The sequence below is a fragment of the Zea mays genome, chromosome 3, assembly GCF_902167145.1.
Source record: "Zea mays cultivar B73 chromosome 3, Zm-B73-REFERENCE-NAM-5.0, whole genome shotgun sequence".
In the NCBI taxonomy this organism is placed as follows: Eukaryota; Viridiplantae; Streptophyta; class Magnoliopsida; order Poales; family Poaceae; genus Zea; species Zea mays.
In genome coordinates, this window is record NC_050098.1 from 221,794,905 (window position 1) to 221,866,336 (window position 71,432).

A 71,432-nucleotide genomic window follows, 5' to 3' on the forward strand; every position below is an offset into this window, starting at 1 on the left:
TGCATCCTAGTGCAATACATCGGCCGGCCGTCAGCATCACGATTGAGTTCTGTATCCATAATCACCGAGCATAAAAAGAGCACTGACAGAGCATCAAGGAAGGCACGAGTTACCTGTGTGACAAATCCAATAACACTCGAGTTCATTGACTCAACAACCGGTGCCACGTTGAGCCTGTGGTGTTTCGAAAAGAGAAGCATTGCGTGGAACAGCGTGTCATGGGTCCGAACAGGGAAGAATGGCTCCCACAGGAACAACTTCGCTAACCAGGCGATCTGTTTTGTTTCACCAGAGTAACAGCCGCAATGTTAAAAATAGAAGAAAAAATCACCGTTTTTATCCCCACCATTCGTCCTATTTCGCTAAGAGAAAGGTATTCAGAATACATTACATATATGTCCCATCCATTCCAGTGTACAAACATAAGTGAAGGGTGACATTCGATATGTGGAGTACCTTCGTTTCTGCAATCTGATGATGCTGTTTCAGAGTAGAGAGGAAATCAGAAGTACTGTCTGTTGGTTCACTTTCCACTTTGCCAAGTTCCTATGAATGGCCAACGCAACAGATGAATTTGTCAAGATCGGATGGCAACCAAAAGTAATGATCGTTCATTCTTCGCCAAAAAAAAAAAAAAAACAGGCCACATGAACTGTCTATAAGACGAAATTCAGAGCAACGTTTCGATCTCCGCCGGCAAACCGAAAAATTTAGTGACTTGAAAAAACATGTACTCCTAGATCGTCAGGTTACCTCAAGTGCCCACAGGACTAGGCTCGAGAACTCGACGAAGCCAATATCGCGATCGACGTACTTGCCTAGACTGCTGTGCACCACGTCGATGATCACCGCGCCCGCGGCGTTGCTGCTGTACATGGCGTCGAGGGCGCCCAGGACGGAGCCGTGGAGCTTGACCTCCACCGCTGCGTGCGGAACAAACACGAACGCGAGATGGTTAGTGGTCGGGTATATGGAATGGAATGGATCGTCCTCGTCCGACCCAACACCTACCGACACATACAGGAAGCGAGAAGAAGCAACTCTGTGCCTCGTGTCGTGATACCTGGGGAGGCAGTGGGTTGGAGCGCGCCCGGGACGGAGGAGACGGGGATGTGGTCCAGGAACGACTTGAGCGCTTCGCTCCAGCACTCCCCTGCCGCCTCCGCCCCGCTTTCGCGGCTTGCGGTGGCTTCGCTCGCTGCTTCTCTCGCCATCTCCCCAGCGATCTCTGCGCTCCCGGACTCTGGCTGCGGTGCAAGTGTAACGGACAGGTCTCTGAGCTTTTCACCCTGCTCCTTCAGCGACTCAGCGTCCTTCTGCAGTTTCGCGAGAGGTTGCCGGGACACGTCTGCGGGTGCGCCGGGACAGATGGCGCATACAGGATACGTGTTGCGTTTGGATTTGTCCAGTAGTTGTACTACGGTTTCGGTTTTGGCTCCATATATCAAGCAGTAGTTTGAAGGTAACAGTAGAGATGGCCAAACGGGCCGCCCGGTCCAGCCCGGGCCCGGTGAAGCCCGGCCAAAAACTGGGCCGGGCCTGCTGAGCCAGCGGGCTTAATTTTCTGTTTAAGCCCGGCCCGCAGCGGGCTTAAACGGGTCGGGCTGGCCCGTTTAGCACGAAAAAACGGGTCGAAAAGCGGGCTAAACGGGCCGGTAAGCACGTTTTAGTGTAAAAAAACGGGCTTAGAGGTAAACGGGCCGTGCCGGGCTAGCCCGCCGTGCCTAGTTTCCTGTCCAAGCCCGTCCGCTTATTCTACCGTGTCGGGCTCGGACCGGGTCCATAAAGCGGGCTTCGTGCCGGGCTCACGGGCCTCGTGCTTTTTGGCCATCTATAGGTAACGGCGTGTGCCGACGTTCGAATTTTCTCGGGGCTCTACAATTTAGAATTAGATTTAAATAAATAGTTTAAATTTTTAAAGTTTTAGTCTACATATATTTAAATTTTAGATCTTATAAGTAAGTTTAAAGTATTTTTAAAACAATTAGAGCTCTAAATTTTAGATAAGAAATATTCTTTAGATACTATGGGACGAGGGAATTTGGCCGTTGGTTGTACAAGCCGCAACCGCTGCCGCAGTGCAACTATTTACCGCGCGTCGATGTCGGTTGCACTATAACTTGACACGGTGTAAGAAATATTTTTGAGCTGCGCGGGGACAGGCCCCACTCATTTTTTTTGTTTTAGTGCACATTTTATTTTATTTACTGTACTAGGTGGGTGCTCGTGCATTACAACGGAAACATATAATAACATAATAACTTATATACAAAATGTGTCTTATATTGTTATAAAAAAAATGTTTCATAATTCATTTGTAATCCTAGTCATACATAAATTTTGTTATTTTAATTTAGTTGTTTCACTACTACATTGCAACCATCGGTATTATGCAGACTTCGATATATGCCACGATTTACATGGTCTCATCATTGAATAGCACGTGCCACACCTGCCGGTATTAGTTTCCTCGTACATTGTCAGTCATCAGGTACGCACCACCATACACACTTGTTTAAACAAAAAATGCAAGTGTATGTGTTTGCGGAGAGAATTAAAGGCAGGCCAGCATAAAAGCTACCCCGATGATGGCGAGTGGTTATTGCTGTTGGTCCTCCTCTGTGTCACCTCTGGCGCCAAGATGATGTCATAGTCCTTGATATAGTAGTCGTTGGACGCGCACGACATGACGAGTACCGATGACTCTTGGTTGGGCTGCCAAACGAAGTGCACCCCGGACTCATCAGCGAGGTAGTACACCTAGCCATTGCACCACCGGATGTGTTACTCCTTTACATACATCTTGTTCGAGGACACTCACACAACGTCAGCAACGACCGTCGTCCCAGCGCACAAGAATTCATGGCCGATCAGTAGTGACTTACGTGGCAGGTTGAGCTTCAGGTGAATGATGAGCTGGACGTCGTGACAGCGCCGTTGTCGGATGCGGTGCCCAAAACAACCCGAGAGTCGCCAGCGTTGACGATGACCATGAGGTCCCCCTGTTTGAAGATGGACAGCGCGGTGCAGCCGCTCTGGACCGCGTCCAAGCAGCGGCAGCGCCGAAGCTTGCCGAACACAGCGACACATGTGGCCACGTAGTGCTGCTTCGAGAGGTCGAACTGGCAGTCGCCAAGCTTCTTCTCGTCGTCGATGAGCGACGCCAACGCGAGCGCTTCCTGCCAGTGGTGTTTGTTCGGGGTTTACAAGTAAGAAATATGGATTCATCTTTGGGGTTGGTTTATGAAAATGACTCACAATATTGTTATAAGAAAATGTTTCATAATCCATTTGTAATCCTAGCCATACATAAATTTTGTTATTTTAATTTAGCTGTTTCACTACTACATTGCAACCATTGGTATTATGCAGACTTCAATATATGACACGATTTGCATGGTCTCATCATTGAAGAGCACGTGCCACACCTGCCGGTATTAGTTCCCTCGTACATTGTCAGTCATCAGGTATGTACCACCATACACACTTACTTAAACAAAAAAGGCAAGTGTATGTGTTTGCGAAGAGAATTAAAGGTAGGCCGGCATAAAAGCTACACCGATGATGGCGAGTGGTCATTGCTGTCGGTCCTCCTCTGTGTCACCTCTGGCGCCAAGATGACGCCATAGTCCTTGATATAGTAGTCGTCGGACGCGCACGACATGGCGAGTACCGATGACTCTTGGCTGGGCTACCAAACGAAGTGCACCCCGGGCTCATCAGTGAGGTAGTACACCTAGCCATTGCACCACCGGATGTGCTACACCTCTACATACATCTTGTTCGATAACACTTGTCGGGGACCATAATTAGGGGTACCCTCAAGACTCCTAATTCTCAGCTGGTAACCCCCATCAGCATAAAGCTGCAAAGGCCTGATGGGTGCGATTAAGTCAGGGATCAGTCCATTCGAGCGACTCGATCGCGCCTCGCCCGAGCCTAGCCTCGGACAAGGGCAGTCGACCTCGGAGGATTTCCGTCTCGCCCGAGGCCCCCCTCCGACGGCGGACACATCTCCGGCTCGCCCGAGGCCCTACCTTCGCTAAGAAGCAACCCTGACTAAATCGCCGCATCAACCGACCGAATCGCAGGAGCATTTAACGCAAAGGTGGCCTGACACCTTTATCCTGACGCACGCCCCCCCGGCAGAGCCGAAGTGACCGTCGTCACTTCACCGCTCCACTGACCGGCCTGACAGAAGGACAGCGCCGCCTGCGCCACTCCGACTGCAGTGCCATTTGACAGAGTGAGACTGACAGGCAGTCAGGCCCTGCCAAAGGCACCATAGGAAACTCCGCTCCGCCCGACCCAGTGCTCGGACTCGGGCTAAGTCCCGGAAGACGGCGAACTCCGCTCCGCCCGACCCAGGGCTCGGACTCGGGCTCAGCCCCAGAAGACGACGAACTCCGCTCCGCCCGACCCAGGGCTCGGACTCGGGCTAAGTCCCGGAAGACGGCGAACTCCGCTCCGCCCGACCCAGGGCTCGGACTCGGGCTCAGCCCCAGAAGACGATGAACTCCGCTCCGCCCGACCCCAGGGCTCGGACTCGGGCTTAGCCCCAGAAGACGACGAACTCCGCTTCGCCCGACCCCAGGGCTCGGACTCCGCCCTGGCCTCTGCCGAACGACCTCCGCCTCGCCCGACCCAGGGGCTCGGACTCGGCCTCGGCCATGGAAGACAGACTCGACCTCGGCTTCGGAGGAGCCTCCACGTCGCCCAACCTAGGGCGCAGGCCAGCCACGTCAACAGGAAGCGCCATCATCACCCTACCCCGAGCTGACTTGGGCCGCAGAGAACAAGACCGGTGTCCCATCTGGCTAGCTCCGCCAGATAGGCAATGATGGCGCCCCGCATGCTCTGTGATGACGGCGGCTCTCAGCTCTCTTACGGAAGCAGGAGGACGTCAGCAAGGACTCAACCGCTCCGACAGCTGTCCCTCCGCCAGGCTCCGTCGCTCCTCCGACGGCCACGACATCACACCAGCTGGGTGCCAAAATCTCTCCGGCTGCCACATTGGCATGTACTTAGGGCACTAGCTCTCCCCCGCTAGACATGTAGCACTCTGCTACACCCCCATTGTACACCTGGATCCTCTCCTTACGCCTATAAAAGGAAGGACCAGGGCCCTCTTAGAGAGGGTTGGCCGCGCGGGGACGAGGACGGGACAGGCGCTCTCTTGGGGCCGCTCGCTTCCCTCTCCCGCGTGGACGCTTGTAACCCCCTACTGCAAGCGCACCCGACCTGGGCGCGGGACGAACACGAAGGCCGCGGGATTCCCACCTCTCTCACGCCGGTCTCCGGCCGCCTCGCTCCTTCCCCCCTTCGCGCTCGCCCACGCGCTCGACCCATCTGGGCTGGGGCACGCGGCACTCACTCGTCGGCCCGAGGGACCCCCCGGTCTCGAAACGCCGATAGTTGGCGCGCCAGGTAGGGGCCTGCTGCGTGTTGACGAACAGCTTCCCGTCAAGCTCCAGATGGGCAGTCTCCAGCAACCTCTCCGACCCGGGACGGTGCTCCGTTTCGGGAGTCTTGAGTTCATGTCCTTCGACGGCAGCTACGACATGATACTCCTTCCACCGCCGCGCGACAACGACAATGGCGGCCGACAGCCCGCTCGCCGGCGGCGGAATCGACGACGTCTTCCCCGCGTGGTGGAAGAACAACATTCGAGCTCGCCCCGTCCTCTCCCCCGCCAACGGAGGAGGAGGCGGGGCAACCAAGGCCAAGCGGGAGGCCGCGCCTCGTCGGCTGTCGAGCGAGTCGACGTCCCCAGCGCCCCAACGGGGGGCGCGTCGGGCGTCGACCTCGCGTTTGAGACGAAGGCGAGCGCCGTCTCCCCGCGACACGCCAATCCCGAGCAAGCGGACGACGCCAGTGCGCTCGCGGAGAGCTTGCAGGACGTCACCCACGTACCTGAGGCGACGGTGCAGTCAGTCCTCGACGTGACTTCATCGCCGCTCGACGACCAAAAGGTACCGACCGATTCCCATCCTACATCTTTTGGATTCAGCCTCAACCCGCCTAGCGACCTTGCTTTGGCGGGCGCCCTCGTAGAGGCGAGTTCAAACCCTCTGGGGTTTCGCATGCGGTCGCCTTAGGACCGGCTGACGAACGTCTCGACCTACGAGCCCTCTGGGTCCGAGGAAGATGACGACCCCAACATCTGTTGGGATTTCTCTGGACTTGGCAACCCCAGTGCCTTGCGGGACTTCATGACCGCATGTGACTACTGCCTCTCCGACTGTTCCGACGGTAGCCGCGGCCTCGACGACGAGGACTGCGGCCCAAGCCGCGAATGTTTCCACGTCGATCTAGGGGATCCCTCCGAAGGCAATCATCTCGGCATGCCGGAGGACGGTGATCACCCTAGGCCGGTGCCTCGCGCTGACATCCCACGGGAGCTAGCTGTGGTCCCCGTTCCGGCGGGGGGTCATGACCCACAGCTCGAGCAAGCCTGAGGGGCGCAGGCCAGGCTCGACGAGGGAGCAGGAGCGCTTGAGCCGATCCGCCGGAACGTCGGGCGGGCATGGGCGGGCGGACCCCCGGCCAGAGAAATACGTCGCCTGCCCTAGGGTCCCCAGCACCGCGTCGCCGACGACGTCAGGGTCAGGCCGCCGCCCGCATCCAGTGGGGTCGGTCAGAACCTGGCTGCAGCAGCGATGCTTCTCCGCGTGATGCCGGAGCCATCAACCACCGAGGGTCGGCGAATCCAGGGGGAGCTCAAAAATCTCCTGGAAGGCGCTGCGGTCCGACGGGCCGAGAGCTCTGCCTCTCGAAGGCAGGGATACCCCTCGGAACCTCATGCCGCGACTTCCCGATTCATGCGGGAAGCCTCGGTCTACACCGGGCGCACGCGCAACACCGCGCCTGCGGCCCCGGGCCACCTCGGCAACGATCACCATCATCGCGACCGTCGGGCCCACCTCGACGAGAGGGTGCACCGAGGCTATCACCCTAGGCGTGGGGACGCTACGACAGCGGGGAGGATCAGAGTCCCTCGCCCGAACCACCCGGTCCGCAGGCCTTCAGCCGGGCCATCCGACGGGCACCGTTCCCGACCCGGTTCTGACCCCCGACTACTATCACAAAGTACTCGGGGGAAACGAGACCAGAACTGTGGCTCGCGGACTACCGCTTGGCCTGCCAACTGGGTGGAACGGACGACGACAACCTCATAATCCGCAACCTCCCCCTGTTCCTCTCCGACACCGCTCGCGCCTGGTTGGAGCACCTGCCTCCGGGGCAGATCTCCAACTGGGATGACCTGGTCCAAGCCTTCGCCGACAATTTCCAGGGCACGTACGTGCGCCCCGGGAATTCCTGGGACCTCCGAAGCTGCCGGCAGCAGCCGGGAGAGTCTCTCCGGGACTACATCCGGCGATTCTCGAAGCAGCGCACCGAGCTGCCCAACAACACCGACTTGGATGTCATCGGCGCGTTCCTTGCCGGCACCACCTGCCGCGACCTGGTGAGTAAGTTGGGTCGCAAGACCCCCACCAGGGCGAGCGAGCTGATGGACATCGCCACCAAGTTCGCCTCTGGCCAGGAGGCGATCGAGGCTATCTTCCGAAAGGACAAGCAGCCCCAGGGCCGCCCATCGGAAGATGCTCCCGAGGCGTCTACTCCGCGCGGCGCCAAGAAGAAAGGCAAGAAGAAGTCGCAAGCGAAACGCGACGCCGCCGACGCGGACCTTGTCGCCGCCGCCGAGTACAAGAACCCTCGGAAGCCCCCCGAAGGTGCCAACCTCTTCGACAAGATGCTCAAGGAGCCGTGCCCCTATCATCAGGGGCCCGTCAAGCACACCCTTGAGGAGTGCGTCATGCTTCGGCGCCACTTCCACAGGGTCGGGCCACCCGTGGAGGGTGGCAGGGCCCGCGACGACGACAAGGAGGAAGATCGCCAAGCAGGAGAGTTCCCCGAGGTCCGCGACTGCTTCATGATCTACGGTGGGCATGCGGCGAATGCCTCGGCTCGGCATCGCAAGCAAGAGCGCCGGGAGGTCTGCTCGATGAAGGTGGCGGCGCCAGTCTACCTAGACTGGTCCGACAAGCCCATCACCTTCGACCAAGCTGACCACCCCGACCACGTGCCGAGCCCGGGGAAATACCCGCTCGTCGTCGACCCCGTCGTCGGCGACGTCAGGCTCACCAAGGTCCTTATGGACGGGGGCAGCAGCCTCAACATCATCTACGCCGAGACCCTCAGGCTCCTGCGCGTCGATCTGTCCTCCGTCTGAGCAGGCGCTGCGCCCTTCCACGGGATCATTCCCGGGAAACGCGTCCAACCCCTCGGACGACTCGACCTTCCCGTCTGCTTCGGAACGCCCTCCAACTTCCGAAGGGAGACTCTGACGTTCGAGGTGGTCGGGTTCCGAGGAACCTACCACGCGGTACTGGGGAGGCCATGCTACGTGAAGTTTATGGCCGTCCCCAACTACACCTACCTGAAGCTCAAGATGCCGGGCCCCAACGGGGTCATCACCGTCGGCCCCACGTACAAACACGCGTTCGAATGCGACGTGGAGTGCGTGGAGTACGCCGAGGCCCTCGCCGAGTCCGAGGCCCTCATCGCCGACCTGGAAAACCTCTCCAAAGAGGTGCCAGACGTGAAGAGTCATGCCGGCAACTTCGAGCCAGTGGAGACGGTTAAGGCCGTCCCCCTCGACCCCAGTGGTGGCGCCTCCAAGCAGACCCGGATCGGTTCCGGGCTCGACCCCAAATAGGAAGCAGTGCTCGTCGACTTTCTCCGCGCGAACGCCGACGTCTTCGCGTGGAGTCCCTCGGACATGCCCGGCATACTGAGGGATGTCGCCGAGCACTCGCTGGATATTCGGGCCGGAGCCAGACCCGTCAAGCAGCCTCTGCGCCGATTCGACGAGGAGAAGCGCAGAGCAATAGGCGAGGAGATCCACAAGCTAATGGCAGCCGGGTTCATCAAAGAGGTATTCCATCCCGAATGGCTTGCCAACCCTGTGCTTGTGAGAAAGAAAGGGGGGAAATGGCGGATGTGTGTAGACTACACTGGTCTCAACAAAGCATGTCCGAAGGTTCCCTACCCTCTGCCTCGCATCGATCAAATCGTGGATTCCACTGCTGGGTGCGAAACCCTGTCTTTCCTCGACGCCTACTCAGGGTATCACCAAATCAGGATGAAAGAGTCCGACCAGCTCGCGACTTCTTTCATCACGCCCTTCGGCATGTACTGCTATGTCACCATGCCGTTCGGTTTGAGGAATGCGGGCGCGACGTATCAGCGGTGCATGAACCATGTGTTCGGCGAACACATCGGTCGCACGGTCGAGGCCTACGTCGATGACATCGTAGTCAAGACGAGGAAAGCTTCCGACCTCCTCACCGACCTTGAAAAGTGACATTCCGATGTCTCAAAGCGAAAGGCGTCAAGCTCAATCCCGAGAAGTGTGTCTTCGGGGTGCCCCGGGGGATGCTCTTGGGGTTCATCGTCTCCGAGCGGGGCATCGAAGCCAACCCGGAGAAGATCGCAGCCATCACCAGCATGGGGCCCATCAAGGACTTAAAAGGCGTACAGAGGGTCATGGGATGTCTTGCGGCCCTGAGCCGCTTCATCTCACGCCTCGGCGAAAGAGGCCTGCTTCTGTACCGCCTCTTAAGGAAGGCCGAGTGTTTCGCTTGGACCCCTGAGGCCGAGGAAGCTCTCGGGAACCTGAAGGCGCTCCTGACAAAGGCGCCTATCTTGGTGCCTCCAACTGACGGAGAAGCCCTCTTGGTCTATGTCGCCGCGACCACTCAGGTGGTTAGCGCCGCGATTGTGGTTGAGAGGCAAGAAGAGGGGCATGCATTGCCCGTTCAGAGGCCAGTTTACTTCGTCAGCGAGGTACTGTCCGAAACCAAGATCCGCTACCCACAAGTTCAGAAGTTGTTGTATGCGGTGATCCTGACGAGGCAGAAGTTGCGACACTACTTCGAGTCTCATCCGGTAACTGTGGTGTCATCCTTCCCCCTGGGGGAGATCATCCAGTGCCGAGAGGCCTCGGGCAGGATTGCAAAGTGGGCGGTGGAAATCATGGGCGAGACAATCTCGTTCGCCCCTCGGAAGGCCATCAAGTCCCAGGTCTTGGCGGACTTCGTAGCCAAATGGGTCGACACCCAGCTACCGACGGCTCCGATCCAACCGGAGCTCTGGACCATGTTTTTCGACGGGTCGCTGATGAAGACGGGAGCCGGCGCAGGCTTACTCTTCATCTCGCCCCTCGGGAAACACCTATGCTATGTGCTACGCCTCCATTTCCCGGCGTCCAACAATGTGGCTGAGTACGAGGCTCTAGTCAACGGGTTGCGAATCGCCATCGAGCTAGGGGTCAGGCGCATCGACGCCCGCGGTGACTCGCAGCTCGCCATCGACCAAGTCATGAAGAACTCCCACTGCCGCGACCCGAAGATGGAGGCCTACTGCGATGAGGTTCGGCGCCTGGAAGACAAGTTCTACGGGCTCGAACTCAACCACATCGCTCGGCGCTACAACGAGACTGCAGACGAGCTGGCAAAAATTGCCTCAGGGCGAACAACGGTTCCCCCGGACGTCTTCTCCCGAGATCTGCATCAACCCTCCGTCAAGATCGACGACTCGCCCGAGCCTGAGGCACCCTCGGTCCAGCCCGAGGTACCCTCGGTCCAGCCCGAGGTACCCTCGGTCCAGCCCGAGGTACCCTCGGCACAGCCCGAGGCACCCTTAGCTCGGCCCGAGGCGCCCTCGATTCAGCCCGAGGTACCCTCGGCCTCCGAGGGCGAGGCATTGCGCATCGAGGAGGAGCGGAGCGGGGCCACGCCTGATCGAAATTGGCAGACCCCGTACCTGCAATATCTCCGCCAAGGAGAGCTATCCCTCGACCGAGCCGAGGCTCGGCGGGTAGCGCGACGCGCCAAGTCGTTCGTCTTGCTGGGCGATGAGAAGGAGCTCTACCACCGCAGCCCCTCGGGCATCCTCCAGCGATGCATCTCCGTCGCCGAAGGTCAGGAACTCCTGCAAGATATACACTCGGGGGCTTGCGGCCATCACGCAGCGCCTCGAGCCCTTGTCGGGAATGCATTCCGGCAAGGCTTCTACTGGCCAACGGCGGTGGCTGACGCCATTAGAATTGTCCGCACCTGCGAAGGGTGTCAATTCTATGCGAAGCAGACCCACCTGCCCGCTCAGGCTCTGCAGACGATACCCATCACCTGGCCCTCTGCTGTGTGGGGTCTGGACCTCGTCGGCCCCTTGCAGAAGGCGCCCGGGGGCTACACGCACCTGCTGGTCGCCATCGACAAATTCTCCAAGTGGGTCGAGGTCCGACCTCTGAACAGCATCAGGTCCGAGCAGGCGGTGACGTTCTTCACCAACATCATCCATCGCTTCGGGGTCCCGAACTCCATCATCACCGACAACGGTACCCAGTTCACCGGCAGAATATTCTTGGACTTCTGCGAGGATCACCACATCCGGATGGACTGGGCCACCGTGGCTCATCCCATGTCGAATGGGCAAGTAGAGCGTGCCAACGGCATGATTCTATAAGGGCTCAAGCCTCGGATTTACAACGACCTCAACAAGTTCGGCAAGTGATGGATGAAGGAACTCCCCTCGGTGGTCTGGAGCCTGAGGACAACGCCGAGCCGAGCCACGGGTTTCACGCCGTTCTTCCTGGTCTACGGGGCCGAGGCCGTCTTGCCCACTGACCTGGAATACGGCTCCCCGAGGACAAGGGCCTACAGCGATCAAAGCAACCAAGCTAGCCAAGAAGACTCGCTGGACCAGCTGGAAGAGGCTCGGGACAAGGCCTTACTACACTCGGCGCGGTACCAGCAGTCCCTGCGACGCTACCACGCCCGAGGGGTCCGGCCCCGAGACCTCCAGGTGGGCGACCTGGTGCTTCGGCTGCGGCAAGACGCCCGAGGGAGGCACAAGCTCACGCCCCCCTGGGAGGGGCCATTCGTCATCGCCAAAGTTCTGAAGCCCGGAACGTACAAGCTGGCCAACAGTCAAGGCGAGGTCTACGGCAACGCTTGGAACATCCAACAGCTACGTCGCTTCTACCCTTAAGATGTTTTTCAAGTTGTTCATATACCTCGCACCCACGCAAAGTTTAGTCATCAAGGAAGGGTCGGCCTCACCTCGGCAAAGCCCGACCCTCCCTCGGGGGCTAAAAGGGGGGAACCCCCTCTGCGTTTGAAATTTTCCTCGAAAAAAGATCTCTTCTGCCAGAATATCTTTCGTGCTTTCTGACTACTTCGAAAAGTGGATCCTGAAAACGACGGAGTACACGTAAGCAGCCAAGGCTGACCGAGCCGAGGGACTCCTACGCCTCCGGGATACGGATACCTCACTCATCACCTTCTGCGATAAGTAACTCGCGTTCGGATAAAGTGATTCCGCGGACCGAACAAGTCTTCACGTTCGGAAGCTCTTCTGCCGAAGCGATCCTTCGAGCCTTCTCGACTGAGTCGATGACAGGGCCTCATGGACGGGTGAAAGTGCGCGTAAGCGGCAAGGCCGACCGAGCCGAGGGACTCCCACGCCTCCGGGATACGAATACCTCACTCATCACCTTCCGCGAGAAGCAACTCTCGCTCGCACAAACATCCCTGTTACCGACAAAAAAGTCCAGATACTCGAAACAAGAGGAAAGGAGACGCAGCTTTACAACACAGCAAGGGTGTGTATTCTGGCCTCGGCGGCCGCAGAAGGCACACGCTACAAGACACTCTGATCCTGCAGGCTCGGGTCTTGAAGCATCCCGATCCTTTGGGACTCAAATGTGATACAATTACTAGTCCCAGGAGGCTAGTAAACACATTCCTTACTTCAAATAGTACAGAGTTTAGATAAATTTATTACAATACCAGGGTACAAGCTCGAGGGAGCCAAATAGAGAAGCGCAGAAGGAAAAAATACACTAGCCCAAGCCACAGGCAGAACTGGGTGCAGACACAGCCCTCTTAATCAAGCATAGCAGAAAAGAAGTCCTCGGCTGCTGAAAAACATAAATAAATCTGGGTGAATACACTAGGTATTCCGCAAGCCCACCCCGCTCCCGTAGAGAGAAAGAGACCTATGATGTACATGCTCAATTTGGTGGAGTTGTAGTCACTCATCATTTTCTTAGAGAGAGGCAGTTGCTTGAAGGTTTTCCCATGATATTATAAGTAACCAAAAAAACTCAACCACCACTGAGCTTCCCGCTCCAGTGGCTTTGTTTCTTCTTCAAAACCTTTTAAAACACACCTTTTTCCTTGTTAAGAAATTTAGAGAAAAAGTTCTAATTGCCATGCCATACCAGACCCATCCATACCAGTGGACACGGACTATTCGAATAGATTTCAACTCTGCGCAGAGGGGTACACTTTACCCACTAGCCCGGTTTCTGCGATCTCACCGTCGCGAGACCCGAATGCCGGATCTCTTTCCTTACTCGTGCATCCTAACCTTAACGGTTATCCGGAAGGAGTCAGGCCACCACCATGCCCAAACCGGACAAAACTTTCCCCCTCCTTATCCTCCCGGTGCTCCCCAGCCTTCTTAACCCTGGGGTCGGACCACACGAGTTCGGATTGAGTGACTGCCCACACAGTCTCGAGTGGTTGTACGACAAAGGAGTACAGGTAGTGAAAATGACAAACCGATCCTTATATGAGGGGACAATCCTTCTGCTCACGCCTAAACCAGCTGAGCCAACACCTTAGGCCCTCCCCTAAACCAGGGAGTCCCTGATCACCCCACTCTCAAGGTGATGAGGGTGAGTACCCTTCATCGCATAACTTTTCAGAAAGAGGTTTTATTTGAAGAAACACTTTGCCCTACTTCCAGATCCACATTTCGTAATCGGAAATAATATGTTAATGCGGGCCATCTCTTACTCACAATGCAATATTCCCCCATAGTTCCCGGCCTAGGCAGTGGTAGAGAGAATAGGTAATTTATGCATCAAGGGAAGGATGGACTTGCCTTCGTCGAAGCTTTCCTGGCACAGAAGTCCTACTTCCGGAAGCTCGGGCTCTGGTCCCTCTTCCGGGGCTACGGGTTCTGGATCAACGATCCCCGCTTCTTCTAGGAAAACAGGCAATAAAACAATACATCAACAGGGATTTACAAATTATAGTGTGTCATTTTCTAACATCAATGTTGTATGAGATCTTTAGAAATTATTTGGATAATTTTTGGTGCATAAAATATTGAAGAATACTAATTAAATGGAAAAAGGGGTGGAAAAGAAAAGGAGAAGGGATTTCCCCCATATCTGGGCTGGGGGCAAGAATTCTGGCCCACCCCGGGCGCGAGCGCGCGCGCGGAGGCGCTTTCGGCCCAGCGGCGGCCCACGAGCGGGGAAACGGCGCGGCCGTGGGAGGGGGAAACGGCGTTGCGCAGGGCCCGCTTGCCAGCGAGAGGGGGGGGGGAAAGGAACGGCGTTACGGTTGACGGGGGGGGGTGAACCGGCCGTCCGCGGGGAGGACCGGCCGCCGGCGAGCTCGGCGGCGGTTCGCCGCCGGTGGCCCGGTTCTAGGACAATGCGCAGGTGTCCTAGCACGGGGAGGGGATGGCGGACCTAGTGGTGGGCTTAATTTGGCCAGAGGAGGTCGGGAGGGGGCTGCCCGCGGGGAGGTGGCGGAGCTTCGCGGCGGGGTTGCCGCCGGTGAGCTCTGGGCGAGCCGTCGAGGTGGGGGAGGGGTGTATTGTGTTTGCGGCAAGGTGAGGAAGTTGCTAGGCTAACTCAATTGCTTGCTGGGCTAACCGAGAGGGAGAGAGAAGAGGGGAATGGACTCACCGGAGAGGGGGGAGATGGCGGCGCTTCGCGGCTTGGGCTCGGGCGAGGGGAGGAGGGTGGTGGTCGAGGCTGGTGCGAGGAAGAAGGGGCTCGGGGCGAGCTTTTTATAGGCGCGCGGGGCGAGGGGAGCGGTGGAGCTCCCTGACTCCGGCGAGCTTCCCGGTGCCGCCATTAATGGCGCACAGCGCCGCCGAGGGGACGCTACGGCGGGGCAGTACTGGCGAGGACGCTGGTCAAGGGGAGGAGGATGGAGCGGTGCCAAACTTCCCTGTGCGGCGAGGAGACGGCGATGAAGAGACGGCGGCGAAGGACGGCGGTGAAGGGACGGCGGGCGTCGTATGCGGGGAGGATGACGAAGCGGCTGACCGGTGGGACCGGTCTGCCAGTGGGAGCGAGCGCGTAAGAGAGAGCGGCTGGCAGGTGGGGCTGGCTTGTCAGTGAGAGGTCGGCGGAGTGCAGAGCGGGCTGGCGCGCGCGCGCGGAGGCGGGCCGGGAGTGGGCCGAAAGGAGGAGTGCGGGCGCGGAAGGGGGGGAAGGAGGCGCGGGTTTGGGCCGAGAGCCGGCCCAGCCGGGGGAGGAGGAGGCTTTCTCTTTTTCTTTTTACTCTCTAATTCCTATTTCTCTTTTTACATCTTTTTCTTTTGAAAAAAAATTTAATAGATAATCTAGGTGATGAAAAATAAAATCTAAGTGAGGTGCTCATATTCAAACAATGTGTATGCATATGTTGGAAAGAATCTAAGGGAGTTTTGGGATAGATAATAAGAAGGGGGGGTTAGATTAGGGTTTCAAACCTGGGTTAGAAATTGGGATGCTACAAACCTACCCCACTTAAAGGAATCTCGCCCTCGAGATTCAGACGGGGCTTGAGAAAAGGTAAGGGTATTCCTTCCTCAGAGAGTCCTCACTTTCCCAGGTGGCTTCCTCTTCCCCATCTCTGCTCCACTGAACCTTACAGAGCTTCACTTCTGAATTGCGGGTCCTTCTGACTGCTGAGTCGAGAATCTTCACTGGCTTTTCCCGGTACTGGAGATCTTTTTGAATCTGAATTGCTTCTGCCTCGATACGGGTTTCTGGTACTTTTAGACATTTGCGGAGTTGAGACACATGGAACACATTGTGAATATCTGACATGGATTCTGGTAGCTCAAGACGGTATGCCACAGGTCCTATTCGGGAAATGACAGGGTAGGGACCGACGAAACGGGGTGCTAGCTTTCCTTTCATCTGAAACCTTTTGACACCACGCATCGGGGAAACCTTGAGATAAACAAAATCTCCTTCCTCAAATCTGAGCTCCCTTCGCCTATTGTCCGCATAACTCTTCTGTCGACTCTGAGCTTCAAGTAACCTTCTGCGGATCAAAGCGACTTTTTCTTCGGCTTCCTTAACAAAGTCGGGTCCTTCTAGTGTTCTTTCCCCTACATTGGACCACATTAGGGGAGTCTGGCATTTTCTTCCATACAGTGCTTCGAATGGTGACATTTTGATGCTGGCCTGATGGCTATTGTTGTATGAGAATTCGGCGTACGGTAAACTAGACTCCCAATCTCTGTCGAAGGCTAATACGCAGGCTCTGAGTAAATCTTCAAGGACCTTGTTGACTCTTTCTGTTTGACCATCTGACTGGGGGTGATAAGCAGTGCTGAAATCCAGCTTGGTGCCCATTGCTTGCTGAAGGCCCTTCCAAAATTTCGAAGTGAACTGCGTTCCTCTATCTGATACAATCTTCCGTGGAATGCCATGTAGCCTGACTATCTCCTTGAGGTATAATCGGGCGAGGGCTGCTCCTCCAAAGGTGGTCTTTACTGGAATGAAATGGGCCACCTTGGTGAGACGGTCGATGATTACCCATATGGAATCATTTCCTCTTTGTGATCTGGGTAGTCCGGTTACGAAATCCATGCCTATTTCTTCCCACTTCCATTCGGGTATTGGGAGGGGTTGAAGTAGGCCTGCAGGCTTCTGATGTTCGGTCTTTGTTCGCTGGCAGGTGTCACATCGGGCCACATACTGTGCTATCTCCCTTTTCATCCCTTTCCACCAATACCTGGTCTTAAGGTCTAAGTACATCTTGGTGGTCCCTGGGTGGATAGAGTAAGCTGAGTTGTGGGCTTCATCGAGCAGGGTCTCTCGTGTTTCTCCCACTGGCACGCACAGGCGATCCTTGAACCAGAGGGCTCCTTGATTATCTGTCCTGAGGTCCGGGAGTTGCTCCTTTCGTGCTCTTTCCATAAGCTTGGTTGTCTCTGCGTCCAGGCGTTGGGCCTTGCATATGAGGTCTTCTAGATTTGGCTTGACTTCCAGGCTACCGTTGTCTCCCAGACATGCATTTAGCTGAGCTGACTCTTTCTTCCAATCTTCCAAAAAGTTTGCTCCTTTAACCCCGAAGGGTTTTCTGCTGAGGGCATCTGCTACCACGTTGGCCTTTCCGGGGTGGTAGTGGATTTCGAGGTCATAGTCTTTGATCAATTCGAGCCACCTTCTTTGACGGAGGTTGAGGTCCGGCTGCGTGAAGATGTACTTTAGACTCTTGTGATCAGTGAAGATGTGGCATTTGTTCCCAATCAGATAATGCCTCCAAATTTTTAGGGCGTGCACTATGGCTGCCAATTCTAGATCGTGGGTAGGATAGTTCTGCTCGTGCGGCTTGAGCAACCGGGATGCATAAGCAATGACTTTCTCATTTTGCATTAAGACACATCCTAAGCCTTGCTTGGAAGCATCACAAAAGATGACGAAATCCTGGTGTATGTTTGGTAGGGTCAGGACTGGTGCAGTAGTAAGTTTCTCCTTGATGATTTGGAAACTTTCTTCACATTTGGGAGTCCATACAAACTTATTGTCCTTTTTGAGGAGTTCCGTCATGGGCTTTGCTATGCTGGAGAATCCCTTGATGAAGCGGCGATAATACCCTGCCATTCCCAGAAAGCTTCGAACTTCACTGACGTTGGATGGTTGCTTCCAATTTGAAACAGCTTCCACCTTAGATGGGTCCACTTCTATCCCTTCAGCAGTCAAGATGTGCCCTAGGAAGGCTATCTTTTCTAACCAGAACTCACATTTGCTGAGCTTAGCATAAAGTTGATGTGCTTTGAGTCTTCCGAGGACGGTTCGAAGGTGCTGCTCGTGGTCCTTGCGACTCTTGGAATAGATGAGGATGTCGTCGATAAAAACCACGACAAACTTATCCAATTCTTCCATAAATACCTTATTCATGAGGTTCATGAAAAAGGCGGGTGCGTTGGTAAGTCCAAAAGGCATTACTGTGTATTCATATTGCCCGTATCTGGTGACGAATGCAGTTTTCTGAATGTCTGCTTCCTTAATCCTGAGTTGGTGATATCCTGACCTGAGGTCTATCTTGGAGAAGTACTTGGCTCCTTGCAGTTGGTCGAATAGGTCATCGATCCGGGGAAGAGGGTACTTATTCTTGATTGTAACCTCGTTCAAGGACCGATAATCAATACACATCCTCATACTCCCATCCTTTTTGGTAACGAAAAGAACGGGTGCTCCCCAGGGAGACGAACTGGGACGGATGTACCCTTTCTGTTGTAGTTCTGAAATCTGAAGCTTCAATTCTGCCAACTCAGTGGGGGCCATGCGGTATGGTCTCTTTGCGATGGGTGCGGTGCCGGGAATGAGATCTATATAGAACTCTACTTCTCTTTCTGGTGGCATTCTGGGTAACCCTTCTGGGAATACATCTTCAAACTCCTTGATTACAGACATGCTTTCTACTGCCAGATTAAATATCATTGGGTCATTTGCGGGCGGTTGGGCTTGACAGGAAACTGCCTTTCCTTGGTGATCTATGAGAAGAATAGTCTTGCTTGCGCAGCTGATAACACCCTTGTGCCTAGCTAGCCAATCCATTCCTAGAATTACATCAATTCCTTGGGATGGCAAGATGGTTAAGTCTGCCAGGAACACTACCCCACTTAAAAGAATTCTGACTTGGGAACACCTGAGTTTGCACAGGAGGTCTGATCCCGGGGTTCGGGTGACCAAAGGGATAGCTAGAGGTGTAGAGGGTATGCCATGTTTCTCCACAAACTTAGCGGCTATAAATGAGTGGGATGCTCCTGAATCAAAAAGCACAGAAGCGGGAGTAAATTCAACGAGGAACTCACCGAGCACTACTCCCGGGGCTTGCTGGGCTTCCTGCGCGTCGACGTGGTTGACCCGGGCCCTGCCCTGGTACTGAGTCCTGCTCTGCTGGCTGTTGGAGGGGAGCGCCTTGGGGGTGGGTGCTGATGGAACCTTGGGGCCATTCACCGAGTTGGAGTAGGTTGGCCCTGGTGCCTTCAACTGGGGGCAGTTGTTTTTGAAATGACTGGGGTCCCCGCAGTGCCAACAGGCGTTTGCTGGCGGCTGGTTGCTTGCAACGGAAGGTGCCTGATGGGAGCTCTGACTCTGCTGACTGAAGCGTGATGGAGAGGGCCCAGATTGTTTATGAAAGCTTGGACCCCTGGGTGGGAGCCCAAAGGGTCGAGCTCTCTGGTGACGTTCTTGCTGTTGTGCTCGGAGGACCTGGAACTTTCTCTTGATGTGCCCTTTTTCTTCCTCTTTTGCTCTCTCTACTTGAATAGCTTTGTTGGAAAGGTGAGAGAAGCTGTGGAAGTCCTGGCTGGCGAGGATGGTCTTAAGCTCGGGTCTTAACCCTCTCAGAAAACGAGCCATCTTTCTGGCCTCGGTGCTGACATCCTCGGGCGCGTAGCGGGCCAACTCTGTGAACTTGTGCACATATTCACTGACTGTTCTTCCGCCTTGGGTTAGCTCCCGGAACTCATCCTCCTTGAGTTGAACTATCCCCTGGGGTACGTGGTGCTCACGGAAGGCTGCTTCAAATTCTGCCCATGTAGCGTCTCTGATGGCTTCACTGAAAGTATCCCACCATGCTAAAGCCATTCCTGAAAGTTGATGAGCTGCCAGTTGAATACGTTGATTCTCAGGACAAGCGATGGCGTCCAACTTCCTCTTGATTGTGCGAAGCCAGTCATCTGCATCGAGGGGATTGCTGGACCCCGCGAACGTGGGCGGCTTCAGTCTCAGGAATTCTCCCATCCTGTCCTGGGGCCTTCCACCGCCTGGGCGCTGGTTCTCCAGACTTCGAGTGAGGACTTCAATGAGTCTGGTTTGATTGGCCAGAATTTGGGCTAGGTCCAGTGGTAGTTTTGGAGGTGCGGGGAGGTGGGTCTCACCCCCTTCTCCGCCAGCCTCTCCCTCAGCTCCTAGGGGAAGTCTTGCCCCAATCCCGGAGGCGGTAGGCGTGGTTCTATCCGAAGCCATCTGCCATGGGAAGAGAGTCACTATTATGCACATGCCATTTTTTTAACTAGTTATTTTATTCATTACATCAAGCCATTACATTACATAGCATACTACTACCACAAGCTTATTACACACGAGTGCTACCTAGGGTACCCCCGAACTCTTTCTCTAAGGTGTCACCAAATTCCAAGAGAAGGTCATCAAGACTGGCCAGGGACATGTCCTCGGGGTCGGACTGGTTCCTGGGAGGGTTCGCTTCCTGCTGCTCAGTCTGACATCCTTGGCTTTTGGTCTTCTTGCGGGTTTTTCTTGCGGGGGCGAGCTTCTTCAGTACCTTGTCGTAGTCCAATTTGAGGGTGCGGTAAGCTTCACGGGTATTGGCCTCTTCGCCTTCAGCTAGCGAGAGGCTCTCTTGAAGGGACGCTTTTTCTTCTGACAGTTCCCTGACTTTCTGCTCCAGGCTTTCCACCTGGGAGGTTAGGGAGGTGCAGTGGAGGGCGAGGTCATCATATTGGTTATCAAGGGTATGAAGGTATCCTGCCATGTAGACAATGGTGGGATCATTCTCAATAGGATCTCCTCCTGATAGGGCCTGAAGTCTTTTCCTCCAGGTGGGGGTATTCTTGTTGCTGGGTGGAAAGTAGCGAAGGGGGGTTTCAATGATTACTTTGTTGTAGTTCTGACAAAGCTGTCGGAGGGCTTTTCGGGCGACATTTTGGCAAGCATCTAGGAAATGGGCTCCGGTAAAAGTGACTTGGAAGGAACGTTGGTTGGGATAGCTTTGGCTCTCCCCCAGGTAGACTGCCATAGAGCATCTTAACATTCCGCCCTCGAGATGTTCCGTCCAGACGTATTCCGGCTTCTTACGGATTCCCATGCGGAGCGCACAGCTTCGCAAGAGGCGTGGGAACCCTTCTACTTCCGAGCAGTAGGATGACTTAATAGCCAGAGAGGCTTCCATCTGGAATAGGAAAAGAAGGGTCTTGTTAAAATCGGGGAAGAGAAAACTTTTCTTGAGGTAAGAGGTATTTTCTTCTTAGAGTAAGTTTTAGGGTCAGGACTGCGACCTACGGCCAGTCCTATGGGCTCTGATACCACCTGAAGCGTCCCGATCCTTTGGGACTCAAATGTGATACAATTACTAGTCCCAGGAGGCTAGTAAACACATTCCTTACTTCAAATAGTACAGAGTTTAGATAAATTTATTACAATACCAGGGTACAAGCTCGAGGGAGCCAAATAGAGAAGCGCAGAAGGAAAAAATACACTAGCCCAAGCCACAGGCAGAACTGGGTGCAGACACAGCCCTCTTAATCAAGCATAGCAGAAAAGAAGTCCTCGGCTGCTGAAAAACATAAATAAATCTGGGTGAATACACTAGGTATTCCGCAAGCCCACCCCGCTCCCGTAGAGAGAAAGAGACCTATGATGTACATGCTCAATTTGGTGGAGTTGTAGTCACTCATCATTTTCTTAGAGAGAGGCAGTTGCTTGAAGGTTTTCCCATGATATTATAAGTAACCAAAAAAAACTCAACCACCACTGAGCTTCCCGCTCCAGTGGCTTTGTTTCTTCTTCAAAACCTTTTAAAACACACCTTTTTCCTTGTTAAGAAATTTAGAGAAAAAGTTCTAATTGCCATGCCATACCAGACCCATCCATACCAGTGGACACGGACTATTCGAATAGATTTCAACTCTGCGCAGAGGGGTACACTTTACCCACTAGCCCGGTTTCTGCGATCTCACCGTCGCGAGACCCGAATGCCGGATCTCTTTCCTTACTCGTGCATCCTAACCTTAACGGTTATCCGGAAGGATTCAGGCCACCACCATGCCCAAACCGGACAAAACTTTCCCCCTCCTTATCCTCCCGGTGCTCCCCAGCCTTCTTAACCCTGGGGTCGGACCACACGAGTTCGGATTGAGTGACTGCCCACACAGTCTCGAGTGGTTGTACGACAAAGGAGTACAGGTAGTGAAAATGACAAACCGGTCCTTATATGAGGGGACAATCCTTCTGCTCACGCCTAAACCAGCTGAGCCAACACCTTAGGCCCTCCCCTAAACCAGGGAGTCCCTGATCACCCCACTCTCAAGGTGATGAGGGTGAGTACCCTTCATCGCATAACTTTTCAGAAAGAGGTTTTATTTGAAGAAACACTTTGCCCTACTTCCAGATCCACATTTCGTAATCGGAAATAATATGTTAATGCGGGCCATCTCTTACTCACAATGCAATATTCCCCCATAGTTCCCGGCCTAGGCAGTGGTAGAGAGAATAGGTAATTTATGCATCAAGGGAAGGATGGACTTGCCTTCGTCGAAGCTTTCCTGGCACAGAAGTCCTACTTCCGGAAGCTCGGGCTCTGGTCCCTCTTCCGGGGTTACGGGTTCTGGATCAACGATCCCCGCTTCTTCTAGGAAAACAGGCAATAAAACAATACATCAACAGGGATTTACAAATTATAGTGTGTCATTTTCTAACATCAATGTTGTATGAGATCTTTAGAAATTATTTGGATAATTTTTGGTGCATAAAATATTGAAGAATACTAATTAAATGGAAAAAGGGGTGGAAAAGAAAAGGAGAAGGGATTTCCCCCATATCTGGGCTGGGGGCAAGAATTCTGGCCCACCCCGGGCGCGAGCGCGCGCGCGGAGGCGCTTTCGGCCCAGCGGCGGCCCACGAGCGGGGAAACGGCGCGGCCGTGGGAGGGGGAAACGGCGTTGCGCAGGGCCCGCTTGCCAGCGAGAGGGGGGGGGGAAAGGAACGGTGTTACGGTTGACGGGGGGGGGTGAACCGGCCGTCCGCGGGGAGGACCGGCCGCCGGCGAGCTCGGCGGCGGTTCGCCGCCGGTGGCCCGGTTCTAGGACAATGCGCAGGTGTCCTAGCACGGGGAGGGGATGGCGGACCTAGTGGTGGGCTTAATTTGGCCAGAGGAGGTCGGGAGGGGGCTGCCGCGGGGAGGTGGCGGAGCTTCGCGGCGGGGTTGCCGCCGGTGAGCTCTGGGCGAGCCGTCGAGGTGGGGGAGGGGTGTATTGTGTTTGCGGCAAGGTGAGGAAGTTGCTAGGCTAACTCAATTGCTTGCTGGGCTAACCGAGAGGGAGAGAGAAGAGGGGAATGGACTCACCGGAGAGGGGGGAGATGGCGGCGCTTCGCGGCTTGGGCTCGGGCGAGGGGAGGAGGGTGGTGGTCGAGGCTGGTGCGAGGAAGAAGGGGCTCGGGGCGAGCTTTTTATAGGCGCGCGGGGCGAGGGGAGCGGTGGAGCTCCCTGACTCCGGCGAGCTTCCCGGTGCCGCCATTAATGGCGCACAGCGCCGCCGAGGGGACGCTACGGCGGGGCAGTACTGGCGAGGACGCTGGTCAAGGGGAGGAGGACGGAGCGGTGCCAAACTTCCCTGTGCGGCGAGGAGACGGCGATGAAGAGACGGCGGCGAAGGACGGCGGTGAAGGGACGGCGGGCGTCGTATGCGGGGAGGATGACGAAGCGGCTGACCGGTGGGACCGGTCTGCCAGTGGGAGCGAGCGCGTAAGAGAGAGCGGCTGGCAGGTGGGGCTGGCTTGTCAGTGAGAGGTCGGCGGAGTGCAGAGCGGGCTGGCGCGCGCGCGGAGGCGGGCCGGGAGTGGGCCGAAAGGAGGAGTGCGGGCGCGGAAGGGGGGGAAGGAGGCGCGGGTTTGGGCCGAGAGCCGGCCCAGCCGGGGGAGGAGGAGGCTTTTCTCTTTTTCTTTTTACTCTCTAATTCCTATTTCTCTTTTTACATCTTTTTCTTTTGAAAAAAAATTTAATAGATAATCTAGGTGATGAAAAATAAAATCTAAGTGAGGTGCTCATATTCAAACAATGTGTATGCATATGTTGGAAAGAATCTAAGGGAGTTTTGGGATAGATAATAAGAAGGGGGGGTTAGATTAGGGTTTCAAACCTGGGTTAGAAATTGGGATGCTACAGGTCTTGACGCTGGAAGGGGGCAGCAGCGCCCTCGGCATCGACGACACCTTCAGCAAGGTCCGACCTAGCCTCGGATGGCGACACGGTCCAAGGATCCCCACTTTGGAGGACGACATCATCATCACGCCCGGACAATCGCTGTCAGGGACTTCTCCGGGAATTCGGCCCGAGCAGGTGGCTCGACCGGTTACCCATGGGGCCTCGGCCAACCATCTTCCAAGGGCGCCAGCCCGACCCGAGGCCTCGGCTAATCAACTCCGGCGTCGGTCCCGCTAACGGACAACCCGGCTAGGCTCCGGCCAACCAGGTTTCATTTTCGAGCCAACTCCGCCTCTGTTCATGCTGATATCGCTACCCCTGGCCTCGGCTCGTCGAAGAGCGGCCAAGGGGTCCCTTTAACTAAGCTAGAGGGGCCTCAGACAACAAGGCCGACCGAGCCGAGGGACTCCTACGCCTCCAGGATACGGATACCTCACTCGTCACCTTGACACGGGGCGACTCATGCTTGGTGAAGCGGTTCAGATAATCAACAGGCGAGTCTTAGTGCTCGAAAATGAGGAAAAAACACGGCTCCGTGCCAAAATTACATACATGTTCAGGCCCCGAAAGCCATAATGAACAAAACACTGGCATTCAAAGTGCCATTACAAACGGAACTCCAGTTCCGTCCCCGCGGGTGCGAACAACCTCCACACCGGGGAGCCTGCGGAGCGACAAGCTCCGGGCGAATCACCAGCAAACGCGGGTCGCCCCAAAGCGCACCGGCAGGTCCTCGCTGTCGTCCTCACCGCGAATGCGAGGGAGAGGGCGGAATGTTGCATCCTAGCTGGGTAGCAACAGTTCGCCTTCCCCGGCATGGCTGGAGGACGTCTCCGTCGTAGGGCTGGAGGGCGATTGCCACCACCAGAAGCTGGAAGAAGAGGTGGCCCGCTGACCCGCGCAGGAGGTAGAGCCCCGACTCGCCTCGCTCCCCGCCCCAGCGAGGATGACGAACACCCTCGATGCTGAGGGCGGGATCGGGATCACAGCCCGGTTTGCCTCTCCCCATCCAGGAGCTGGAGGTCACCGTCTTGGGTGACCACCAGCGGAGGGGAGCAACCGGGCTGTGTGATGAAAATCCTTGAAGCCGAACGATGGCTGAAAGGTACCAACTCCCACGGAGTTGCGTTCCTCCAACGATGAGGCAAAAAGACGGCGGGTATCCCCCATCCGGGGGCTTGGAAGGTGGAAAGACGCGATGCATAAGGGAGCAAGAAGACATGGTCGCCTTCCAAAAGGGGTCGCCCTCCTTTTAAAGGCCACTCTCCCTACTTGCGCCTCCAACCGTCACGGGCTGAGTCTTCTCCAACACGCTCCAAGGCCCTCCCCTGCGGCGCGGGGGCTGGGTCCTGCATGTCATGCAAACCGGCTCAAAGCAGAAGAAGCCAAACCGCCGCGCGTGGTGCACACGACCGCCCAGCGGTTACAAGTGACCCTCCACTTTTGCCCAGACCAACGGGCGAAAGAGGCGGGCAGCCAAGCAGGCGGCATGCGACCGCGCCAAGTGGATGTGCTTCTTCGACCCCCGACACGCCAGCATGGAGGCCCAGGCCCACGCGTCACGCAACCGGCGCGCCGGATGCTGCATGCAAGCAACTGCACCGCCACTTGCGCCACCACCGCGCCTCCTCGATTGCGGAACCAATACCGCGACTCGAGGCGACCCAGCGCACGACCCAGCAGCGCCAGCCTGACGCGGCGGTCAATGCGGCCAAAAGTGGGCCGGCAGTAATGACGGTGGCAGGCGGGCGGGAGCAGCGGTCACGTCGTCAGCCAAGCTCACGTCCCATCCAGGGGCAGCAAGAGAACCCCCTCTCACAGCGTGAAGACAACGCGCCCGTGATCCGTTCCTTGAACAGCTCGCGCACGCGCAATGGCCGCCCCGCCAACCACTCGCCCCGTCGCATTAACTCCGCGGCGGGACAGGCGGCGCTTCTGGCAGGAAAAGCGGGCGACGCTTCGCCTTCGCCGAAATAACCGCGCCAAAAAAGGTACGCTGCGTCGTTCGATTTCGTATCCTTTTCCTTTTTTCCTCTTTCTCTATCTCTTGCAACAGGGACCGAGAAAGGGGGATACCCCGAAAAGGATCCTTCCCCATGAAGGAACCAGGCTCCGAGCCTCCTTACTGATCAGAGGTTCGAAGGTTGGCCCCCCGAAGGGTTCAACAGCCGCCTCAGATCGCGTGGGCCCTACACCCACTACTGGTCAGAGGTTCGAAGGTTGGCCCCCCGAAGGGTTCCACGGCCACCTCAGGCTACCCGGGCTCCGCGCCCATTACTGATCAGGGGTTCGAAGGCTGGCCCCCGAAGGGTTCACAGCCGCCTCAGACGCCGAGCGAGGGTTGACCAGGGGTACGTTCGATACATAACCAAGGCTCGGGCTGCGCTCCCGACTCCCGAGGTACCCTAGGACATTTCCGAGACCAGCGGGAGCGATCTTGTAACGGAATCCCATCAGAGGGAGGCATCGAGCCCTCGGACCCCGTCGCCAGGGGACCGGGTCCGGCAGATCACCCGTAGGTACTTTTGGGCGTGCCTCTGGGCCCCTAGCCGACCCCTAACGAACGGGGCATGGACGTCCACTCGGATTACCCGCTTGCAGCTCACCGGAGACACCATGTTCGGCGCCCATCGAGGGTAACATGGCGCTTTCCCCCCTCCTTGCGGAAAGGCGACGCAGGGGCGTATGTAAAAAGCCGAGTCTGTCCCTGATCGCCCTCTCGCCCTGTGCGGAGGCTCGGGGGCTGCTCTCGCAAACCCGGCTCCGGCCGAACCGTTGACAGCGTCAACATACCAGCCCGAGAACTTGGGCCCCGACCGTACACCCGGGCTACGACCAGTTCGCATGAGGGAACAACTAGACCAGCCGAAGCATTACGCAAGGCATTAAGACCTCGAAGGAGTGAAACCACTCCTCCGAGGCCTCGGGGGCTACACCCGGCGGGTGCGCTCGCGCGCACCCACTGGAACAAAATGCAACCGAGAAAGGCTGGTCCCCTTGCAAAAAAGTGCGACGAAAGCCTCCAAGCGAGTGCTAACACTCCCTTCGAGGCTCGGGGGCTACTATCGGGGACCATAATTAGGGGTACCCTCAAGACTCCTAATTCTCAGCTAGTAACCCCCATCAGCATAAAGCTGCAAAGGCCTGATGGGTGCGATTAAGTCAGGGATCAGTCCATTCGAGCGACTCAATCACGCCTCACCCGAGCCTAGCCTCGGACGAGGGCAGCCGACCTCAGAGGATTTCCGTCTCGCCCGAGGCCCCCCTCCGACGGCGGACACATCTCCGGCTCGCCCGAGGCCCTACCTTCGCTAAGAAGCAACCCTGACTAAATCGCCGCATCAACCGACCGAATCGCAGGAGCATTTAACGCAAAGGTGGTCTGACACCTTTATCCTGACGCACGCCCCCCCCCCCCCCCCCGGCAGAGCCGAAGTGACCGTCGTCACTTCACCGCTCCACTGACCGGCCTGACAGAAGGACAGCGCCGCCTGCGCCACTCCGACTGCAGTGCCATTTGACAGAGTGAGACTGACAGGCAGTCAGGCCCTGCCAAAGGCACCATAGGAAACTCCGCTCCGCCTGACCCAGGGCTCGGACTCGGGCTAAGTCCCGGAAGACGGCGAACTCCGCTCCGCCCGACCCAGGGCTCGGACTCGGGCTCAGCCCCAGAAGACGACGAACTCCGCTCCGCCCGACCCAGGGCTCGGACTCGGGCTAAGTCCCGGAAGACGGCGAACTCCGCTCCGCCCGACCCAGGGCTCGGACTCGGGCTCAGCCCTAGAAGACGACGAACTCCGCTCCGCCCGACCCCAGGGCTCGGACTCGGGCTCAGCCCCAGAAGACGACGAACTCCGCTTCGCCCGACCCCAGGGCTCGGACTCCGCCCTGGCCTCTGCCGAACGACCTCCGCCTCGCCCGACCCAGGGGCTCGGACTCGGCCTCGGCCATGGAAGACAGACTCGACCTCGGCTTCGGAGGAGCCTCCACGTCGCCCAACCTAGGGCGCAGGCCAACCACGTCAACAGGAAGCGCCATCATCACCCTACCCCGAGCTAACTCGGGCCGTAGAGAACAAGACCGGTGTCCCATCTGGCTAGCTCCGCCAGATAGGCAATGATGGCGCCCCGCATGCTCTGTGACGACGGCGGCTCTCAGCTCTCTTACGGAAGCAGGAGGACGTCAGCAAGGACTCAACCGCTCCGACAGCTGTCCCTCCGCCAGGCTCCGTCGCTCCTCCGACGGCCACGACATCACACCAACTGGGTGCCAAAATCTCTCCGGCTGCCACATTGGCATGTACTTAGGGCACTAGCTCTCCCCCGCTAGACACGTAGCACTCTGCTACACCCCCATTGTACACCTGGATCCTCTCCTTACGCCTATAAAAGGAAGGACCAGGGCCCTCTTAGAGAGGGTTGGCCGCGCGGGGACGAGGACGGGACAGGCGCTCTCTTGGGGCCGCTCGTTTCCCTCTCCCGCGTGGACGCTTGTAACCCCCTACTGCAAGCGCACCCGACCTGGGCGCGGGACGAACACGAAGGCCGCGGGATTCCCACCTCTCTCACGCCGGTCTCCGGCCGCCTCGCTCCTTCCCCCCTTCGCGCTCGCCCACGCGCTCGACCCATCTGGGCTGGGGCACGCGGCACTCACTCGTCGGCCCGAGGGACCCCCCGGTCTCGAAACACCGACAACACTCACACAACGTCAGCAACGGTCGTCGTCCCAGCGCACAAGAATTCATGGCTGATCAGTAGTGACTTACGTGGCAGGTTGAGTTTCAGGTGGATGATGAGCTGGACGTCGTGACGGCGCCGTTGTTGGATGCGGTGCCCAGAACAACCGAGAGTCGCCGGCGTTGGCGACGATCATGAGGTCCCCCTGTTTGAAGATGGACAGCACGGTGCAGCCGCTCTGGACCGCGTCCATGCAGCGGCAGCGCCGGAGCTTGCCTAACACAGCGACGCATGTGGCCACGTAGTACTGCTTCGAGAGGTCGATCTGACAGTCGTCAAGCTTCTTCTCGTCGTTGATGAGCGACGCCAACGCGAGCGCTTCCTGCCAGTGGTGTTTGTTCGGGGTTTCCAAGTAAGAAATATGGATTCATCTTTGGGGTTGGTTTATGAAAATGACTCACAAGTCGGATCCATGGAAAAAAAATATTACGGAGAATAAATGTCACACATATAAAAAATAAATTTAAGTTGAAAACATTATTCAAACAAAATAAATTGCATGCAAGGCTCTTCTTTAAATACTACTCTCTCCATACAAAAATATAATTCAGGAATATCATTGATAATTATCTACTACTACATATTGTGCAAGGGTGGCAGGTGTGATTTGAGAGAGATGTAGTAGATATTTTTACTGTAACAGATATTGACATAAACACACATGTGGTGTAGTGGTAGCTACGAGCACATTTGCTTGAGTGGTCGCAGGTTCGAATCGAATCCCATTGGGGCCACATTTGTGTTTTTTTAATTTAATTTTAGCTAGGCGTGGGATGCACGTGGGAATGAGAATGAGCTTTGCGGGGAGGGGGAATGAGAAATACAGTGCGAGGAATGGCAGAACACGGAATGACAGTCTACCCCTTACCGCCTTAATAAGTAGTAGAGATATACAAAGACCAATTAGTTACTAAATCTTTATTTAGGCCTCCACTCAGATATTAGATCCCCACTCATATTTTAGTCTAGGTCTACCCCTGCTTGCACCAGTCTTTTCTGTCACAACTTGGACCAGTCTTGCAACCGCAGCGGCTTAAATTCAGCGGCGAATCTAGGATTTAAATTTAGTGTGGTCCAATCTTATAAAAGATAACATAAATAAATGTATTTGTATTTTGGATCATACAACATATGAGAATAAAAAACAAATAAATCAAAAACATCTATATACTTTAACAGAATCAAAATCATAAAGTGGACCGGAGTCGACCCTATCCACCCTCTAGCTCCGTCACTGCTTCAATTTACAGCAAATAGACCTTAACCATTAGGACTAGTTTAGAAATCCCATTTTTTTTAAGTGATTTTCGTTTTAAAAATAATAATTCATTTTTTCTTGAGAAAATATGAATTTCTTAAAAAAATGAAGTTTTTAATCTAGTCCTTAAAGTGGATGTTTAACGGCAGCGGCGGGCCTGGAATTTCTCTCTGAGTAAGGCAAAAAAAAACATAAAAAGTTTGTAAACCTTGTCACCCGTCAACGGATAGCAAAGAAAAAAAATCGACTGATACAAGACTGAAACTCCGTAAATCCATGCAGATGATATAAGACATCAAGGACACAACGCAATTTCCTGTGCATCTTTATTTGTAGTCCTCAAGGATCTAACTTTATAGGAGCATTACAAAATGGCATTCATGAATTCAACATGTATATATGACGGAAACAAGCCCTCGCTCTTATTCGTACGCTATCCGTCTCCCCCATGCTTCCCGCATGAACAGGTCAGGACTTCCTCCAGCACGCTGTCACAGACTCTTCGTTTAACTTTAACTACTGCTTTTACAATATTTTATTACTACAGTTTAACTACCGGCGTACCCAGTGCTGTAGGCTTCCCGCACTGTGCGGGATCTGGGGAAGGGTATCTTTAAACGCCAAGCCTTACCCGCATAATATGCAGAGACTGGGGCTCGAACCCGGGACCTTCCGGTTACAGACGGTAGGCTCTACCGCTGCACCAGGCCCGCCCTTCCTACAGTTTAACTATTGCTTTTACAATATTTTATTTCTATAGATTACAGCTGCAGGGTCCAAACAGCTGGCTTTAATCCGAAGCGGTCAGGAGGAGCTGCAGTACCAACCATGAACAAACATTCTCACAACATCATAAAAGTGCAGAGTATCACAAGAGCCCAAGCATGCTTTATTATGAGTCTGCATGTTCCACCACAACTTTGTAGGCACAGCCGTACAGAGCCGGTAGCATGCGGCCAAGGGCCAACTACAACACACGGTTCAAGAACAAGAACGAACTACTTGTTACAAAGGTGGCACAAGGATAACGCCATAATGGCGTTCGAGTCCACTGATGCTGACACTGCAATAGGAGTGCCAGCTTATATCCAACAAGGAACAGATCCACAGGGCTGTATCGCCCTGTTGATTTTATCACGAATTAATACTACTGTTTCCAGGTTACTAGCTCTCGAACTCATGGCTTTCGGATCAGGTGGTGGGGAAAAAAAGCCAAGAGCATTGAGTAGCCGAGAGCTTATCGCTTCCTCCTGTTTGTTCGCCACTGTCTCAGGACAAACTGGACAGCTTCCTTCAGAGTCACCTTCCGGTTTTCTTTGAAGTTCCATAGCTCCCCCACAGGGTAGCTGCCTTTTGATTTGTACTCGTTGGTTTCAAGCAGCGCCTTTGTCACCATTGCATAGATTTCTTCTCCATGTTCTTCTTTGAGTGCTCGAAGCTTTGCATCATCCTCGATTATTGCCTACATCACAGCAGCATGCACCACTTAAAGGTAGTATGACACAATGCATGTTACAAAATGCAAGGTATCTATAAAATTGGATAGATCGATGGTTTAGCATTCACTAGGCCATGTTTGAATGCACTAAAACTAATAGTTAGCCGCTAAAACTAACTAAAGACATCCAAACAGTCTAGCTAATAGTTTAGCTATTATCTACTTTTAGCAAATTAGCTAATAGTTAGCTAGCTAATTCTACTAGCATTTGTTAGCCAACTAACTATTAACTCTAGTGCATTCAAACACCCCCTAAATTAAACAGGAAACGAAGGATACAAAATAGTACTCCCATAATGAGCTTACAGGTCAGCATCCATACCATTGCCTGTACATGACTATAAGAGCATCTCCAAAAGACTAGCTAAATAGCTTGTCAAGCTAAATTTTAGATAATTAATAGCATAATAGCTCTCCAACAGAGTAGCTATTTAAGTTGCTAAGCTATCTCACTCTCTAAATTATCTCCCTCGCTAGCCAAATTTGGCTAGCAACTCTCGTTAGCCAAGCTAAATTACATTTTGGAGAGTCTGTTGGAATAAAATGTTATATATAGAGTTTAATATTTATGAAGAGACAAATAAAGAGTCAAATAAAGAGTAAAAAATAAAGAGTCTCTTGGAGATTCTTGGAGATGCTCTAAGTAGTTACAACTGAAACAGAAGGTATCCCCCCTTCTTTCCTTTTTTTTTTGAGAAAGAGAGGGAGGGAGGGCGAGATAAAGTACAGGATGTAGCACCAAACTATATCCATACAAGATATTAGATATGGGATCTGATGATTCAGGAAGGAACTTAACAGCTTCTACTAGACAGGATAGGATTATTCAGCAACTCAATTATACTCCATCCCACAATACTTATGTCCCTAGAAAAAATATATGGCTGAAATGGCATATATGCCGTGCCCCAATAAAAAGTGTCCCAACATGAAGTGATTGTTCTTTGGAAACGGAGGCAACTGAGCCTTCTAGTGCTTCGCAGGGGCGGACCTACGTTGACATTCATGGGGGCATAGGCTCCCGCTCATTTCTCTACTGTAAGTAGTAGTGTCTAGATTTTCATTATGAGGTTCCCTGCTCAGACTAACTTAGAGACCCCTGCTTTAATATTTTGGCGCTCATCCTTGCAAGTGTGCCCTCAGTCCCATTTTTTTCTGGGTCTGCCCCTGGTGCTTCGTGGCCCACAAGCTAGAAAGACACTTTGTTCAGGCAAATTTTGAAAACTAGAATTGCACTTATTGTGGAATAGAAGGAGAAGGCTATTAAGCTAAGGACATGACATGGAAGTAGTTCAAGTGAAGACTCATACCATCTCCTTTCCATCAATTGTGACGACCCTAAAAGGGTGCCAGTCAGGATTTTTTATTTCAGCCTCCCACTTTGAACAAAGAAAGGCAGCAGTAACTTCTGCATTTTCTGTACGCTCCTTTTGGCATGCCTTTGAAAATGCTTTTAGATCAAGCTCTCCCATTCTCTTGATTCCTATATGTGTCTGCCCACCTGAAAGATCAAGCAGGCCCTGTGGAGCATGCCATAGAACAAAAGATGGATAACAATGAAATCTGATGGACAATATTAGTCACATAGATCTTATTGGTAAAATAGCATACATTTTCTAGCTCTTTGCGAGCTTCTTGCAGTTCAATGTTGCTTTTGCTTTCTTTGATAACCAGAGTTTGGTTAAGTGACTCCATTCCATCCAGTTCATCTATCTTTTCTTGCAATGCCTCACTCAGCTCATTAATTTTATTCTTTGACGCTGAATCTTCATCACCTGGCATATGCTCCATCACTTTTAGTTTGCCCTTCAACTGCTGTATTTCTAATTCAAGCTTTTGTTTTGCATCCAATTGTTGTTCCAACATCAGAATCTTCTTTAACGCAGCATGTTTCTCCCTCTGTAGTTTCCATACAGTAAGACTACCATAGGACACATTGTTTGAAACCTAAAGCATCATATCACAGGAGCCAAGGTACATACTTTTTGTTCTTCCACAAGCTTCAGCACATTCTCATCAGCTTTCTGCTGCTCTAATGTTGCCAATTTAAGATGACTCGATTTGATAGCATTCTGAGTTAAAGCAAAAACGAAGCACATAATTGCATGGATATTTCTAAATGATCCAACTTTATCGAAATTGGAATATGAAGAAGTTACTAATAAAAAATAAATGTCATCTAACATGTCTCAAACTAATATGACACTAAGGAAATCAACTCTTTCCATTCTTTTATAGAGGCAAAGGATGAGATGGATGAAATCACACACCTTTTGCTTCTCCTGCTCAAGGCTCCTTCTGTCATAATCGCTTTTTGCTGCAATCTCATCGAGTTGCTTGGATCTCACATCAAGATCATTCATTTTTGCCTCAAGGTCAGAACGCAACTTTTGATTCTCATCAATGATCTTCTGAGAATGCCTGCGAGCTAGCTGCTGCATCTTGCTAATTTCTGGTAATGGTTATGCTTATTAATTTATCTTTCAAATGAAACTTCACAGCTGCTGATGATAGAAAACTGGAAATATAACTAAACCCATGCGGAAAAAATCAACAAAAAGAATAACATAAACCTTCATTGTATGACTGGAGAAGTTGTTCCCTTTGCCCCATCATCTTCTCAAGTGATGCAGTTGTCTCACTGTATTTGCATTCTAGTTCCTGTAAATACCTATTTTTCACCTCAATTTGGTTAGCTAAATTAGCAACAAGCCTGTCATTTTTACGCGCTCCTTCCTTTGCAAGATCATTGACAGATTTCAAGTCGCCATTTTTTCTCAAGTGGTCCGCTATTATTCCTGGAGAATTGTAATCTTCAGCCCGCGCAAGCCATCCATAGAGCTCGGATCCTTGATTCTTTTTTCCAATCCAGTCCTTCTTACCGAATCCTCCTGCCGCAAAGTGACTTTCAAAGGTACGCGCATTTCTGAAACCATTCCAGTCCTTTCCAAACTCAACAATAGCATTTCCTGTATGACCTCTAAAAGTCCATAACGGGATGACCCTCAGTGGGCAAAAGTGTGATAGTTGCTCCTTCAGACGATTTCCACTTTCTCCAATTTGGCGCCCATCCTTCCATTCAGTAGGCACATTAACTAGGACACCCATCCAGGGCCACACAAACTTCTCGTCTCGGTTCTGAAGAGGTTGTGGCTCCACAGGAGTTGCATGTGACCCTGGTTCAGGTGATTTAGCAAGACCATTCTTCAAATATTTGAAGAGGGCGCGATGGACTGCTTTTTCTTTTGCCTCCCGATTAGGTGCTGCACTGACTCCTGAGGCATGTTGAACCAGGCTACTTTTACTGTAATTCTTCTTCTTGCTGCTACAGAAGGGACAAATGTAATTTTCTCCATTCTTATTTAATTTTAAATCTCCTGACATCAGTCTTGCATAAATTTTTCCTTCATAATCATCAATCTCAGAATCACTGATTTCTGTATCTTCGTCAGAACTATGATCCATTTTCAAGAAGGGGAAGAAAATATAGGCAACCTAGCAAGGCAAAATAAATAACACTGAGAACACAACAATAAAGTTTGTTTTTTGAACTAATTTTTCATTATGAAGTAGGAATGAGCACTTGGGAAAGAGAACAGCAAGCATGGAACACTGAAATACTATCATGCAAGGGGAACAGGTTTGCCCATTCAAAACACATTGCTCCTAGATTGAGCCCACAGTTCGGAGCAGGCTGACCTTAACAGGAAGAGGGTTCAAAGGGTAGGAACCATTTTGACACCCTAGGGCCGCCCCGCTCATGAGTGGTGCCATCCACTCACCTCTGCCTCACTTGTGACCTCTGAGAAGAGATGCAGTACCGATGCCCATGCAGATGCTGGCACTAGTGGTGACCCTAAACACAGGAATCACCACCGAACATGTCCAAAGGGTGCCTATTTCCAGTTTTCCACCCTCTCATACCCTGAGACCCTGAAGATCTAAAACATGCTTCGTTTTGTTTCTAGATGCCAGGTTGATTCCGATTAGAGGATTAGTAGAGATGCTAGGTTTTCATTTCTAGATTTCTTGGTGGATTTTACCAGCTTTCTTTGAAGGGGATCCACCAGCTTCACCATTGTCAGGGAAAAACAAAATTCTCTACAAGTAATATCTTGCTTGGAATCATCTAACAACAATGTGTGTCATGTCTGGTTGGATTATTCTTGATTTCAGTTTTGGTAAGTCATGTTTGTATAAAGGCATGTTAGCAAGCTGCCATGAATTTTTATTTTGGTAACGCTCTCAGCTATTAGCAGACTGTAACTTCTTGGGGGGGGGGGGGGGGGGGACAAAACTTCTAATAGGTTACATTAAGCATATGTAGTGAATATCTGAAGCGCCTGCACCTATGTTGACCTGATACGGATACGCGATACGCCGATACCGCGATACGCCATTTCTCAAAAAATACGGATACGGCGATACGCAATATATATTATAAATAAAATTAAATTCTGAAATGTCTGAAATGGACCACAGCCGATCAGTTCAATTTAAGGACGTTAGAAGTTAATGTTCAACAACTTTGACTAAAGTAAACATCTACTTCCTCTTCCAGAATTTATCTGGACTCAAATCAATGAATCCAGCATGCCAAAAGCCCAAAAACATGTGTAACGATACGCTACACCAGCAGACTCGCAAAATAATCACTAGTTCACCAAATCACCACACAAGTTCTAAGTTTTAATTCGAACAGACCACAGACCACAGACCAGACATGAGACAACAACAGATGGGAGATACACTACACCAGCAGACTCGCAAAATAATCACTAGTTCACCAAATCAGTAGATGCACTCGTTGCCATGGGATATTGGGATCTAACAAGAACAGAGAATGGACAACCGCAGCGTCAGACAGAGCAGATGGGAGATGGCAGCAGAATAGCAGATCACGTACCTCAGTACCTCACGACGGCAGATGGGTTGGCTGACGGCGCGACCACAGAGCTGGCGGCGGTGGACGCGGCCACGGAAGCGCGGCTGTCGGCTGGAGTGGCGGTGCGCAGGGAAGCGCGGCTGCGCGCGTCTCCAAGCGGTGACGGGCTGGCGGCGCGCAGGTGCGGGCTGACGGCTGGCGGCGCGCAGGGAAGCGCGGGGCTGGCGGCGCGCAGGAAGGTGCGCGGGGATGGCGGCGCGCCGTGGGGAGAAGCGGGGCTGGCGTCGCGCAGAGAAGTTGCGCGTGTGCGCCGTGGGGAGAAGCGGTGCGCACGGAAATTAGGGATATAAGGTATCCCACATGTGTTCGAGAGGTGTCCTAGAAGTATCCGTCTTTTTTTATTTATTTAAATTTCCGATACGTCTCGGATACGTATTCAGAAGTATCCGCGAAGTATCCATATCTGATACGGTATCCGACACCGGTACGTGAATTTTGAAAAGTATCCGCGCATCATAGGCCTGCACTTGGTTTCATGAAGGATTTGTAGCATGTATGAATTATTGTTTCTGCTAGTTGGCATGCAAGTCCGTTTCTCCTGAGCATGTGTTTCTGTAGTGTGTACTGCACATCGTCATGCATTATAGCAGGCTATGTTTGAGTAACCTTTGTGTTTACCAATACCGCCTATCTAGCTATTATTAATCATATTCAACCCGACTTCCCTAGGCTGGCTGCCCTTTTCTTAGACTAAATATGCAGGGTGTCAAACAAGTGGCCAAATTGATCAAGTGCATACAATGACACCCATTGTAAGTGTAGATCAGGTCTCATAAACCAGGAACATAGAACTTGTCCACGTTCCTCGTTCCGAGAACGTTCGTTCCGTCCCAGGAACGCGGAAACAATCTCGTCCCTGTAGTGTTAAAATCGTCTTTTAAGTATCATACCATGAACCATGTTCTCGTTCCTCGACCTTATCAATATGAGAACCTGGTTACTGAGGATCAGGTTTCCTTTCTGTTATGAACCTTTGTTCATTTGGGGTGACCATTGCCAGGAGGACAGCCAGGCAAAGTCAGTTTGGTTACTTCCCGTCAATGCTACACTTTCTTGTTCGTTTTTATGCAATTTCTAGATGAACTATCAACTAGGCATCCATTGATGTTAGCACAGTTCAGCTCCTGTAATGTGTATCCATCTATGGATTGTTCAATCATGTGATTAATTAATTGATAAAAGTACGAATAGAAAATACAGTAGTAACATATCCTTGTTCCTCTTGTTGTGGCAACTGGCATCTGTTTGTTGTTAGTTGAGACACCTTTGTCTTGCTCCTAGGTAGTAGTATGATGATACACTATACTTACTTGGCAGGCATAGTGCTGGCATTGTCATAAATTTGGAGACTACTTCACAGTATATGCATATGTGTGTTTTTGCAATTTTGGTGATAGGGTGGATAACTATCCTGGAACCAAATCCTTGCTTAAGGTGTACTTGTCGGTTTCAGCTGATGGTATCCAGGCAACAAAAAGAGTCTGTTATTTCTTGTTTTTTATCGCTATGTAATGTTGTCTTGTATTCAGCCAGTGGCACAAGATGGATAAAAAATGTGTACAAAATCGGAGAAAATTGGAGAAACATCTCACGCCCTTAATGGGGCAGAGGGTGTGACCTTTCATATATAGAACCGAGTAGGCTTAGGTTACAAAAATACGACAAGACCTATTCAAATACAATGGCGCGACTATATGCATTTCTAATAAAATAAGCTTCCAGATACTTGATTAATGCTAATTGTATCAGAATCATGTGAGCTTTCTGATGTTGTCAATGTGAAAACCCTTCAGCTTGGACAGTATCTTCCTTTCCTAACTGATTTTTTAGAGAACAAAATTCTTGGTCCAGCTTTTATTGAAAGCCGATGAAACGGTTCTTTCTTTCCTAACTGATTGATATTGGTAACTTGTTTTCTGAGCTTTAATCCTCGGATATCTCAGGTGCGCTCTTACTAAAGAAGGATGTTGTCAAGTTGGACTCCATTGCTCAGAAAGTCAATACCCATTGTCTAAGCTCAGGTTGTTGGAAAATCATTAGGAATTATTGCATGAAAATACTCTAAGAGCAGACTTCATTAGCCTTCCTGAGGATAGTGGTCACTGACCAAATCTTCCATGTTTATGCAAGGAAACATAACATTTACTGACTATGAGTGTTCAAAATTTGTTCACTTGCTTTTGAAGATAGCTTCTGGTTCCAAGAGACAGGTGTTGTTGTAGGAGATCTGCTAACATTTTGATCAAATCCAGTTGGTGTTATACAGCACTGGCTTACTAACATTCCTATAAAATCCTTGTTGAAGAATCTGTAAGTTGTTAATCTTTGTTGAATACTAACTTCTTTATAATTTTATTTATTCTCTTCTATATTTAGTCACTGAGTGTGCAGTGCGCTTTGCATGCATAGAGAAGTTGAAAGCAACACAATCGAGACTGCAGCAATCTCTATTTGCTAGTTCAGTAGTTCTCGTCTATTCTCTGTTTGCGAACTTCAGCGTGAAGAAAGTCCTTAAAGAAAAGGTGAGGACGGTCAAACCAAGGGGCGGACCCAGTAAAGGGCATGGATATACACCCAATAATTTTTGCAAAGCAAACAAAGTTGGTAGACATGATACATTCATATACACTTGTAATTAGATTCAGGTCCGATCACGAAGGGAAGAAAGGGAAGAAAGGGGAGGGAGCACCTGGTGTCCTGGTGATGCTCGTCGCCTCCCAAGGTGGCGAGGAAGGGGGCGAGCTCGGACGCGGGTAGGAAGAGGAGGCAGCCGCCGCCCTCTACTGATGGGTCGGGGTAGGTAGAGGGGGAAAGAAAATGGAAAAGTTAGACTCTCTTCGTTCTTCAGCCAAACTCTCTATCTCACTCACTCTATGTTACAAACTTCATTCTATAAACAAACAGTACAATTTACTGTACAAAAGAGTATTTTGCACGACCTTTTATATTAAATATAACCTTAGAGCGTTTTCAAAACTATCTTCATTTTTTTCTCTCTATTCGATTCTCTATTTACCTTTCCATAAAAATTACACTCTATATGTAGCATTTCACTCCAACAAATTATTTATCTAGTTTGACTAGTCAGATTGGCTAGCTAAGTTGACTAGTGAGAGCATCTCTAAAAGACTAGCAAATGGTTTATCAAGCCAAATTTCGGCTACTCAACAATAAAATAACTCTCCAACGGACTAGCCATCCAACTCGCCAAGGTATTCGACTCTTTAAATTGGTCTCCTCTCTAGTCAAATTTATAGGTGTACATTCGGGCCGCCCGGCCCGGCCCAAGCCCGAAAAAGCCCGTAATATTTGAATTTCGGGTCGGTCCGACCCGTTTGAATTTCGGGACGTGTCGGGCCGGCCCACGGGCCTAGCCCTCGGCCCACGACCCGGTCCGTAATTGCTTAAACGTGCCTGGCTCATTTCGGGCGGCCCAAAATTATAAAAGCCTGAAATTCACATTAAGGCCAGAAATTCAGTTTTTGGCCCCAAATTCACATCAGGGCCCGAAATTCACATGAGAGCCCGAAATTCAAAACAAATTTAATAAAACAAATAAAAGATAAGACAAATAAATTTGACCAAAAGCAAACTTAATATTTGTATTAAGTTACTAGAGCTATGCAATGACTACCTCGTTTACAAATCATTTTGTTAGAAAGAAAAAGAGTATAATCAGCTCTATATAAAGTTTGTAAGTTCAGTTCATTATCTAATATTCATAACAAAAATAAAATTACATCACATACTCTAATTCAAAGATACAAAAAACATCGAATTAACATTATCTCTAGCTTTGTGTTCTTTATCAAGTACATGAAAGTATGGAATGAAGTGTGATTTTAATAAATATATGGGCCTTTTTCTGCTTCTATATGGGTCATTTCGTGTCTGCCTTAAACGGGTCGTGCTCGTGCCCGCCCATGGGCCGCGACCTCGGCCCGATATATCGGGCCGTGCCGGCCCGACACTAAAATATTTCGTGTCGTGTCGTGCGTGGGCCATGCTTTTTTTCCGTGCTTTAGGCCGGCTCATCAGGCCCGACTCAAATGTACACCTATAGCCAAATTTGACTAGCCACTCTGGCTAGACAAACTAAATAAATAGTCTGTTAGAGTGAGATGCTACATATGGAGTGTAATCTTATGGAGATGTAAATAGAGTGTCAAATAGAGAGTTAAAAATAGAGTCCCCGGAGATGCTCTGAGGAAGCTAATTTAGAGAATCGAATAGCTTGGCGAGTTAGATGGCTAGTCTATTGAAGAGTTTTTTCTGTTGAGTAACTAAAATTTGGCTTGACGAACTCTTTGGCTAGTCTCTTGGAGATACTAGACTCTCTCCCGCTATTCCCCATGGCCCCATATAATCTCTCTATTTATATTTATTAGAGTAAAATATACTGGTGGTCCTTAAACTTATATTGTTGTATTATTCTAGTCACTAAACCCCTAAAGTGCAAATATAAGGTCCTTAAACTTGTGAATTTGTATCGTTCTGGTCCCTAACTCTGAACATGCACATTTCAGTCTTTATACTTGTAGGATTGTGTGTCGTCTGGGCCTCTAAACTTATTTTTGGTGTCATCAAGGGTCTAAACTATTTATACATATAATGACACCAAAAATAAGTTTATGGATCCAAGTGACACAACCATAGAAGTATAGGACCAAAAATATGTATCTTGAGATTTTAGTGACCAAGATGATACAACTTAACAAGTTTAGGGACCTTAGATGTGCACTTTTAGAGTTTAGGGACCAGGATGAAACAACGCTAAAAATATAGGGACCGCTAATGCATTTTACTCTATTTTTATTATATTTTACTATATAAGATACTTCTCTTATATACCATCTCCTCTATACAACTCTTCATATACGCTATAACTCAGTTATTTAATATTTTATCAATTTTAAAAATCTAAAAAATGATATAATATTTTACTATTATAATACACATTATCATTAGATTACATGACTTAAACATGATTAATATCATAAACAAATGATCTAATTAAATTATAGGGGTAGTATATGTCCACCCTATGAGAGGGTTTTATCTCTCCCTCCCATATGAGAGTTAGTTGGAGAAGAATTTCCCTCCAAAACCCCTTATGCTCTGTTTCGATGTCGATATTTAAGAAGATGGAATTGAATTGAGTCGAATACCAAATCAGACATGGTATTGAAATGAGATGTAATTTCAATTCTACTATTTGGATGCCACTGAATTGAGTTTGGAATTGTGCGGTCTAATTCCACGCAACATCAAGGGGTGAGGCTTTGTATTGGGAGAGGGGTTTCTAGTTATAGTCCAATTTCAGGAAATTTAGTCTCTGATTTCAAATCTCAATTCCACGTGCAACCAAACAACAGAATTTAGAAAAGTTTGCTTCATTTTCTAATTATGTGCTCTAATATCTATATCTAAACAGGGGCATTACATATGGTGAGGTGACAGATAGAGGCACTGTCTTATAGTCTGATAGATGAACATATGTGTTATCTCCTTTTTTTAATAGACCAAATAGAAAAGAATAGAAAAAAGTTAAACCTATCCCCCGCTATATCTCATAACCACACATATCTACAATATTTTTTTAAAAATCAAAGACACTAATAGTAGAAGTTACTCTGACAAAGTTTAGTCTGTGTTACATCGAATGTTTGAATGTTGGTTATAATTATATATAGTATAATTATAAAAAATAATCATATAGATGAAGACTATATGATTTAACCCTTGAGAGAGTCTTCCCCGAGCCCGCGGGCTTGTCGTCGGTCACGATCTCCCTCTTGGCGTGATCTCCAGACATCACTTTGAGTTGATTAGACTCTTAATGAAGCACTAACTTTGATACCAATTGAAAGTCGCCTAGAGGGGGGGTGAATAGGAGAAACCTAAAATTTACAAACATAAACACACACTAAGGCCGGGGTTAGCGTTGGAATTAAATTCAAGTCTGAAAGATTGTTTCTTTTGCTAAGAGTTGTTCAAAGGATGCAGATGACGTATGGGAGCAAACTCAAATCAATATTAGCAAGGAAACGTTAGAGAGAGGAAAGAGGGCAAACAAATCAAGCGAGTAGACACAGTGATTTGTTTTATCGAGGTTCGGTTCCAAAGAACCTAATCCTCGTTGAGGAGGCCACAAAGGCCGGGTCTATTTCAACCCTTTCCCTCTCTCTCAAATGGTCACTTAGACCGAGTGAGCCTTCTCCTTAATCAAACGGGTCACTAAGGTGTCTCTTGCAAACTTTACAAACACTTAGAAAAAGAATGAGGAAGGAAGAAAGGTAATCCAAGCGACAAGAGCAACAAAAGAACACAAATGATCCTCTCACAATCCCTTAAGCACTAGCGTTGATTTTGGGAGGTTTTGAGTGGATTGATTGTTTTGATTGTGTCTTGGAGTATTGGACTTTGCTCTTGCAATGAATGAGAAACTCAAAATGCTTGGATGGCTTTGAATGAGGTGGTTGGGGGTATTTATAGCCCCCAACCACTTCCTAGCCGTTGGTAAAGGCTGCTGGCGATGGGCGCACCAGACAGTCACTGTTCATTGTCCGGTGCGCGCCACGTTAGCGCGCCCGTTAGGGTTTGGAGCAGTTGGCCGTTGAAGCCGTTTGTCTTTTTGCTGCACCGGACAGTCCGGTGACTTCTGCACGGCACTGTTTGGCACTGTTCCTCTGCGCAGTCGACTGTTGGCGCGCAGGGAGCCGTTGCTCCGCTGGCTCACCGGATAGTCCGGTGAATTATAGTGGAGCGCGCGCGGCAGAAACCCGAGAGTGACTGGTTTGCTGAGTGCCTGGTCTGGTGGACCGGACACTGTCCGATGCGCCATTTCTTAGCACACTCTAAGTCTTGCTCCAATTTTTGATTGAGTCCCTAACTAAATTTATTTATTAGTTTGTGTTGAACCTTATGCACCTGTGATAAATGATATCTAGACAAACTAGTTAGTCCACATGGTTTGTGTTGGACGTCAACCACCAAAATCTATTATAGGAAATGGTTAAGTTCGTTTCCCTTCCAGGTAGACAACGTGGCTTCGACATAACGAAAAGGAAGTACAACGAAGCACGCTTGAAAGTCGCCTAGAGGGGGGTGAATAGGCAAATCTGAAATTTACAAACTTTAAGCATAATCTACAAGCTGGGGTTAGTGTTAGAAATAAGGTCGAGTCCGAAAGAGAGGGCGAAAACAAATCACAAGCAAATAAGGCAGATGACACGATGATTTGTTTTACCGAGGTTCGGTTCTTAAAAACCTACTCCCCGTTGAGGTGGTCACAAAGACCGAGTCTCTTTCAACCCTTTCCCTCTCTCAAACGGTCACTTAGACCGAGTGAGCTTTTCTCCTCAATCAATTGGGTCACTTAGACCCCACAAGGACCACCACACAATTGGTGTCTCTTGCTTTGATTACAATGGTGTTGAGAACAAGAATGGGGAAGAAGAAAAGCGATCCAAGCGACAAGAACTCAAATGAACACAAATGTCTCTCTCTCACAAGTCACTAAATCTTTGGAATGTGTTTGGGACTTGGAGAGGATTTGATCTTTGCTTTCGTGTCTTGGAGTGAAGTCTAGAGCTCTTGTATTGAATGTGATGGCTGAAAACTTGGATGCCTTGAAGTGTGGTGGTTGGGGGTATTTATAGCCCCAACCACCAAAGTGGCCGTTGGGAGGGGCTGCTATCGATGGGCGCACCGGACTGTCCGGTGCGCCAGACCAGGGCAACCTTCGGGTTTCTTTGCTCCTTTCTTTTTGAACCCTATCTTGGACTTTTTATTGGTTTGCGTTGAACCTTTGGCACCTATAGAACTTATAATCTAGAGCAAACTATTTAGTCCAATTATTTGTGTTGGGCAATTCAACCACCAAAATCATTTAGGAAAATGTTTGACCCTATTTCCCTTTCAATCTCCCCCTTTTTGGTGATTGATGCCAACACAAACCAAAGCAAATATATAAGTGCAGAATTGAACTAGTTTGCATAAGGTAAGTGCAAAGGTTGCTTGGAATTAACCCAATTTATACTTTCATAAGATATGCATGGATTGCTTTCTTCTTATTTAACATTTTGGACCACGCTTGCACCACTTGTTTTGTTTTTGCAAAATCTTTTGGAAATTCTTTTCAAAGTCTTTTTGCAAATAGTCAAAGGTAAATGAATAATATTTCGAGAAGCATTTTCAAGATTTGAAATTTTCTCCACCTGTTTCAAATGTTTTTCCTTTGACTAAACAAAACTTCCCCTCAATGAAATTCTCCTCTTAGTGTTCAAGAGGGTTTTAGACATTAATTTTAAAAGAGGTCATACCAACTTGAAATTATATAAAAAATAAGATACCAATTGAAAAACTTCTTTGATACAAATTGAAAGATTGCATTTAAACACTTTTTGAAATTGGTGGTGGTGCGGTCCTTTTGCTTTGGGCTAATACTTTCTCCCCCTTTGGCATGAATCGCCAAAAACAGATACTTTGTGAGTGAAATATGAGCCCTATGTTTTAAATTCTCTCCCCCTTTGGCAAACAATATATGAGTGAAGGATTATACCAAGGTGGAGAGCGATGCGGAGTGACGGCGAAGGGTAAATAATACGATGGAGTGGAGTGGAAGCCTTGTCTTCGCCGAAGACTCCATTTCCCTTTCAATCTATGACTTAGCATGAGATACACTTGAAAAACACATTAGTCATAGCAAATAAAAGAGATATGATCAAAGGTACATAAATGAACGATGTGTGCAAAGTATCAATCAAAATTCCTAGAATCAAGAATGTTTAGCTCATTCCTAAGTTTGGTAAAGGTTTTCTCATCTAATGGTTTGGTAAAGATATCGGCTAATTGTTCTTTGGTGCTAACATAGGCAATCTCGATATCCCCCCTTTGTTGGTGATCCCTCAAAAAGTGATACCGAATGGCTATGTTCTTAGTGCGGCTATGGTCAACGGGATTATCCGCATTGCACTCTCATTATCACATAGAAGAGGGACTTTGGTTAATTTGTAACCATAATCCCTAAGGGTTTGCCTCATCCAAAGCAATTGTGCGCAATAATGGCCTGCGGCAATGTACTCGGCTTCGGCGGTAGAAAGAGCTACTGAATTTTGTTTCTTTGAAGCCCAAGACACCAGGGATCTTCCCAAGAACTGACAAGTCCCTGATGTGCTATTTCTATCAATTTTACACCCTTCCCAATCAGCATCTGAGTATTCTATTAAATCAAAGGTGGATCCCTTGGGGTACCAAAGACCAAACTTAGGTGTATGAACTAAATATCTCAAGATTCGTTTCATGGCCCTAAGGTGAACTTCCTTAGGATTGGCTTGGAATCTTGCACACATACATACAGAAAGCATAATATCCGGTCGAGAAGCACATAAATAGAGTAAAGATCCTATCATCGACCGGTATACCTTTTGATCTACAGATTTACCTCTCGTGTCGAGGTCGAGATGCCCATTGGTTCCCATGGGTGTCTTGATGGGCTTGGCATCCTTCATTCCAAACTTGGTGAGTATATCTTGAGTATACTTTGTTTGGCTGATGAAGGTGCCCTCTTGGAGTTGCTTGACTTGAAATCCTAAGAAATACTTCAACTCCCCCATCATAGACATCTCGAATTTTTGAATCATGATCCTACTAAACTCTTCACAAGTAGATTTGTTAGTAGACCCAAATATGATATCATCAACATAAATTTGGCATACAAACAAATCATTTGCAATGGTTTTAGTAAAGAGTGTAGGATCAACTTTTCCGACTTTGAAGCCATTAGTGATAAGAAAGTCTCTTAGGCATTCATACCATGCTCTTGGGGCTTGCTTAAGCCCACAAAGCGCCTTTGAGAGTTTATAGACATGATTAGGGTACTCACTATCTTCAAAGCCGGAAGGTTGCTCAATATAGACCTCTTCCTTGATTGGTCCATTGAGGAAGGCACTCTTCACGTCCATTTGATAAAGCTTGAAGCCATGGTAAGTAGCATAGGCAAGTAATATACGAATTGACTCAAGCCTAGCTATTGGTGCATAGGTTTCACCGAAATCCAAACCTTCCACTTGTGAATATCCCTTGGCCACATGTCGGGCTTTGTTCCTTGTCACCACACCATGCTCATCTTGCTTGTTGCGGAAGACCCACTTGGTTTCTACAACATTTTGGTTAGGACGTGGAACAAGATGCCATACCTCATTCCTCGTGAAGTTGTTGAGTTCCTCTTGCATTGCCAACACCCAATCCGAGTCCCTTAATGTGTCTTCCACCCTGTATGGCTCAATAGAAGACACAAAAGAGTAATTGTCGGTACCCTGAACCAGGGGTACCCCCTACTACAGTATAAGGAAGCGGTGCCCGTACGACGTTCCCTAGCCACACGATGAGTAGCACCCGACCCCACCATGTGGGTGGCTCAAGGGGTACCACGTGGCGAGAAAAGATGACACATCCCAGGATATATCAGTTGAACCGGACCACCACGAAGGAGCACCGGACCCCTGTACGCACAACTCGAACCCCCCGATTACGGCTCGAGACTCCCAAGTAAGCATGCCGAGCCCCTTGGATGGGGTCCAGATCCCTTTGAGTAAGGTCTGGATCACAACGAGGTCCCGGGACAGGGGAGACCCTGGCATAAGCAAGGGTCCGGTATTGACACGTGTTAGGGCCTTATCATGTGCGCTTGCGCTCCCTACTCAGGCGGAGACCCGCTGCTGCCACGTGGCTTGTTGCCCGTGACATAAGCCAACGGGCAGAGCCTAATGTAAGGCCTCTAGGCCGTGCGGTCTCTGCATTTATTGCGGAGGAGACGCGTCGCCTGCCCACCTTGCTGACAGGTGATGTGCCCCCTTAGCATTTAATGCGTCCTGTCCACTCCACCGGCAGGCGGCACCAGGGCCATCCTGCAGTCGGCGCACATGTCCAGTCCATTGTCAAATAGTGCACCCGTGATGCAGGGCGCACTGTGCTCATCATCCCTTATACGATAAGCTTCCCATGCACGCCAATGCTACACAGATCTCAGACGTCAGGGCATAAGGAGATTGCCCCAGCAGCAAACATGAGTAGCACCAAATACTACATCTGTTATGTTCCTGGGCCCACATGTCGGGGCTCAGTATCCTTGTGCATGTCCCCCTTGACTATAAAAGGGGAGGCATGCAACGTTACAAGACAGGCTCTCTGAGACCTAAGGCAGACTTCGAACGCTCAAGCTTCCACAGCAATCCAACACATAGTGGATTATGGTATTACGCTCTAACGACCCGAACCACTCTAAACTCTCGCGTGTTCATGTGCTCGGTGATCGCTTAGCTAGACAGGCAAAATGCTTAAGCCCCTTCCTCATCTTAGGATTAAGGGCGGGTGCACTCCGCCACCCGGCCGGAGAATTCCCTCTCCGACATTTGGTGCGCCAGGTAGGGGGCTAGGCATTAGGTTTTTGTTTGTTTCCTCGCTCAGCATGATGGTGCAAATCGTGGAGCACCGCGCTGATACATCAACAAATTTCCTGGTGGAGGAAGAAGTTGTTTCTTCCACGCCACTGGTTCCCAACCGCCCAGTGTCGGGCACTGCTGTTGTGCACGCTGCACGGCAGCATACAGCTGCGCAGACATCTTGGACTCCGTCGAGGGTGGCTCTAGGAGCATTGTCGGCAGCCAGGGAGTTGCTGCGCCACCCTCCAAGCTCCATGGCCTCACCGGGGGCCATGAAGCAGTGGCGGGACGACGTTGACCGGCTGCTCGGCATGGCACATTCTACCTCAACCAGGTCGAGGCCACGGTCATCCCGGCGCCAACATGAGGCGTCGGCATCTGTGCGCTCGCCCTCAGTAAGGGGCGCATAGACCAACGACCTCCGGGCCGAGCTCAACCGCATGCGTACGGGAGAGGACGCCCGGCTCTCTTTAGAGAGGGCGCATGAGCGCCGACAAAACGTTGAGGGTCGCAACCTCGACCAAGACTTTGCTGCGGTAGCACCGCAGGCCTCAATGGGCACCTGGTCTCGAGCGGGTGTCCCCTTGGTCGGCGTGGGCTGCGCCGCTCTCTGCGCAACATCATGGCCATCCAAATTCTGGCCGCACCTGCCAGAAAAATATGACGGTACGTCAAACCCGTCGGAGTTCCTACAGGTGTATGTCACCGCTATCACAGCAGCAGGTGGAAACACCGCTATGATGGCGACATATTTTCATGTCGCCTTGTCTGGGCCTGTGACACCCCAGGTGTCAATTTCACGTTATGTCGGGAGATTTATCCTAATCTTGAATGCTCAGTGAAAATTTCTATGTCTCGATCGCGTCTATCTCTGTTTATCCAGATTTCTCATTCACATTTCACCAAATTCGGAGTTACTCAGTCTCACAGAAGGCCAATTTTGGAGCCTGTTAAAACTTTTAATTCTCGGCGCGAATGCAAACTCGTTAATCAATCTCGATTTATAAATCTCGTCTAAAGCTCATTTAATCAAGCGCTCGACAGTTGCTAGTCGAGCTGTGTCCGAATCCAATTTCTCGATGATTCGATCTATGTCCAAAAATTAATCCGACTCCGTACTCTCAAACAGAATGCTCAATATGTCGTCTCTAATTAATCAAATTTATCCGACTCGGCCAAATATCTCATGTCCGAACCGAATTCAAAACCCCGTATCGACAGCGATTTTAAAATATCACGATTCGCCTTCTCCGACTAAAAATCCAAAGCCGGTCATATCCCGAGACGATTTTATTTTCGAATCACGCGTAGGGAATTATTTTTGAGCGAAATCAAATCAGACTCTTGGTCGAATTAATCGCTCAGTTGTTCGTTCGTCCGAACTCTATTTCACTCTGTTTTTCCGTAGCGACGAATTCCACAGGAGCATTTTTACTCTGGAAATAATTCAGAGCGACACGATTTAGCGTTTTGGGCCAAGTCCATTCCGGCCCATTTGGCCCAATTGAAACCCTAACCCTAGGATTTCTTCTATAAATAGGAGCTCTCTCCCTTGCAAATTGGCAATTTTTCACTCCCACCCCTCCATTTCTTCTCAGCTGCCACCCTCTCCCTTCCTGCCTCTTCTTCTTCACGGCAGCAATAGCCATCAGGTAGTCGTGCTCCTCCCATGGCGCCTCCTCTCCTTCCCTTCCTCGAGCAAGCTCCAGTGAGCGCGCAGTGCAGCAACACCTTCTTCCCCATGGAAGCCGGCGCTCCTTGTCCATGGCGCCACACTCAGCAGCAGCTTCTTCCTCCTTGGCGCTCGTTCCCTGCTGGAGAGCGGTTTGGCTCCTCGTCTCCTCCCATTTTTCAAGCAAGCTTCCCAGTGTTTCCCCTCATCTCCATGGGCATGGGCACCCCTTTTTCCCTTGGCCGAGCTCGACCTGCCAGAACCCGACGCGAGCCCTTCTGCTCCAGCCATGGCGCAGGGCACTTCTCTGGTTCGAGCTCGAGCTGGTGAGCTGCCGTCGCCCATGGCCAACGCCCTACTCAGGTGAGGAATCTCGTGCTCCCTGTGCCACATCTCCAGCCGGCTTTCGTTCCCCCTGCTCTACGGCCAGCAACAAACCTCCATGGACGCCCCCTATTTTTCTTCCTAGCGCAGCTGTTGGGAGCCCCTGCTCAGACAGCAGCCATGGCGCCATGATTCTCTGCGCATCGATGCCGGTCCAAAAACAGCAGCCCCGGATCCCCTCCGCATCGCGTGCTCGCTCGATCTGCGCAGTCTCGACCCGCGTCGTCGCGATGGTGTTTGAGACAGCCCCGTACCATGACGTCGATCTGCGCAGCGCTTGCGAGCCGTCGTAAAAAATCCTTGCTAGATGTTGTCGCGGCGCCTCGCGCAATGCATGATTCGGTGAAGCACCTAAACCATGGACGCATGCGCGACTTGGATCCGGGTTTGACAGGTTGATGGATTTATAATTTACTATTGATGTGATTCGGTTGATGGCATGCATATAGATATGGTGTATATTGGTGTTGAATATGTGTGACTACAATGGTTCATTTACGTGTCGCGAGGGTGGTTCACGGAAGTATTAATTGGTTGTTAAAACACTTCGTCGTAAAGAAGTGTGTTAGATGAGGTAAATTTAATAAAGCGTAAAGCATGCTTGGTGATTTCCGCAGTCGGCTAACGAGTTAGTCTAAGATAATTATATTTTATGTATTCATCGTTGGTGTAGATTAGAGTGGGTTAAAAATATAAATTATGCGACATGTTATTGGTGTTTAAAGACGAAATGTGCAAAGAATCAGTTTGGTGTTTCACCCGTCTAGTACATAAATGTTGTTATAAATAATTGCGCTAAAATCTGGTCATAAGAGTGCAGTGGGCACGTGGTGTGGTTGGATGTGATAAGTAAATTAGAAGTGTGGGTTTGTCTGAGCCTGATGTTGTCAAACGTGTATATCAAAGTGCATTGAAGTGGTAATTGCGTTAAGTTAATCGGAAATGTCTCGAGTGCACGCCGCCCCATGGTTGTATGCGAGACAGGAAAATATAAGGTGTGCTCGATGGGAATGTTCGGTCGTTGTAGGTGGAATTTGTCTTTACTTGATTAGAGAGGTGGTGACATGCCAAAGTAGTCATCGCTTCCTCTATGTTTATAAGTCGAGTCAAAATGCGGGGTACTAGTGGTATGCTAGGCAGGCAGTGTTCCAAATAAATAAATCAGTCGATGTGGTAGTTGTCGTGCATGAATTATTGTTAGTGAGTAGTTGAATTACGAGTTATGCGAGAATCATGTTAGAAACAAGTGTGCGGCGTGTAACTGTGCTCGGGTGGTAAACAATAGGTCAGTAGGTATGGTTGGTGTCATTGGCAAATGGGGATGATTCCTGTTGTGCGATAAAATTTGAAAGGCAAGGAACATGAGTAGTGTGTCGATCAAGTTAACCAATAGGTTCCGTAAAAACGCTTGTGATGCTTTGATGTGCATGATAAGATCAATGCCTTGTCGTCGTAGTCTCATGGAATTTTCTGAAATGTGCTAGTGCTCTACTGATGGGGTTGAATGAACTTGAGATGTATTACAATAGCTGTGTGTCGCGCAGGTTATCCAAAAATGGCGAAAGGTGGTGTATGTTGGTAATTGGGAAATAGTCACGTCATTAGCCAACTCGTGTTAAGCAGGAGTCGATTGCGTTAAGTGATTGTTATATACATGTTGTGTCTCGGATTTCGATAATAATAGACTAGCCGACGTGTGTGATGTATAGCGGCCTATATTGTTGCTCTAGTTAGCCGAATTGTTAGATGACTTGGTTAAGCTCGTAATCACGGTGAATTGCTTGTTGTGGTCTAAATGTGTATGGTTACGGTCGCGGGTAAAAAGTAGTAGTGCTCATGTGATGTCTAATTTAAAACGCAAATTGTTGGGTGATTATCGTGGAGAATACGTTGTTAATTGGTTATAGTAATTTTAGTGCACTAATGATTTGAATCAAATTTGCAAGTCGAATTGTTGGTTCTAATTTGATTGTCTTAACTCAAACAAATAGTAAAGCGTTAGAGTAATTCAAGTCTCTCGAACGCGGCGATTCTTGAATTATATGTGAGCTGAAATTTATTGATTGCTGTTTTGGACTGCACGCATTGTTTTTGTTGTGCTGTTTGTTTGATAAACCAAATCATGTTTTCTGTAGAAAAGTCATATAGAAGAGTTGTAGATAACATGATTATCTTGCTTGTACTAAAATTTGACAGCCAAAAACCTGATCGTTTAGAAGTTATTCTTTTTACAAATTCAGTAACTGAAACTGTCCAAATTCTGTACAGATTTTAGAAACTGCATTGTTTGTTCAATTTAATGTCGCAATCTGTTCATGGTCGTTATAAGAAAGTTGTAGATACTTTTCTGATCTTTCTTGTGTTAAAATTTCATAACCACAGGCCTGATAGTTTAAGAGTTATGAATTTTATAAACTGCTTGTTGTGTTCTGTCCACCGTCAGAATAGATTTCGAAAACTGTAATGTTTGATTTAGTTAAACCTGGAATCACTTCTTTGTGATTACAAAATTTGTGTAGTACTTTTGCTAAGCTTTCCAAAAAGTCTTGGATCACTCTTTTTGGTGGTCTGAAGCTTAAGTTATGAATGTTTCAAATATGAAGACTGAATCTGTCCAGTTCTGGACAGCAAAGTCTTATAGTGATGTTTATCCTTAGATAAATATTGAATCATTTTGAGATGTTTATAAATAATATGTAGACAATTTTATTACCTTTCCAGAAAGTCTAGGATCACCTTGTTTGGATGTCTGAATCTGTAGTTGTGAATTTTTGAAGTTGCAAGTCTGAATCTGTCCAAATCTGGACAGAGCTGCTGTGTTTCCACAATTCAACCTTGCTAAGTGTTGAATCATGTTGTGATGAAAATACCAAAGTTGTAGTTCACTTTTTCAGCTTTCCAGAAAGTCCTAATTTGATATTTTTGGACTAATAATTGAAGAGTTATGATTAAAACAAGTGACTGCTGTATTGCTGTCAAAAAATTCTGCTAGTGCGCTTTTGATTGTTTAGTTCACCCTTCTCGCTAAAAATGTTTGGTTTGCTCTTAAGTAATGTAGACTTGTCATAGTTAGGCTAGAGATGACATGTGTGTCTTGTTTTATTTGTTTCTTTCTCTATTGATTGCGATATAGGAGTTCCATAGATATTGACGCTTATGTCCTCTATTAAATTTGTGTTATCAGTGATGCTTGTGCGCGATCAATAGGAGAACTAATGAAAAGCCGTATCCAAACAAATAAAATGCGCGTACCTGTAATGTCATAGTTGTGTTGCGTAAATAAATAAAATGTTGTGGTCTTTTTAAAGGTGTTAATGTTGGACGTCGATAACGCGTAGATAGCTAATACTAGCATGTGGTTTTTACGGTGTCTTATAATTTAGTGCTTAGCTCGCTACCATATGTCTTTATATATCTTGTGATAACTTTTCATTATATTCATACATATGCATCTTGCATCTCATTTAGGACCGAGAGGTGATGATCGTGCAAGTGATGTGGTGCCAACCACAAGTTGCAGATGGTGGACAACCTAAGGAAGGATGGACATAACCAGTAGATGCTCGCCAAGCGAGTACTCCCCCACCAAACACTACCTAAGTGTTAAATTAAAGGCAAGCCCCGGTTTTATGCATAACCTATTTATTATGTTATTTTACTATACTTAATGATTGTAGGATTGAATGTGCACTTAAGTGTAGGAGTTGTTTGAAACCCTAGTTGCATGATCTCAGGAATCCTTTTTGTGATGGATACTAGTATGCTAGGTCGAGTAGCTGCTTATTAATTAGGGATCTCGGTAGAAGTCGAGTGATTTTTCTAGCACTCGCGCGAGGTCAGGAATTGGTTGTATCCATTTTGATATCATAATGATGGTGGTCTGTGGGCAACGGTCCATGGGGATGCGTTGTCTACGAGACGGAAATTGGAATAAGGATTAAGGTGTGGTACCGTGTGTCAAGCGTTTGAACGTACTAAACACATGCCGAGAAATATGGTAAATCGGTAAGCCTAGTACCTGAGTGAACCTGCCCGCAAACATATCCCCTCACGCGACCTGAGACGTGGTCTCCCATTCCGGTTATGGTGGGTACAAGTGCGGTCACTGCACGACAGCAGTCGGGGTGAGTGAGGCATTGTACGCCAAGGCGGTGAGCCCTGATCTGTTGCCAGGGAATCGATGGGGACGGTTAATGTGTGTGGGAACGGAGCGCCCCTACATATCGTGTGTTTAGGTTTACCTTGCAAGGATAAAAACTCGATTCGAATCGTCTGTTTCTCGCAGCTAATGAGACTGCTTGATCCATGCTGCTACATTGAGTAATAAGTGAAAATGTGGTGACTGGCAAAAGATGTCGGTTGATAAAAATATTTGATACCATGTATGATTAGCTAGGTACACATCTAGTTAAAAAGGATCATACTAAAACTTGAAAAGCTAAAACATGATTTTAGACTCATCTAGTGCTTTTGGCAAACCAAACCCCTCAGCCAAACAGTTGCATGTCTAGAGGTAGAGGAGTAGACTCCTCACACCGGGTAAGTCTAGCTGAGTATTAGTATACTCAGCCTTGCTTGTGGCATAATTTTTGCAGGTACTCCTTAGGATGATTGGTTGCTGGTGTGACTTGGCCTCCATCCCTGCCACCGGGATAGACGGTCGAGTGGGTTACTGCTTCCACAGGAGAGGACCAGGAGGAGTAGCGTGGCCAGGCTTCACCATGTTACTCGGTTTTCTCCGTTAGTTATTTCCGCTGCATTAAAATTTATGGTTATTATTTCTGAAACTCCGATAATGTAATCACTAACGATACTTATTAAATTGTGGTATTATGTTTTATTGTATTTCTCTTTGCCTCACCTTCGTGTGAGCTAGTGGTATTCGATCCTGGTAAGTGGCTTTATCGGACTAGATCCGAGGGACTGACGGGTTATTCCTGTTTAAGTGTGTTGCTGCCCTTAAGGGTGCGACTTGGGCACTTAAGCTGGAATAATTTGGGTGGTTCCGCCATAGGGCCTACCCGGACTTGGCTCATGAACCTCGCCCCAGGGTCAATCAACTCCTGGGAAGAGCTCTGCGCATGGTTCGTTGCGAACTTCGCCAGCGCTTACCAGCAGCACGGTGTGGAGGCCCACCTTCACGCGGTAAGGCACGAGCCCGGGGAGACTCTCCGGACATTCATCTCTCGCTTCACCAAGGTGCGAGGTACTATACCTCGCATTTTTGATGCTTCCATCATCACGGCTTTCCGACAGGGAGTACATGATGAGAAAATGTTGGAGAAGTTGGCCACGCACGATGTGGAGATTGTCCCCACACTCTTCGCTCTGGCCGACAAGTGCGCTAGAGCCGCTGAGGGCCATGCATGGCACTCGGCCCCACAAGCTGGGGCTACCTAGTCAGGTGGCTCAGGTGTCGTCTCCCGGGACGGTAAGAAGAAAAAGAAGAAGGACTGCGACTACCAGAAGTCGTGGTCCACCGCTCTAGTCGTTGCAGCGGTGACCGGGGGCCGGGGCAACCGCAACAAATGCCCACGGCCGCAAAGGGGTAACAGCGACTCATGCCCTGTGCACCCCAACGGTCGCCACAGCTCCACGGAGTGTCGCGAAATCATTGACCTCGTGAAACGCGTCAGCGAGTGGCGTGAGCAGTCTTCCAAGGATGGCTCCCCACCTCGTCGCCGACCCGGCAAAGAAAAGATCGACGACGGCGAGGTGGCCGCGGCTGAACGGGACCTCAGGTATCAGTCACCCGAGGGGGACCTGAAGGATGTCTTTGTCGGAGGCTCCTACTCCGGTGGAGACAATTAGATGGACTCCCGAGGGGACCCCGTGCTCCCCGTTCTACGGGGCCGAAACCTGCCTTCCCCCAGAAACCCCTCTGGACTCCCCACGGGTCCAGACTTCTAACAAATCCATGTAGAAATGGCTACATCACGAGGACGAGGACTCCCTCATCAAACGCAGATGGGAACCCAGGGTCGGGACCTAGCCCTATGGCAAGTACCAAACCAAGAAGGGCTCTGCGACTCTCCCCCAGCTGGGAAGGACCCTTCAAGGTGATGGGAATACGTCGACCCGGGGGTGACTGTCTAGCTATGACTGAAGGAGTACCTTTGGAGCACCTCTGTAAGTTCTATCCATAGGAGCAAGCCTGAGGGGTCGAATTTTTCTCCCTTTTTGTAGCTAGGTAACGCATACGTGTACGCCAACCCGGTGAGGTCCGCCCTCATAAGCCCGGTCTGTTGGTCTGCACCCATACATGACAAGTTATAAAGAACAGAATTACCCCCTCAGATGTGTCTCTATGATAGTTTTATCCTACTACTCCATGGTCTTGCCTTGCAGTTTTTCAGAGATTATTTTATCTAACCCACCCAAACAGTTCCCTTTCCATCAGACATAACGACATTCGAATTGAACAGCCAGGCGTGCAGTTTAGGACCTCTTTATGAAAGCGGGAGGGCCCGACAGCCTGAGGGTGGTTGAAAGGGAAATGTGCCCTTGGGCCATTTCTAAGTATTTTGGTGATTTAGTGTCCAACACAAGTGCCTAAGTGTAAAATGGTGGACAAAGTACAAATCAAGGATAAAGGTATGTTTCTTAGACTTAGTACATTGTTTTATGGACTAATGTATTGTGTCTAAGTGCTGGAAACAGGAAAAATCCAACTGAAAATGCCTTGGCTCGAGCAGCCAAGACTTTGCTCAGTCTGGAGCACCGGACTGTCCGGTGGTGCACCGGACAGTGTCCGGTGCGCCAGGCTGGCTCTAGCGAACAGGCTGCTCTCGGGAATTCACCGGCGACGTACGACTATAATTCACCGGACTGTCCGGTGTGCACCGGACTGTCCGGTGAGCCAACGGTCGGCCGGGCCAACGGTCGGCCGCGCAATCTGTGCGGGACACGTGGCCGAGCCAACGGCTAGAAGAAGGCACCGGACTGTCCGGTGTGCACCGGACATGTCCGGTGCGCCAACGGCTCTCTGGTTGCCAACGGTCGACTGCGCCATTTATGGAAAGAAATCGGGCACCGGACATGTCCAGTGTGCACCGGACTGTCCGGTGCTCCAGTCGACAGAAGGCAAGATCAGCCTTCCAAGATTGCTCTCAACGGCTCCTAGCTGCCTTGGGGCTATAAAAGGGACCCCTAGGCACATGGAGGAGTATACCGAGCATCTCCTAAGCATTCCTAAGCACCAAGACATCGATTCCGCGCCTTTGATTCTTTGCGATAGCAATTAGAGCTCTAGTTGAGTTGTGAACTCATTGAGTTGTGTTGTGAGCTCTCGTTGCGACTTGTGTGCGTGGTGTCGCTGTGATTTCTTGTCTTGAGTGCGTTGCTAATCCCTCCCTTGCTCCGTGTTCTTTGTGAATTTCAAGTGTAAGGGCGAGAGGCTCCAAGTTGTGGAGATTCCTCGCAAACGGGATTGAGAAAAAGCAAGCAAAACACCGTGGTATTCAAGTGGGTCTTTGGACCGCTTGAGAGGGGTTGATTGCAACTCTCGTCCGTTGGGACGCCACAACGTGGAGTAGGCAAGCGTTGGTCTTGGCCGAACCACGGGATAACCACCGTGCCATCTTTGTGATTGATCCTTTGTGGTTATAGTGTTTTGTTGAGGATTTCTCTTTAGCCACTTGGCAATTATTGTGCTAACAATTAACCAAGTTTTGTGGCTTAAGTTTTCAAGTTTCACAGGATCACCTATTCACCCCCCCTCTAGGTGTTCTCAATTGGTATCAGAGCCGTTCTCTTCACAAAGGGACTAACCGCCCGAAGAGATGGATCCTAAGGGGAAGGGTATCGTGATCAACGATAAAGAGAAGGAGTCTTTCGTCAACGAGCCAAAGGATGACAAGCCTACCGACTCGGGCTCGGGTCATAGACGAAAAGATGGGAAGAAGAAGAAGACAAGGCACATTAAGGAGATCGTCTACTACGACGACAGTGATGAGTCCACTTCTTCCCACAAGGACAACGACGACAACGACTACGACAAACGAAAGACGGTTAACTCAAACTTTTCTTTCGATTATTCGCGTATTCCTCAAAGTTCAAATTCTCATTTGCTCTCCATTCCTCTCGGCAAGCCTCCACACTTTGATGGGGAGGACTATGGATTTTGGAGCCACAAAATGCGTAGTCACCTATTCTCTCTCCATCCAAGCATGTGGGAGATTGTTGAGAATGGAATGAAGTTTGATAGCTCGGATAGTCCCATTTTTATTAATGAACAAATTCATAGAAATGCACAAGCTACTACTGTGATGTTAGCCTCCTTGTGCAGGGACGAGTATCACAAAGTGAGCGGCTTGGACAATGCCAAGCAGATCTGGGACACCCTCAAGATTTCTCATGAGGGGAACGACGTCACCTTGCTCACCAAGATGGAGTTGGTGGAGGGCGAGCTTGGACGATTCGCTATGATAAGGGGCGAGGAGCCGACACAAACATACAACCGGCTCAAGACCCTTATCAACAAAATAAGGAGCTATAGAAGCACGCGATGGACAGACCACGACGTCGTCCGATTGATGCTAAGGTCCTTTACCGTTCTTGATCCTCATTTGGTGAATAATATTCGTGAGAATCCCAGGTACACCAAAATGTCGCCCGAAGAAGTTCTTGGAAAATTCGTAAGCGGGCGAATGATGATCAAGGAGGCAAGGTACGTGGACGACGCATTAAATGGTCCAATCAACGAGCCTCAACCCCTTGCTCTCAAGGCAACAAGAAGCAAGGAGGTGCTACCTAGCAAGGTGGCACAAATTGAGGCGACCGGACTTAATGATGAAGAGATGGCCCTCATCATCAAAAGATTCAAGACGGCGCTTAAGGGTCGCAAGGGACAGCCAAGCAAGACCAAAGCCAAGGGGAAGCGCTCATGCTTCAAATGCGGTAAGCTTGGTCATTTTATTGCTAACTGTCCCGACAATGATAGTGATCAGGACCAAGGGAACAAGAGAGAGAAGAAGAAGAATTATAAGAAGCCAAAGGGTGAGGCACATCTTGGCAAGGAGTGGGATTCGGATTGCTCCTCGTCCGACTCCGACAATGAAGGACTCGCCGCCACTGCCTTCAACAAGTCATCCCTCTTCCCCAATGAGCGTCACACATGCCTCATGGCAAGGGAGAAGAAGGTATGTACTCGAGACTCTACTTATGCTTCTTCAAGTGAGGATGAATCTAGTGATGAGGATGAAATATATTATTCATGTCTATTTAAGGGCCTAGATAGAACCAAGGTAGATAAAATTAATGAATTAATTGATGCCTTGAATGATAAGAATAGGCTTCTAGAAAAACAAGAAGATTTATTGTATGAAGAACATGACAAATTTATAGAAGCACAAAAATCTCATGCTTTAGAAGTCAAAAGAAATGAAATGCTTTCATGTGAATTATCTTCGTGCCATGAGACAATTTCTAGCTTAAGAAGCATTAATGATGATTTGAATGCTAAGTTGAAAATAGCTAGTAAATCAACAACTTGTGTAGAAAATGTTGCTATTTGCAATAGATGTAAAGATTTTGATATTGATGCTTGTAGTGAACACATAGCTTCTATTGCAAAGTTAAATGATGAAATGGCTAGTCTTAATGCCCAACTTAAGGCTAGCAAAAGTGATTTCGATAAGCTAAGATTTGCAAGGGATGCCTACACGATTGGTAGACACCCCTCAATTAAGGATGGACTTGGCTTCAAGAGGGAAGCCAAGGACTTAACAAGCCATAAGGATCCCATCTCCGCCAAGGAGAAAGGGAAGGCCCCTATGGCAAGAAGTACTAAAAAGAACCATGCTTTTATGTACAATGATAAAAAACAGTCTCATAGGAGTTGTAATGCTTTTGATTCACATACCTATGATTCCTATGCTATGCATGTTTCCAGTTCTTCCTATATGCATTGTAGAGATATGCCTAGGAAAAATATTCATCATGTACCTAGAAAGAATTTTGTTCATGCTCCCAGGAAAGTTATGAATGGACCCTCTACAATTTATCATGCTTTAAATGCTTCCTTTGCTATTTGTAGAAAGGATAGGAAGATAGTTGCTAGAAAATTAGGGGCAAAATGCAAGGGTGATAAAACTTGCATTTGGGTCCCTAAGGAAATTGTGACTAACCTTGTAGGACCCAACAAGAGTTGGGTACCTAAGACCCAAGCCTAAATTTGCCTTGCAGGTTTATGCATCCGGGGGTTCAAGCTGGATTATCGACAGCGGATGCACAAACCATATGACGGGGGAGAAGAAGATGTTCACCTCCTACGTCAAGAATAAGGATTCCCAAGATTCAATCATATTCGGTGATGGGAACCAAGGCAAGGTGAAAGGTTTAGGCAAGATTGCAATATCAAATGAGCATTCTATCTCTAATGTGTTTTTAGTGGAGAGTCTTGGATATAATTTACTATCTGTTAGTCAATTATGTAATATGGGATATAACTGTTTATTTACAAATGTAGATGTGTCTGTCTTTAGAAGATGTGATGGTTCACTAGCTTTTAAGGGTGTACTAGACGGCAAACTTTACTTAGTTGATTTTGCAAAAGAAGAGGCCGGTCTAGATGCATGCTTAATGGCTAAGACTTGCATGGGCTGGTTGTGGCATCGCCGCTTAGCACATTTGGGGATGAAGAACCTCCACAAGCTTCTAAAGGGAGAACACGTGATAGGTCTAACCAATGTTCATTTCGAAAAAGATAGACCTTGTGCAGCTTGTCAAGCAGGTAAACAAGTGGGAGGAGCACATCACAGCAAGAATGTGATGACCACGTCAAGACCTCTAGAGCTGCTGCATATGGACCTCTTCGGACCCGTCGCTTATCTGAGCATAGGAGGAAGTAAGTATGGTCTAGTTATTGTTGATGACTTTTCCCGCTTCACTTGGGTGTTCTTTTTGCAGGATAAGTCTGAAACCCAAGGGACCCTCAAGCGCTTCCTCAGGAGACCTCAAAATGAGTTTGAGCTCAAGGTGAAGAAGATAAGGAGCGACAACGGGTCCGAATTCAAGAATCTTCAAGTGGAGGAGTTCCTTGAGGAGGAGGGGATCAAGCACGAGTTCTCCGCTCCCTACACACCTCAGCAAAATGGTGTGGTAGAAAGGAAGAACAGGACGCTCATTGATATGGCAAGGACTATGCTTGGAGAGTTCAAGACCCCCGAGTGCTTTTGGTCGGAAGCCGTGAACACGGCTTGCCACGCCATCAACAGGGTCTATCTTCATCGCCTCCTCAAGAAGACCTCATACGAGCTGCTAACTGGTAACAAACCCAATGTATCGTACTTTCGTGTATTTGGGAGTAAATGCTACATTCTAGTGAAGAAGGGTAGGAATTCCAAATTTGCTCCCAAAGCTGTAGAAGGGTTTTTATTAGGTTATGATTCAAATACAAAGGCGTATAGGGTCTTCAACAAATCATCGGGTTTGATTGAAGTCTCTAGCGACGTTGTATTTGATGAGACTAATGGCTCTCCAAGAGAGCAAGTTGTTGATCTTGATGATATAGATGAAGAAGATGTTCCAACGGCCACGATACGCACCATGGCGATTGGAGATGTATGACCTCAGGAACAATTGGAGCAAGATCAACCGTCTTCCTCAACTATGGTGCATCCTCCAACCCAAGATGACGAACAGGTACCTCAAGTGGAGGCGCATGATCAAGGGGGAGCACATGATGTTCAAGTTGAAGAGGAAGAAGCACCTTAGGCACCTCCAACCCAAGTTCGAGCGACGATCCAAAGGGATCATCCCGTCGACCAAATATTGGGTGATATTAGCAAGGGAGTAACTACTCGCTCGAGATTAGTTAATTTTTGTGAGCATTACTCCTTTGTCTCTTCTATTGAGCCTTTCAGGGTAGAAGAGGCCTTGCTAGATCCGGACTGGGTGTTGGCCATGCAGGAGGAACTCAACAATTTCAAGCGCAATGAAGTTTGGACACTGGTGCCTCGCCCCAAGCAAAATGTTGTGGGAACCAAGTGGGTGTTCCGCAACAAACAGGACGAGCACGGGGTGGTGACGAGGAACAAGGCTCGACTTGTGGCAAAAGGTTATGCCCAAGTCACAGGTTTGGACTTTGAGGAGACTTTTGCTCCTGTGGCTAGGCTAGAATCAATTCGTATCTTGCTAGCATATGCCGCTCACCATTCTTTCAGGTTGTACCAAATGGATGTGAAGAGCGCTTTCCTCAATGGGCCGATCAAGGAGGAGGTGTACGTGGAGCAACCCCCTGGCTTCGAGGATGAACGGTACCCCGACCACGTGTGTAAGCTCTCTAAGGCGCTCTATGGACTTAAGCAAGCCCCAAGAGCATGGTATGAATGCCTTAGAGACTTTTTAATTGCTAATGCTTTCAAGGTTGGGAAAGCCGATCCAACTCTTTTCACTAAGACGTGCGATGATGATCTTTTTGTGTGCCAAATTTATGTCGATGACATAATATTTGGTTCTACTAATCAAAAGTCTTGTGAAGAGTTTAGCAGGGTTATGACGCAGAAATTCGAGATGTCGATGATGGGCGAGTTGAACTACTTCCTTGGGTTCCAAGTGAAGCAACTCAAGGATGGCACCTTCATCTCCCAAACAAAGTACACGCAAGATTTGCTCAAGCGGTTTGGGATGAAGGACGCCAGGCCCGCAAAGACGCCGATGGGAACCGACGGACACACCGACCTCAACAAAGGTGGTAAGTCCGTTGATCAAAAAGCATACCGGTCCATGATAGGTTCCTTGCTTTATTTATGTGCTAGTAGACCGGATATTATGCTTAGTGTATGCATGTGTGCTAGATTTCAATCCGATCCTAAGGAGTGTCACTTAGTGGCTGTGAAGCGAATTCTTCGATATTTAGTCGCTACGCCTTGCTTCGGGATCTGGTATCCAAAGGGGTCTAACTTTGACTTGATTGGATATTCAGATTCCGACTATGCTGGATGTAAGGTCGATAGGAAGAGTACATCGGGGACGTGCCAATTCTTAGGAAGGTCCCTGGTGTCATGGAATTCTAAGAAACAAACCTTTGTTGCCCTATCCACCGCTGAGGCCGAGTACGTTGCCGCAGGACAGTGTTGCGCGCAACTACTTTGGATGAGGCAAACCCTCCGGGACTTTGGCTACAATCTGAGCAAAGTCCCACTCCTATGTGACAATGAGAGTGCTATTCGAATAGCGGAAAATCCTGTTGAGCACAGCCGCACAAAGCACATTGACATCCGGCATCACTTTTTGAGAGACCACCAGCAAAAGGGGGATATCGAAGTGTTTCATGTTAGCACCGAGAACCAGCTAGCCGATATCTTTACCAAGCCTCTAGATGAGAAGACCTTTTGCAGGCTACGTAGTGAGCTCAATATCTTAGATTCGCGGAACTTGGATTGAAATGTAGCATACATGTGTTTATGCCTTTGATCATGTTCATTCTGCATGTTGTTGCTTATTGTGGTGCTCAAGTTGTACAAACACTCCCTGGACCTCACAAGTCCTGTTTGCAAGTGATGCACATATTTAGGGGGAGCTGTGCTACAACTTGACCCTTTGAGACTAACCATGTACTTGAGTTTGGTTGTTTTAGTCTCCAAGGAGGATTGAAAGGGAAAAGGTAGACTTGGACCATGCAAGACTTCCACTGCACTCCGATGAAAAGAGTAACTTTTCCAAGTTCATCTTTATACTCTTATTGCCTTTGTGTTCTCATTTGAAGATTTTGGTGAGGCAATGGGGTTTAAGGGCCAAGATTGATCCCGTTTTGGTGCTTGATGCCAAAGGGGGAGAAAATAAAGGCCAAAGCAATAGATGAATCAGCTACCACTTGAGAATTTTTGAAAAAATAGTAGATTAGAGCTTTTGGTTTGTCAAAACTCTTTTATTGTCTCTTATGTCAAAAGTTGGCCTCTTGTGAGGAGAAGTGTCGATTATGGGAAAAAGGGGGAGTTTTTGAAATCCTTGATCAAATTTCTTTGGAAAACCTCTCTTTATGTCTCTACAAGTGGATTTGACTTAGAGATAGGAATTTGAGTTTGATTTGCAAAAACAAACCAAGTGGTGGCATAGAGTGATCCGTATATGTCAAATTTGAATCAAAACAATTTTGAGTTCTTAGTTGAATTGATTTTGTACTTGTTCTACTTGCTTTATGTTGTGTTGGCATAAATCACCAAAAAGGGGGAGATTGAAAGGGAAATGTGCCCTTGGGCCATTTCTAAGTATTTTGGTGATTTAGTGTCCAACACAAGTGCCTAAGTGTAAAATGGTGGACAAAGTACAAATCAAGGATAAAGGTATGTTTCTTAGACTTAGTACATTGTTTTATGGACTAATGTATTGTGTCTAAGTGCTGGAAACAGGAAAAATCCAACTGAAAATGCCTTGGCTCGAGCAGCCAAGACTTTGCTCAGTCTGGAGCACCGGACTGTCCGGTGGTGCACCGGACAGTGTCCGGTGCGCCAGGCTGGCTCTAGCGAACAGGCTGCTCTCGGGAATTCACCGGCGACGTACGGCTATAATTCACCGGACTGTCCGGTGTGCACCGGACTGTCCGGTGTGCACCGGACTGTCCGGTGAGCCAACGGTCGGCCGGGCCAACGGTCGGCCGCGCAATCTGCGCGGGACACGTGGCCGAGCCAACGGCTAGAAGAAGGCACCGGACTGTCCGGTGTGCACCGGACATGTCCGGTGCGCCAACGGCTCTCTGGTTGCCAACGGTCGACTACGCCATTTATGGAAAGAAATCGGACACCGGACATGTCCGGTGTGCACCGGACTGTCCGGTGCTCCAGTCGACAGAAGGCAAGATCAGCCTTCCAAGATTGCTCTCAACGGCTCCTAGCTGCCTTGGGGCTATAAAAGGGACCCCTAGGCGCATGGAGGAGTATACCGAGCATCTCCTAAGCATTCCTAAGCACCAAGACATCGATTCCGCGCCTTTGATTCTTTGCGATAGCAATTAGAGCTCTAGTTGAGTTGTGAACTCATTGAGTTGTGTTGTGAGCTCTCGTTGCGACTTGTGTGCGTGGTGTCGCTGTGATTTCTTGTCTTGAGTGCGTTGCTAATCCCTCCCTTGCTCCGTGTTCTTTGTGAATTTCAAGTGTAAGGGCGAGAGGCTCCAAGTTGTGGAGATTCCTCGCAAACGGGATTGAGAAAAAGCAAGCAAAACACCATGGTATTCAAGTGGGTCTTTGGACCGCTTGAGAGGGGTTGATTGCAACCCTCGTCCGTTGGGACGCCACAACGTGGAGTAGGCAAGCGTTGGTCTTGGCCGAACCACGGGATAACCACCGTGCCATCTCTGTGATTGATCCTTTGTGGTTATAGTGTTTTGTTGAGGATTCCTCTTTAGCCACTTGGCAATTATTGTGCTAACAATTAACCAAGTTTTGTGGCTTAAGTTTTCAAGTTTCACAGGATCACCTATTCACCCCCCTCTAGGTGTTCTCAGTGGTTCTAGAGAACGGAAGCCCGTTCCATGGGGTGGACTAGAGCCTGTGTGGCCGCTTAGCCTGGTCCTATACCCGAAAGTCTGCACACTCCACCACTCCGTGACAGGTACCCTAGTATTTGGAGCTATAAGTCCTGTGGGTCCGGCAACCTGGGGTCCAGAACTAGAGAATGGACACTTGTCTCCTGGGGTGGTCCGGAGCCCGTGTAGCCGCTCAGCTTGGTTCCGTACCGTGGGCGTGCACGCTCCACCACTCTGCGACGGGTGTCCTAGTACCTAGAACCACCATCTAGGGGGTCCGGACGCACAACTTGGCCTCCCAGACTAAACCCTGCAGGTCCCGAGCATGTATCAAAGGATGACTAATGTCAGATGGCGGGTCCTGTGGGTGTACTACTAATGGTCCCTAGCCAAAGCTGTGTGGAGGCTCAGGTCCCAGTCGAGGCTGCCTCCTGGGGGCCATTGCCAACTCTTCCTTAGGTATGCTGGTCTGCAGCCTCGACAAATCGAGCCTACATCCCGGGGGCCAGGTACCAAGGAGGAATCGGTTACACCACACACAACAGGGACAAGTGGTATACAGATAAGTGCTAATACTGCTTGATAAATAGTACTCAAAAGTACCTTACAAAAAGCAAAAGTATTACATCCGCCTTCAAGCGGAGTTCTAGCTCCATCTCTACTCTACAGATATGAACTGCCTCCACACCACTAGGGTCGTGTGGGTAGCTAGCTCCGAGCGGCTCGCCAGCGAAGGCGACCACCTCTGCACCGACAGATCGACAGCGGCGACGACTACCTCGGCTCCGAGCGGCTCGCCAGCAGAGGCAACCACCTCTGCAACGGGCAGCCTCACTAGCGACGGCGACCACCTCTGCGCCAGGCAGCCTCCCCAGTGGTGGCAACCACCTCAGCATGCGCGCCATGGTGAAGAGGTCCTCGCCTTTGTCCCCCTACGGGGGTGAGGACAAGACCATCCAAGCCTTGGAGCTGGGAGCACGGTGGAAGGCGGTGCTTGCGGTCTGGCCGGGACCGCGTAGCCGAAGTTCGCCTCCTTCACAAGGCTGGTGATCATCCTTTTCCTCCGAATGCTGGAGGAAGAGACGGGCACCAGCCCATGTGGGAGGTGAAACCGCGGCTCAGCTCGTTCCCCGCCACCGCGAGGTTCATGAACATCCTTGAAGCCAAGAACCGGTGGAAGAGCGCCGCTCCCACAAGACCACGCACCTCCACCAGAGGAAAAATAAGACCGATAGCACCAGCCCGCTAGGGAGGAGAAAAGGCACAAACTCTCTAGCGGCAAGCTCATCGGAGTGGATAACGCCGGCGCAAATCCTTCCGCTGAGCGCCAGCGCATTCCATCCAAGCAAGTGGTATACCATTTCGAGCACTCACTCAGTTTGGGTGTGCTCGGGATTGAGAGCACCTAGAGGGGGGGTGAATAGGTGATCCTGTAAAAACTTGAAACTTAATCCGCAAAACTTGATTAGGAGTTAGCACGAATAAGCTAAGTGGCTAGAGAGGAGAACTTGCACAACACGATAACCACAAAGAGATCAACACAGAGATGGCACAGTGGTTTATCCTGTGGTTCGGCCAAGTCCAACACTTGCCTACTCCACGTTGTGGCGTCCCAACGGACGAGGGTTGCAATCAACCCCTTTCAAGCGGTCCAAAGACCCACTTGAATACCACGGTGTTTTGCTTTCACTTTACTATATCCCGCTTGCGAGGAATCTCCACAACTTGGAGCCTCTCGCCCTTACACTTTGATGTTCACAAAGAAGCATGGAGTAAGGGAGGGATGAGCAACGCACACAAGACACGAAATCAGAGTACCAACACGCACACAAGTCACAACAAGAGCTCACAACACAACCCGGCGAGTTCACTACTCAAATGGAGCTCTAGTTGCTATCACAAAGAGTCAAATGCGCGGAATCGAAGTCTTGGTGCTTAGGAATGCTTGGTGTACTCCTCCATGCGCCTAGGGGTCCCTTTTATAGCCCCAAGGCAGCTAGGAGCCGTTGAGAGCAATTCAAGAAGGCAATTCTTGCCTTCTGTCGCCTGGCGCACCGGACAGTCCGGTGCACCACCGGACACTGTCCGGTGCGGATCTCTTTCCTTATTTGGCGAAGCCGACCGTTGCAGATTGCTAGCCGTTGGCGCACCGGACACTGTCCGGTGCACACCGGACAGTCCGGTGCCCCCTTCTGACCGTTGGCTCTGCCACGCATCGCGTGCGGATTCCACGGCCGACTGTTGGCCCGGTCGACTGTTGGCTCACCGGACAGTCGGGTGCACCACCGGACAGTCCTGTGAATTTTAGCCGTACGCCGCCGACGATTTTCCGAGAGCAGCAAGTTCGCATGAGTCAGCCTGGTGCACCCAGACTGCGCAGAGTCTTCGCTGCTCAGCCAAGTCTTTTCCAATTTGGTCTTTTCCTGTTTCTAGCACTTAGACACAATACATTAGTCTTCAAAACAATGTACTAAGTCTTAGAAACATACCATTAGACTTGATTTGCACTTTGTGCATCAATTGTCATAGATTATCATTTAAGCACTTGTGTTGGCACTCAATCACCAAAATACTTAGAAATGGCCCAAGGGCACATTTCCCTTTCAATCTCCCCCTTTTTGGTGATTTATGCCAACACAACAAAAAGCAACTTAAAGAAGTGCAACATCAATGCAAATGAGACCACAAATTTGTTTTGATCAAGTTTGGCATATTTGGATCATTCTTTGCCACCACTTGGTTTGTTTTTGCAAACCAAACTCAATTTCCTATCTCTAAGTCAAACACACTTGTTGAAACATAAAGAGAGATATTTCACGAGAAATTGATCAAAGATTCAACAACTCCCCCTTTTTCCCATAATCCAGCCTTCTCCCCACAAGAGATCAATGTTTTGACAATAAGAGACAAACAAGAGTATTTAGACAAACAAAAACTCTAACTCTACTATTTTCAAAATTCCTAAGTGGTAGCTGATCCATTTCTTGCTTTGGCCTTATTTTCTCCCCCTTTGGCATCAAGCACCAAAACGGGATCAATTTTGGCCCTTTAACCCCATTGCCTCACCAAAATTTTCAACTAAGAGTAAAAAGGCAATAAGAGTACAAAGATGAACTTGAAATTAGTTACTCTTTCATCGGAGTGCAGTGGAAGTCTTGCATGGTCCAAGTCCACCTTTTCCCTTTCAAACCTCCTTTGAGACTAAATTAAGCAGACTCAAGCAAACAATTAGTCTCAAAGGGTCAAGTTGTAGCTCATCTCCCCCTAGATGTGTGCATCACTTGCAAAGGACTTGTGAGGTCCGGGGAGTGCTTGTACAACTTGAGCACCATAAATAAACAACAAAATGCATTAAGGAACATGATCAAAGGCATAAACACATGTATGCTATAAATCAATCCAAGTTCAGCGAATCTAAGACATTTAGCTCACTACGCAACTTACAAAAGGTCTGCTCATCTAAAGGCTTGGTAAAGATATCGGCTAGCTGGTTCTCGGAGCTAACATGAAACACTTCGATATCTCCCTTTTGCTGGTGGTCTCTCAAAAAGTGATGCCGGATGTCTATGTGCTTTGTGCGGCTGTGTTCAACAGGATTATCCGCCATGCGGATAGCACTCTCATTATCACATAGGAGTGGGACTTTGCTCAAATTGTAGCCAAAGTCACTGAAGGTTTGCCTCATCCAAAGTAGTTGCGCGCAACACTGTCCTGCGGCAACGTACTCGGCCTCAGCGGTGGATAGGGCAACGGAAGTTTGTTTCTTAGAACTCCATGACACCAGGGACCTTCCTAAGAATTGGCACGTCTCCGATGTACTCTTCCTATCGACCTTACATCCAGCATAGTTAGAGTCTGAATATCCAATCAAGTCAAAGGTAGACCCCTTTGGATACCAGATCCCGAAGCAAGGCGTAGCGACTAAATATCTAAGAATTCGCTTCACAGCCACTAAGTGACACTCCCTTGGATTGGATTGAAATCTAGCACACATGCATACGCTAAGCATAATATCCGGTCTACTAGCACATAAATAAAGTAAAGACCCTATCATAGACCGGTATGCCTTTTGATCAACGGACTTACCTCCTTTGTTGAGGTCGGTGTGTCCGTCGGTTCCCATTGGAGTCTTTGCGGGCTTGGCGTCCTTCATCCAAAACCGCTTGATCAAGTCTTGCGTGTACTTTGTTTGGGAGATGAAGGTCCCATCCTTGAGTTGCCTCACTTGGAACCCAAGGAAATAGCTTAACTCGCCCATCATCGACCTCTCAAACTTTTGAGTCATCACCCTGCTAAACTCTTCACAAGACTTTTGGTTAGTAGAACCAAATATTATGTCATCGACATAAATTTGGCACACAAAAAGATCACCATCACATGTCTTAGTAAAAAGAGTTGGATCGGCTTTCCCAACCTTGAAAGCATTAGCAATTAAAAAGTCTCTAAGGCATTCATACCATGCTCTTGGGGCTTGCTTAAGTCCATAGAGCGCCTTAGAGAGCTTACAGACGTGGTCGGGGTACCGTTCATCCTCGAAGCCAGGGGGTTGCTCCACGTACACCTCCTCCTTGATTGGCCCGTTGAGGAAAGCGCTCTTCACATCCATTTGGAACAACCTAAAAGAATGGTGAGCGGCATATGCTAGCAAAATACGAATGGACTCTAGCCTAGCCACAGGAGCAAAAGTCTCCTCAAAGTCCAAACCTGCGACTTGGGCATAACCTTTTGCCACAAGTCGTGCCTTGTTCCTTGTCACCACCCCGTGCTCGTCCTGTTTGTTGCGGAACACCCACTTGGTCCCCACAACATTTTGCTTGGGACGAGGCACCAGTGTCCAAACTTCATTTCTCTTGAAGTTGTTGAGCTCCTCCTGCATGGCCAACACCCAGTATGGATCTAGCAAGGCCTCCTCTACCTTGAAAGGCTCAATAGAAGAGACAAAAGAGTAATGCTCACAAAAATTAACTAATCGAGACCGAGTAGTTACTCCCTTGCTAATGTCACCCAAAATCTGGTCGACGGGATGATCCCTTTGAATCATCGCTCGGACTTGAGTTGGAGGTGCCGGTTGTGCTTCTCCTCCATTACATGATCATCTTTTGCTCCCCCTTGATCATACGCCTTCTCTTGATGAACCTGTTCATCGTCTTGAGTTGGGGGATGCACCATTGTTGAGGAAGAAGGTTGATCTTGCTCATTTTGTTCCTGTGGCCGCACATCTCCAATCGCCATGGTGCGTATTGCGGCCGTTGGAACGTCTTCTTCATCTACATCATCAAGATCAACAACTTGCTCTCTTGGAGAGCCATTAGTCTCATCAAATACAACGTCGCTAGAGACTTCAACCAAACCCGATGATTTGTTGAAGACCCTATACGCTTTTGTATTTGAGTCATAACCTAACAAAAACCCTTCTACGACTTTGGGAGCAAATTTGGAATTCCTACCCTTCTTCACTAGAATGTAGCATTTACTCCCAAAAACTCGGAAATACGAAACATTGGGTTTGTTACCGGTTAGTAGCTCATACGAAGTCTTCTTGAGGAGGCGATGAAGGTAGACCCGGTTGATGGCGTGGCAAGCCGTGTTCACGGCTTCCGACCAAAAACGCTCGCGGGTCTTGAACTCTCCAAGCATCGTTCTCGCCATGTCTATAAGCGTCATGTTCTTCCTCTCTACCACACCATTTTGCTGTGGTGTGTAGGGAGCGGAGAACTCGTGCTTGATTCCTTCCTCCTCAAGATACTCCTCCACTTGAAGGTTCTTGAATTCGGACCCATTGTCGCTCCTTATCTTCTTCACCTTGAGCTCAAACTCGTTTTGAGCTCTCCTTAGGAAGCGCTTGAGGGTCCCTTGGGTTTCAGATTTATCCTGCAAAAAGAATACCCAAGTGAAGCAGGAAAAATCATCAACTATAACAAGACCATACTTACTTCCTCCTATGCTTAGATAGGCGACGGGTCCGAAGAGGTCCATATGAAGTAACTC

At 49.6% G+C, this 71,432-nt stretch overlaps 2 protein-coding genes across 3 annotated transcripts in view; both read right to left on the reverse strand.

Moving 5' to 3' along the window:
* LOC103651458 (SNF1-related protein kinase regulatory subunit gamma-1) overlaps positions 1 to 1,345 on the reverse strand; it is a 2,943-nt gene extending 1,598 nt beyond the window's left edge. Inside the window, exons 1-5 of the mRNA XM_008677091.2 lie at positions 1,064 to 1,345; positions 754 to 923; positions 457 to 546; positions 114 to 275; positions 1 to 6 (exon numbers count right to left, since the gene is read on the reverse strand). The exon at positions 1 to 6 is cut by the window's left edge and continues 77 nt beyond it. Coding sequence (XP_008675313.1) covers positions 1 to 6; positions 114 to 275; positions 457 to 546; positions 754 to 923; positions 1,064 to 1,214 — 579 coding nt within the window. The 5' untranslated portion in view covers positions 1,215 to 1,345. The remainder of the gene's footprint in view (positions 7 to 113; positions 276 to 456; positions 547 to 753; positions 924 to 1,063) is intronic.
* Positions 1,346 to 30,904: 29,559 nt separating this feature from the next.
* Positions 30,905 to 39,400, reverse strand: LOC100279850 (uncharacterized). Of its 2 annotated transcripts, none has more exons than XM_023301877.2 (7): positions 39,171 to 39,400; positions 34,110 to 35,031; positions 33,807 to 33,988; positions 33,519 to 33,608; positions 33,148 to 33,435; positions 32,847 to 33,056; positions 30,905 to 31,500 (listed from the first exon to the last, which is right to left on the reverse strand). In XM_023301877.2, the coding sequence occupies exons 2-7, from the start codon at positions 34,999 to 35,001 to the stop codon at positions 31,276 to 31,278; spliced, it is 1,887 nt and encodes a 628-aa protein (XP_023157645.1). In that variant the 5' UTR covers positions 35,002 to 35,031; positions 39,171 to 39,400; the 3' UTR covers positions 30,905 to 31,275. The 2 variants fall into 2 exon arrangements, with proteins under 2 accessions (XP_023157645.1, NP_001146275.1); NM_001152803.2 differs by lacking the exon at positions 39,171 to 39,400 and adding an exon at positions 36,443 to 36,705 and having other exon boundaries at positions 30,906 to 31,500.
* Positions 39,401 to 71,432: the final 32,032 nt, after the last annotated feature.

Coding starts and splice junctions, on each gene's coding strand:
- LOC100279850 (XM_023301877.2), bottom strand. CDS start 35,001: ATGGATCATAGTTCTGACGAAGATACAGAAATCAGTGATTCTGAGATT. Junction 33,436..33,518: donor AGCTTGTGGAAGAACAAAAA/GTATGTACCTTG, acceptor TGGAAACTACAG/AGGGAGAAACATGCTGCGTT. Junction 33,057..33,147: donor CTCGCAAAGAGCTAGAAAAT/GTATGCTATTTT, acceptor CATGCTCCACAG/GGCCTGCTTGATCTTTCAGG.